Genomic DNA, 61,726 nt, shown 5'->3' on the forward strand with positions numbered 1-61,726 from the left:
TCCAACGACATTTTTTAACGTCATGGAGAAACAAATCACCAACTTCATATGTAAGGGAAAGAAGCCCCAGATAAGCAAAGCATTACTGAAAAAGAAGAACAAAGTGGGAGGTCTCACTCTGCCTGGTTTTAGAACATATTATACAGCCACAGTAGTCAGAACAGCCTGGTATTTGTACAACAGACACATAGACCAATGGAACAGAATTGAGAACCCAGATATAAATCCATCCACATAGGAGCAGCTGATATTTGACTAAGGTCCATTCTCAGTTAATTGGGGAAAAGATAGTCTTTTCAAAAAATGGTGCTGGCATAACTGGATACCCATCTGCAAAAAAATGAAACAGGACCCCTACCTCACACCATGCACAAAAACTAACTCCAAATGGATCAAAGACCTAAAGTCTAAAATGATAAAGGTCATGGGACAAAAAATAGGGACAACATTAGGAGACCTAATGCAAGGCATAAGCAGAATACAAAAAAAAAAAAAAAAAAAAAAAAAACATTACTTAAAATGACGAAGAGAAACCAGATAACTGGGAGCTTGTAAAAACCAAACACCTATACTCATCTAAAGACTTCACCAAAAGAGTAAAAAGACCACCTACAGACTGGGAAAAAATTTTCAGCTATGACATCTCCGACCAGCGCCTGATCTCTAAAATCTATATGATTCTGCTAAAACTCAACCACAAAAACACAAACTACCCAATTAAAAATTGGGCAAAGAATATGAACATGCACTTCACTAAAGAAGATTTTCAGGGGGCTAACAGATTTTAACAGATACATGAGGAAATACTCTTGATCATTAGCCATTAGAGAAATGCAAATTAAAACTACGATGAAATTCCATCTCTCTCCAACAAGGCTGGCATTAAACCAAAAAAACACAAAATAATAAATGTTGGAGAGGCTGTAGAAAGATTGGAACACTTATACACTGCTGGTGGGAATGTCAAATGGTACAACCACTCTGGAAGGTGATCTGGCGTTTCCTTAAAAAGCTCGAAATAGAACTACCATACAACCCAGAAATCCCACTCCTCAGAATATATCCTAGAGAAATAAGAGCCTTTACACAACAGATCTATGCACACCCATGTTTATTGCAGCACTGTTTACAATAGCAAAAAGCTGGAAGCATCCAAGGTGTCCCTCAATGGACAAATGGATAAACAAATTACGGTATATTCACACAATGGAATACTACGCACCGATAAAGAACAGTGATGAATCTGTGAAACATTTCATAACATGGAGGAACCTGGAAGGCGTTATGCTGAGTGAAATTAGTCAGATGCAAAAGGACAAATTTGGTATAAGACCACTCTTATAAGATCTTGAGAAATAGTTTAAACTGAGAAGAGCCCATTCTTTTGTGGTTACGAGAGGGAGGAGGGAGGGAGGGTGGGAGAGGATTATTTACTGATTAGATAGTAGATAAGAACTACTTTAGGTGAAGGGAAGGAGAACACTCAATACAGGGGAGGTCAGCACAACTGGATTGGACCAAAAGCAGTTTCCTGAATAAACTGAATGCTTCGAAGGTCAGCGTAGCATGGGGTATGCGTTTGGGGACTATGGCTTCAGGGGACGTCTAAGTCATTGCGAAAATAATTCTATTAAGGAACATGAAAGGGACTGGACAGTGGGTAGGTGAGAGATGCTGATGAAGAGTGAGCTAATTATATCAAGTGGTCACTTGAGACTGTGTTGGCATCTCCTGTCTGGAGGGGGAATAGGAGGATAGAGAGAGTTGGAAGCTGGCAAAATTGTCACGAAAGGAGAGACTGGAAGGGCTGACTCATTAGGGGGAGAGCAAGTGGGAGTACGGAGTAAGGTGTATATAAACTTATATGTGACAGTCTGACTTGATTTGTAAACGTTCACTTGAAGCTCAATAAAAGTTAATTAAAAAAATTCTATTAAGGAAATATTCTGCATCCCACTTTGAAGTGCGGCATCTGGGGTCTTAAAAGCTAGCAAGCAGCCATCTAATATGCATCAATGAGTCTCAACTCACCTGGATCAAAGGAGAATGAAGAACACCAAAGTCTCAAGGTAATTATGAGCCCAAGAGACAGAAATGCCTCCATGAACCAGAGACTACATCATCCCGAGACCAGAAGAACTACATGGTGCCTGACCACAGCCGATGACTACCCTGACAGGGAGCACAACAGAGAATCCCTGAGGGAGCAAGAGAACAGTGGGATGCAGACCCCAAATTCTCATAAAAAGACCAGACTTAATGGCCTAAGACTAGAAGAATCCCAGCGGTCATGGTCCCCAAACCTTCTGTTGGCCCAGGACAGGAACCATTCCCAAAGCGAACTCATCAGATATGGATTGGACTGGACAAAGGGTTGGAGGGAGATACCAATAAGGAGTGAGCTATTTGCATCAGGTGGACACTTGAGACTGTTGGCATCTCCTGTCTGGAGGGGAGATAGGAGGGTAGAGGGGGTTAGAAACTGGCAAAACGGTCACGAAAGGAGAGTCTGGAAGGAGGGAGCAGGCTGACTCATTAGGGAGCGAGTAAGTGGGAGTATGTAGTAAGGTGTATATAAGATTATATGTGAGAGACTGACTTCATTTGTAAACTTTCACTTAAACGAAAATAAAAACTATTTTTAAAAAATGTTTGCAAACAGAGGGGTAGCAGAGACTTCCAATATCCAACGTTCCATCACTAGTGTCAGTGGTGGTGGAGCCATTTCATCTATGATGGTGGTGATGAGATCATATACAACTTCCTTCTCTGATTTATCGTGAACTGTGCTTTTGCCAGCTCGTTTCATGTACATTTTCTACACCATGTTCTGTAGACTTTCAGTCATATCTGGATGTCACCCAGTAATCATTTCATTTTCTGCTTAGTTTAGACTTGGCTGGTTTCTCTTGTGTGCAATCAAAAGCCCTGACTGATAAGAATATATTTCAATATTTGACAGTAGTAGATCTTCATCAATGTTTTTCACCTTGAATATTAATGTTTATACTAACCATTTTACATTTCTGATTTTTGGAGTTGAAAAAAAATCTCATCAGGATATTGCTCATTTTCGTTGTTGTTAGGTGCTGTCCAGTCAGTTGCATCTCTTAGTGACAGTATGAACAACACAATGAAACACTGTCCATTCCTAGGCCATCCTCATAATTCTTGTTGTGCTTGAGCCCATTGTTGCAGCCACTGAGTCAATCCATCTTGTTGAGGGTCTTCCTCTGTTTTTTTGACCCTCTACTTTACCAAGCATAATGTCCTTCTGCAGGGACTCATCGCTCCTGAGAACATATCCAAAATATGTGAGACGAAGTTTCGACACCCTCCCTCCTAAAGATGACTCTGGCTGTACTTCTTCCAAGGCAAATTTGTTCCTTCTGGAAGTCCATGGTATCTTCAATATTCTTTGCCAACACAATAATTCAAAGGCATCAATTCTTCTTTGGTCTTCCTTAGTCATTGCCCAACTTTCACATGCATAGGAGGCGATTGAAAACATCATGGCTTGGTTCAGATGCACCTTAGTCTTTAAAGTGACATCTGTGCTTTTTAACACTTTAGAGAGGTCTTTTGCAGCCAATTTGCCCGGGGCCATGCATCCTTTGATTTCTTGAATGTTGCTTCCATGGGCATTGATTAAGGATCCAAGGACAGTAAAATCCATGACAATTTCAGTGTTTTGTCCATTTATCATGATGTTACTTACTGGCCCAGTTGTGAAGATTTTTGTTTTCTTTAGCTTGAAGTGTAATCCATACTGAAGGCGGTGGTCCTTGATCTTCATCAGTAAATGCTTCAAGGCCTCTTCATTTTCAGCAAACAAGTTTGTGTCATCTGCATCATGACATTACTAAAGAGTGTTCCTCCAATCTCAATTCCTCATTCTTCTTCATATAATCCATCTTGTCAAGTTATTTGCTCAGCATAGAGACTGAAAAAGTATGGTGAAAGGATAAAACTGTGACACACACATTTTATGACTTTAAACCATGCAGCATCTCCTTATTCTCTTTGAATGACTGCCTGTTGATCCATGTACAGGTCCTCATGCTCACATTTAGGTGTTCTGGAATTCCCATTCTTCCCAATTGTTATCCATAATATGTTACAAACCACACAGTTGAATGCCTTTGCATAGTCAATAAAACATAGGAAAATATCTTTCTGGTATTATCTGCTTTTAGCCAGGACCATCTGACATTAGCAATGATATCCCTTCTTCCATGTTGTTGTCTGAATCTGGCTTGCATTTCTGGTAGTTCCCTGCCAATACACTGCTGTATCCACTTTTGAATGAATATTGTTCAATGATTTCCACATTCAGTTGGATTACCTTTCATGGAAATAGGGTTAAATATGGGCATAGTCTTAAAATTCTTATCTTTAGAAAGAAAAACATTTCTGTCATTCTGGATCCTTCTAGTAGTTGATGGAATAAATTCTATTTTCTGCATCTTTCAGTTTATTTTTGTTTGTTTTTTTTAAACCCAACTTTTAAAATTCCCGGAATCCTTATTTTTCTCAACAAGAAATAATTGGCGAAATTCAAAGACTTGTGGATTTAGGGTCTTGTGTTTGACATAAATTTACAAAAGTCTATTTGGAGGCTCAAAAAGCAACATCTTCACAACTTATTCTCAGCCACACACCCCCTAAGAACAGCTAATACAGAATGATATTTCAACTATCTTAATTCAGGAGGACTGGTAAGGGGTAAAATGAGAAGCAAGAGGCTGGGAGAGTGGGAAAACAGTAATTTCAAAATCTCACCAAGGAGGCGGGGCCAAGATGGCGGAATAGTTAGACGCTACCTCGGATCCCTCTTGCAACAAAGACTCGGAAAAACAAGTGAATTGATCACGTATATAACAATCTACTAACCCTGAACAACAAACACAGATTTAGAGTCAGAAAACGAAAAAATACGGGGAAGCAGAGACTGTTTTCGGAGCCTGGTGCCAGCGTCCCAGTCACGTAACCTTGGCGTCGTGCTTCTGGGCCCAGGGGAGCTGAACTCAAAAATCTTGAGACGGCGCAAACAAGGGGCGCAGCCCTACCCCCCTGAACTGAACCCGGGAGGGGGCCCAGCCAGTCGGCGCAGGCGGCGTGGCGACGCGGATGGTGGGAGAAGTCACTGGGAGGCAGTGACTGGTTTTGGAGCCTGGAGAGCAGTGTCCCAGCCGGGGAACCTTGGCGCTGGGATTTTGAATGGGTGCTGTCATGTTGCAAGCACGGGGCACAACCCTACTCCCCTGAACTAACCCCGGGAGTGGACCCAGCCGGTCGGCGGGGTCGGCACGGCGATGTGGCTGGCATGATGAGAAGTCCCCGGGAGGCAGCGACTGATTTTGGAGTCGGGAGTGCAGCGTCCCAGCAGGGGAACCTTGACGCTGGGCTTTGGATTGGCAGCGGAGGATCTGACCGGGCTTCAGTGGGCCAGATCCCTGGGGGCAATCTCCACACAGCCAGCACACATAGGTGACATGCCCCTCGGGAATCTCAGATAAAATAGTAATTCCAAGCAAGACAAGCAACTTTGGCTGTATTCCGAGGTGCTACTCTCCTATCTCTCTGAACCCTCCCCCACTCTTCCCAGGCGACTTCATTAACATTGGAATTTCCTGAACCAGAGGGAGAACGGCTCCGGCTCCGCGGCGGCTTTGCTTTTCCCCTTATTTATTTATTTATTTATTTATTTATTTATTTTTGGTCTTTTCCTAACCCATTCTTCCAGCCTGAGAGAAGGAACCACAGAAAACCCAGGGACCAAAAATCCATCCCTAATTGGACTAAAAACACAGAACCACCTACAGCCAAGCATATATGATCCAAATCTCGGACTTTCATCCTTACAGGGAACAAAGTGGCGGTTATAATCCAAAGGCAGTTCTGATAGGGATCTGACTGCATTTTTTTTTTTTTTTAGCGAATTTACTGGAAAAACAAGTTTCCTAGGTCTGATATCTCTGCTTATTCAACAGAGCCCTAACTGACCGACAACAGGGAACTGAGGGCTGAAGCTCCCCCCAGACCACCTAGCCTCTTGCCTTAGGGGTCTAAGGAGGGTGACAACTACCAGTCAGTAGAGATACTTGCATTGGGGCCCTAAGGTACAGTTCAGTGCCCTCCCACCAAAGTGCTATAGGAATAGAGACACACCTACCTCACTGACACTTGGGGGAAGCCTGTCAGCATCCTGTCCCCCCTGGAGGGTGAAGCCCAGATGCTAATAGAATCTGATGCACACAACTATCACCACTACTTCTCGAGGTGGATAGGTGTTAGGGTGCAGCACACACTTGATGATCCAAAATCAGATTCTACTCAAGAATAGTGAATGGACTCAGGCATATATATCTGGCAACAGCCCAAACCAGCTGGTAATAGGTCATAAATAAGTCAAGGGCTACAACAAACAAGACAGCACAATCTAGTAGCCCATGCACATATATTGAAAGAAAACAAAACAAGATAAGACTCAGTGAGCAATTATAGAATAAACCACTACTTTTTTTTTTTTTTTTTATATATCTTAGTGATGGCTCGGAGACAGCAGTTGATATCAAACCACATAAAGAAGCAGACCATGACAGCTTCTATAACCCCCCAAACAAAAGAATCAAAATGTTTCCCAAATGAAGATACAATCCTGGAATTATCAGATAGAGAATATAAAAAACTAATTTACAGAATGCTTCAAGACATCAGGGATGACCTCAGAAATGAAATAAGGCAAACTGCAGAAAAAGCCAAGGAACACACTGATAAAACTGTTGAAGAACTCAAAAAGATTACTCAAGAACATAGTGGAAAAATTAAGAAGTTGCAAGAATCCATAGAGAGACAGCATGTAGAAATCCAAAAGATTAACAATAAAATTACAGAATTAGACAACGCAATAGGAAATCAGAGGAGCGGACTCGAGCAATTAGAGTGCAGACTGGAAAATCTGGAGGACCAGGGAATTAACACCAACATAGCTGAAAAAAAATCAGATAAAAGAATTAAAAAAAATGAAGAAACCCTAAGAATCATGTGGGACTCTATCAAGAAGGATAACTTGCGTGTGATTGGAGTCCCAGAACAGGGAGGGAGGACAGAAAACACAGAGAGAATAGTTGAAGATCTGCTGACAGAAAACTTCCCTGACATCATAAAAGACCAAAGGATATCTATCCAAGATGCTCATCGAACCCCATTTAAGATTGATCCAAAAAGAAAAACACCAAGACATATTATCATCAAACTTGCCAAAACCAAAGATAAACAGAAAATTTTAAAAGCAGCCAGGGAGAAAAGAAAGGTCTCCTTCAAGGGAGAATCAATAAGAATAAGTTCAGACTACTCAGCAGAAACCATGCAGGCAAGAAGGGAATGGGATGACATATACAGAGCAATGAAGGAGAAAAACTGCCAGCCAAGAATCATATATCCAGCAAAACTCTCTCTGAAATATGAAGGCGAAATTAAGATATTTACAGATAAACACAAGTTTAGAGAATTTGCAAAAACCAAACCAAAGCTACAAGAAATACTAAAGGATATTGTTTGGTCAGAAAACCAATAATATCAGATACCAGCACAACACGAGGTCACAAAACAGAACATCCTGATATCAACTCAAATAGGGAAATCACAAAAACAAATTAAGATTAATTAAAAAAAAATGCTCATAACAGGGAATCATTGAAGTCAATATGTAAAAGATCACAATAATCAAAAAGAGGGACTAAATACAGGAGGCATAGAACTGCCATATGGAGAGTGATACAAGGCGATATAGAACAATACAAGTTAGGTTTTTACTTAGAAAAATAGGGGTAAATATTAAGCTAACCACAAAGAGGTATAACAACTCCATAACTCAAGATAAAAGCCAAGAAAAATGTAACAACTCAACAAACATAAAGTCAAACACTATGAAAATGAGGATCTCACAATTTACTCAGAAAAACGTCTCAGCACAAAAAAGTATGTGGAAAAATGAAATTGTCAACAACACACATAAAAAGGCATCAAAATGACAACACTAAACACTTATTTATCTATAATTATGCTGAATGTAAAGGGACTAAATGCACCAATAAAGAGACAGAGAGTCTCGGACTGGATAAAGAAACACGATCCGTCTATATGCTGCCTACGAGAGACACACCTTAGACTTAGAGACACAAACAAACTAAAACTCAAAGGATGGAAAAAAATATATCAAGCAAACAATAAGCAAAAACGAAGAGGAGTAGCAATATTAATTTCTGACAAAATAGACTTTAAAGTTAAATCCACTGCAAAGGATAAAGAAGGACACTATATGATGATAAAAGGGACAATTGATCAGGAAGACATAACCATATTAAATATTTATGCACCCAATGACAGGGCTTCAAGATACATAAATCAAATTTTAACAGAACTGAAAAGTGAGATAGACACCTCCACAATTATAGTAGGAGACTTCAACACACCACTTTCGGAGAAGGACAGGACATCCAGTAAGAAGCTCAATACAGACACGGAAGACCTACTTACAACAATCAACAAACTTGACCTCGTTGACTTATACAGAACTCTCCACCCAACTGCTGCAAAGTATACTTTTTTTCTAGCGCACATGGAACATTCTCTAGAATAGACCACATATTAGGTCATAAAACAAACCTTTGCAGAATCCACAACATCGAAATATTACAAAGCATCTTCTCAGACCACAAGGCAATAAAAGTAGAAATCAATGACAGAAAAACTAGGGAAAAGAAATCAAATACTTGGAAAATGAACAACACCCTCCTGAAAAAAGACTGGGTTATAGAGGACATCAAGGAGGGAATAAGGAAATTCATAGAGTGCAACGAGAATGAAAATACTTCCTATCAAAACCTCTGGGACACAGCAAAAGCGGTGCTCAGAGGTCAATTTATATCGATAAATGCACACATACAAAAAGAAGAAAGAGCCAAAATCAGAGAACAGTCCCGACAACCTGAACAAAAAGAAAGTGAGCAACAAAAGAATCCATCAGACACCAGAAGAAAATAAATAATAAAAATTAGAGCTGAACTAAATGAATTAGAGAACAGAAAAACAGTTGAAAGAATTAACAAAGCCAAAAGCTGGTTCTCTGAAAAAATTAACAAAATTGATAAACCATTGGCTAGACTGACTAAAGAAATACAGGAAAGGAAATAAATAACCCGAATAAGAAACGAGAAGGGCCACATCACAACAGACACAACTGAAATTAAAAGAATCATATCAGATTATTATGAAAAATTGTACTCTAACAAATTTGCAAACCTAGAAGAAATGGATGAATTCCTGAAAAAACACTACCTACCTAAACTAACACATTCAGAAGTAGAACAACTAAATAGACCCATAACAAAAAAAAGAGATTGAAACGGTAATCAAAAAACTCCCAAAAAAAAAAGCCCTGGCCCGGACGGCTTCACTGCAGATTTCTACCAAATTTTCAGAGAAGAGTTAACACCACTACTACTAAAGGTATTTCAAAGCATAGAAAATGACAGAATACTACCCAACTCATTCTATGAAGCCACCATCTCCCTGATACCAAAACCAGGTAAAGACATTACAAAAAAAGAAAATTACAGACCTATATCCCTCATGAACATAGATGCAAAAATCCTCAACAAAATTCTAGCCAATAGAATTCAACAACATATCAAAAAAATAATTTGCCACGACCAAGTGGGATTTATACCAGGTATGCAAGGCTGGTTTAGTATCAGAAAAACCATTAATAGTAATCCACCACATAAATAAAACAAAAGGCAAAAACCACATGATCTTATCAATTGATGCAGAAAAGGCATTTGACAAAGTCCAACACCCATTTATGATAAAAACTCTCACCAAAATAGGAATTGAAGGAAAATTCCTCAACATAATAAAGGGCATCTATGCAAAGCCAACAGCCAACATTACTCTAAATGGAGAGAACCTGAAAGCATTTCCCTTGAGAATGGGAACCAGACAAGGATGCCCTTTATCACCGCTCTTATTCAACATCGTGCTAGAAGTCCTAGCCAGGGCAATTCAGCTAGACAAAGAAATAAAGGGCATCCAGATTGGCAAGGAGGAAGTAAAATTATCTCTATTTGCAGATGACATGATCTTATACACAGAAAACCCTAAGGAATCCTCCAGAAAACTATTGAAACTAATAGAAGAGTTTGGAAGAGTCTCAGGTTATAAGATAAACATAGAAAAATCACTTGGATTCCTCTACATCAACAAAAAGAACACCGAAGAGGAAATAACCAAATCAATACCATTCACAGTAGTCCCCAAGAAGATAAAATGCTTAGGAATAAATCTTACCAAAGATGTAAAAGACCTATACAAAGAAAACTACAAAGCTCTACTACAAGAAATTAAAAAGGACATACTTAAGTGGGAAAACATACCTTGCTCATGGATAGGAAGACTTAACATAGTAAAAATGTCTATTCTACCAAAAGCCATCTATACATACAATGCACTTCCGATCCAAATTCCAATGTCATTTTTTAATGTGATAGAGAAACAAATCACCAACTTCATATGGAAGGGAAAGAAGCCTCGGATAAGCAAAGCATTACTGAAAAAGAAGAAGAAAGTGGGAGGCCTCACTCTACCTGATTTTAGAACCTATTATACAGCCACAGTAGTCAAAACAGCCTGGTATTGGTACAACAACAGGCACATAGACCAGTGGAACAGAATTGAGAACCCAGATATAAATCCATCCACATAGGAGCAGCTGATATTTGACAAAGGCCCAGTGTCAGTTAATTGGGGAAAAGATAGTCTTTTTAACAAATGGTGCTGGCATAACTGGATATCCATTTGCCTAAAAATGAAACAGGACCCATACCTCACACCAAGCACAAAAACTAACTCCAAGTGGATCAAAGACCTAAACATAAAGACTAAAACGATAAAGATCATGGAAGACAAAATAGGAACAACCTTAGGAGCCCTAATACAAGGCATAAACAGAATACAAAACATTACCAAAAATGACGAAGAGAAACCCGATAACTGGGAGCTCCTAAAAATCAAACACCTATGCCCATCTAAAGACTTCACCAAAAGAGTAAAAAGACCACCTACAGATTGGGAAAGAATTTTCAGCTATGACATCTCCGACCAGCGCCTGATCTCTAAAATCTATATGATTCTGTCAAAGCTCAACCACAAAAAGACAAACAACCCAATCAAGAAGTGGGCAAAGGATATGAACACACACTTCACTAAAGAAGATATTCAGGCAGCCAACAGATACATGAGAAAATGCTCTCGATCATTAGCCATTAGAGACATGCAAATTCAAACTACGATGAGATTCCATCTCAAGGCTGGCATGAATCCAAAAAACACAAAATAATAAATGTTGCAGAGGCTGCGGAGAGATTGGAACTCTCATACACTGCTGGTGGGAATGTAAAATGGTACAACCACTTTGGAAATCTATCTGGTGTTTTCTTAAACAGTTAGAAATAGAACTACCATACAACCCAGAAATCCCACTCCTCGAAATATACCCTAGAGAAACAAGAGCCTTCACACAAACAGATGTATGCACACCCATGTTTAGTGCAGCTCTGTTTACAATAGCAAAAGCTGGAAGCAACCAAGGTTTCCATCAACGGACGAATGGGTAAATAAATTGTGGTATATTCACACAATGGAATACTACGCATCAAAAAAGAACAGTGACGAATCTGTGAAACATTTCATAACATGGAGGAACCTGGAAGGCATTATGCTGAGCGAAATGAGTCAGAGGCAAAAGGACAAATATTGTATAAGACCACTATTATAAGATCTTGAGAAATAGTATAAACTGAGAAGAACACATACTTTTGTGGTTACGAGGCGGGGAGGGAGGGAGGGAGTGAGAGGGTTTTTTACTGATTAATTAGTAGATAAGAACTGCTTTAGGTGAAGGGAAGGACAACACTCAATACATGGAAGGTCAGCTCAATTGGACTGGACCAAAAGCAAAGAAGTTTCCGGGATAAAATGAATGCTTCAAAGGTCAGCGGAGCAAGGGGGGGGTTTGGGAACCATGATTTAAGGGGACTTCTAAGTCAATTGGCAAAATAATTCTATTATGAAAACATTCTGTATCCCACTTTGAAATGTGGCGTCTGGGGTCTTAAATGCTAACGAGCGCCCATCTAAGATGCATCAATTGGTCTCAACCCACCTGGAGCAAAGGAGAATGAAGAACACCAAGGTCACACGACAACTAAGAGCCCAAGAGACAGAAAGGGCCACATGAACCAGAGACCTACATCATCCTGAGACCAGAAGAACTAGTTGGTGTCCGGCCACAGCCGATGACTGCCCTGACAGGGAGCACAGCAGAGGACCACTGAGGGAGCAGGAGATCAGTGGGATGCAGACCCCAAATTCTCATAAAAGGACCGTACTTGATGGTCTGACTGAGACTCGAGGAATCCTGGCGGTCATGGTCCCCAAACCTTCTGTTGGCACAGGACAGGAACCATCCCCGAAGACAACTCATCAGACATGAAAAGGACTGGACAGTGGGTAGGAGAGAGATGCTGATGAAGAGTGAGCTAATAATATCTGGTGGACACTTGAGACTGTGTTGGCATCTCCTGTCTGGAGAGGGGATGGGAGGATAGAGAGAGTTGGAAGCTGGCAAAATTGTCACGAAAGGAGAGACTGGAAGGGCTGACTCATTAGGGGGAGAGCAAGTGGGAGTACGGAGTAAGATGCATATAAACTTATATGTGACAGACTGACTTGATTTGTAAACATTCACTTGAAGCTCAATAAAAGTTAATTAAAAAAAAAAATCTCACCAAATACTATCTTGATGAAATATACAAAAAGCCTGGTAAAGCTCCACATGTATTCAACATGTCTTGCCACAATCTGTCAATTCTTTGCCTGTCATTCTAAGTTTAACTGACAAATGTACACAGGCAGGAGGATTAGGATGGGCTCTCAGTCAGCTCTCCCAGCATCAAGTGTAGTTGCTGAGAGGCACTTGGACCTCCTCCATCCTCCCTGCCGTCTCTGCCATGTCAAGACCGGTGCAGCTGACTGGCCACACACCGGCACTGTTCTGAGGTTTAGCAGAGGCACTCATGGTCCAGAGTCCTCAGATGCAACCCATTCTACTGAGGTCTCCAACATCTTCCTCTTAGCAGCCTCAGAGAATCAGCTGGGCCTGCCCCCCACACAAGCCACACCTTTGGGCAGCTGGGCCACACCAAGCAGGAGGTTTGTGTGCAGGGCTGTACCACTGTGGCAGGGATTTGTGTACTTTGCTGGCAGTAAACTACCCTGCTGATTTTAAGAGGGAATTCTCTTCCTAGCCCAGTGCCTCTGAACCAGTCTGGGACCCCAGAGAACCGGTTAGAAACCATAGACATCAGGAGCCCTGGAGGCTGGCCTGAATTCTGCTGGTACAAGTGGAAACAGGTATATCCATTACTATGTAGGAGGCTTGACTCAACTTGCCCAGCTCTCCGAGAATGACTGGAAGAGTGAGTGGAGTCTGAGTCATCACAATTAACCCGCTGGATGCTAAAATAATGAGAAAGAAGGACAAGGTTATATACCAATATTAAGAATCATTTTCAATATTCTCTTCTGTTATTCATTTTGGACTAATTTTGTGTGTGTGTGTGTGTGTGTGTAAGAAATTTTTATTCATATTCCAAAACAGAGAAAAAAAAAAATCCAGAGAATGCAGGCACAAAAGAACCTATGTCGTTGTGAAAATCCTCACCAGAGAACAGGCCCCTCTTGTTCTTGTTCTCCTGAGTTTCACAGGTCTGAACACCACATTTCTCCCATAGTGTGTGCGACATACTCATCTAACTTTAGAACAGAATGCACAGGGGAAGCAGTGGTGCCCTGAGAGCTGACCCTCCCTACCTCCTTCTCCTTTCCCATCGCCCCCTCTGTCCTCACCAGGGATCCAGAGCATTGACAGCCCCAGGAGCTGAGCAGGAAACCTCATTTTAGAATTTGAACTGATGAGTCCTGGTAAGGAAAGGCAGATTAGAGCTGACCTTTTATCTCAGCCTTTGCCAGGGAAAATCGTCCCTGGGGAACAATAAGTAACTCCCTTGGTGGGTGCAGCAGTGTGAAGGGAACCAAGGGGAGGGGGGTGGACCTCTCCTATGAGCAAATAACAAAGTGTCTTCTGTGTTTGGAGGAAAACCAACAGACAGAAAGTTGGTACTGCCTGTAGTAGTGGTCACTTTGGATTGTAAAAGGCTGTATTCATGTCAAGGACACAAGGCATATGGCCCTGACACTGTAAGAAAATATCAGAGACCCTGAAGATAGACAGATGAGTGTCTAGGGCCATCCTGCATGGTTCTCTCAGCTAATCTAAAAAATGAATCATTCTCCACACCCACCATGCTGATCCACAGAGTGTCTGCAAATACTGAGTTGGACTTGAGATCATTCAAGATTGTCTGGTACCCAATAGATAAGTGGAAACTTTGGTGAAGGGTAAGGCAGTACACAATAGTGGGGAAACCAGCACAACTTGTACAAGACAAGGTCACGGTAGCTCAATAGGCACATCCGAACACCCTAAGGGACCGAATTGCTGGGCAGAGGGCTGAGTGGACTGTGATCTCGCGGAAATATCTAGCTCAATTGCCATAACATAGTTTGTAAAGAATATTTCCTACATTCTGCTTTGGTGAGTAGTGTCTGGGGTCTTAAAAAGACTTTGAGCTGCCATCTAGGATACTCCACTTATCTCACCCTTTCGGGAGTAAGGAATAATGAAGAAAACTAAAGATACAAGGGAAAGATTAGCCCGAAAGACTAATGAACCAAATCTACCACGGTTTCCCCTCGGTCCAGTACAACGGAACAGTGTCCTACTACCACCACTAACTGCTGTGACAGAGACCACAATACAGGTATCCAGAAGGAGCTGGAGAAAAATGTAGAAAAAAATTCAGACTCAAAAAGAAAGACCAGACTTGCTGCCTTGACAGAGACTAGAGAAACCCTGAGAGTATGGGCCCCGACATGCTTTCAGCTCAGTAGTGAGTTCACTACTATGTAGCACAGTTCTACTCTTACAAACATGGGGTCATCATGAGTCTCAGCTGACAACAGGGTAACTAGTTAAGTAGAGCACAAATCCAGGGATCACGTCAAGATGAGCTACGGGGTCAGAAAACGACCCGGAAGCTCTTCCTGGGTTGCCAGGGAACGTTTCAGCTGAGGTCTGGTGGCTGATGTCCCCTAGTTGCAGGTGATCTTAAGCTTTTATTTCTGAGAACTGTCCTCTATAAAAAAAAAAAAACTGACACAAAATGGCTTGAAATATTGTCCCCACTATAAGTGTTGTGTGCCCCATAGACAAGGTGTAAGGGGGAATATACATTCTACCTCAGCATCTTTACCGTGTGCCATTTTTCTTAAAGGAAAGAAGCACCTAGTAGGCCTCTTTGCGTTCTGGACCTTTCCACCCGCAGGTATACTGGTGTGGCCCACACACCAGGTACATGGAGTCGGCCAGCGTTGAGAGGGCCTCAGAGTAGCAGAGGCTCTGTATCAGGTCCAGCATGCAGTCAGGCCAGTTAGGATGTAGGAGACTGAACAAGGCTATCAACCAGCCTGACATGATGGACACTTCAAGAACAGTCTCCAAACAACAACAGGAGACACTTTTCTTTCAAAACACTTGCTAAGATAGACCATGTTATGGCCTGTAACATCTATCTATAAAATTCAATGTGTTCAAATCGGTTGAATTATGGCTCTTCAGCTGCTGCAGACCCTCTCCCAGGGAGACAGCCAGGGGTTCTGGAGACTGTGTCATTGCCATCTGCTGGCAGAAACCTGCAATGACAGGCACATGGGATGATGCAGAGATGCTGAGCGATCAGGGATACAAGAAACAACCAAACCAAACTAATCTCTGTCTGCGATAGGTGGACAGGCCTGTGTTGCCAGTAGCATTTTTTCATATCTCATTTTAAAACTGTAGCTCTGAATGGAAGGATTACTCTGAAGAGAAAACTCCATCTCTGGGTTTACAAATATCCTCTCCCCTGGAACAGAGCAAAACAGGAGCATGAGGGTGTGGATGGTGTCACCATCCTGCAGCTTCTCTCTCCTGTGATGTTGTTCACGTTCCTTTCTCCGGAAAAGGCTCCATTTCTGAGGCTCAGGTCAGCAGAGTTGAGCCCAGGGTGGGGTGGTGGTGAGGGGACATTTACGGCAAGAGCCTGGGAGTTTGATGGTGAAAGTCTCAGAGCACAGGGTTGTGGGAAAAAATCTGGTAGGACCTCTTTTCTGACTTACTCTTTGAATATGGCAGTGATGGGCACCTATGTTCTTCGATTATCTTCCCCAAATGAAGATGTAACTAGTGAGGTGGAGCTAATGTTTGTGCCAGACTACTACTGAAAGGTAGCAGTTCGAATCCACCTGTGAGGCCTTGGAAGAAAGGCCTAGCGATGCCCTTCTGTAAATTGAAAAGCCATTTGCTGTTGACTTGATTCTGACTCATGGTGACCCCATGTGTGTCAATGGTATTATTTTTAATGATTCATTCTCAGAAGTAGATCGCCATGTTTTTTGTTTATTTTATTTTACTTGGTTTTGAGGCTACTGTTTTTGGACTAGGAGCTGAGTGCATTAAGTCTTAAATATAATTTTTTATTCCTTAATTATTTTCTGATTTTTTCAGGCATGACGGTGAATCTTGTCCTTGTTATTCCATCTAGCCTACAAGTGGAAGTCTGTCTTCCAGTGAGCTTTAAAATTTTGGTAACTCTATTTCTAATTTGTAGAAATTTAATTTGTTCTTCTTCATTAGTGAAGTGCCCCTATTTTTGTTTTCTGTACCTTGCATACAGTGTTAAGTTTGTCATTTGTTTCTTTGAATAAACTCATATAATGCCCAAATGTGAAATATGAACAGAGCTCCTTTTGTTTGCTGTTATTTCTGTTGCATCACATTCGTATTCATATCATGTTGTTGTTCTGCATCATCACATTGGGTCCGACTGATAGTGACCCTCTGTGTACAACAAACCGAAACACCCCCTGGTCCTGAGCCGTCCTCACAGCCTTTGCTATGTTTGAGCCCAATGTTGCAGCCACTGTGTCAACCCATTTCTATGAGGCTTTTTCTCTTTTTTGCTGACCCTCTACCTTATGACGCATGATCCCCTGCAGGGACTGGTCCCTCCTGATAACATAGCCAAAGTAAGAGAGATGAAGTCTCACCTTCAAGGCTGAAGAGTTCCAGGCCCACAGAGGCCATCCACACCTGGAATGAACTTTTTGAAGAGTTGCCATTCAATCATAACTTTACAAGGAAATCCTGCTTGTTTTTTCCTCTCCGTTTCCGCAAATGATTCTAGAGCCCTCTTATCAGGTCCTACCCACTGTGGGCATGGTAGGTTCCACTTTCTCTTTGGTTCACACTTCCTTTGTGATCTGAACCCTCCTGGACTCTAGCTCAATAGAGGCTCGCTGAGGACTTTCAATGCGAGTAAATTCTGGGCCTGTCTTCCATTTCTATGGCCCTTCCATAGCCCTGGAATCCAATCTCAAGTGCTTGCGGTATCTTTTAGGTATCCTCCAGTGTATGAGTATCTTCAGAGCTCAGACATTTTCTAGCTATAAATTTTTATGGAACATTGAGGCAAAAATTTCCCATATTCTTCCCTTTCCTTGTTTTTTTTTCCTAGCATTTTTTATTGTTTCACTGAACTGTTGATTTGAGGAACCTAGTCCAACATTTAGGGAACCTGAATCCATTTAAAATTGTTTTAAAGTTAAAATTGAAGCTATTTTTATTATTATTATTATTCATTAGATTATAGGTGTTTCAAGCAGTTGTGATGGGCTGCTAACCTACATGTTGCCACTATGAACACACCCAGTGGTACCGTGGAAGAAAAGTCTGTCAGTCTGTTTCTATAAAGAATACAGGCAAGAAGACCCTATGGAGCAGCTCTACTGTGTAACACCTGTGGTTGTTGTGAGCTGGAATCCGCTGGACTGCAAGTTTTTGTTTTGTTTTGTTTTGAGAGGTATTAGAGCTTCTACTATCCTGCTTTGTCTTTTCTACTCATAAAATTATACTTTATGTGCTATATTTGGCTCTTGAAGTACATTGGCTAGTTTCACAACCTATCACCCATGTAATTTGCTTTCCATTCACTGACTGCTTTGCATAGGCCCCTCCAACACCAGGCTGGCTGCTCAGATACTATAAACAGGGCCTTTGCTATTGGAGCTGATCTGCATCAGGCAGGCAGGGGCAGCAAGATGGTGTCACACACTCTGGTCCTCATGTCCCTGTTGCTCTGGGCCTCTGGTGAGAAATAAAAACTGTTTCAATCTCTCCAGAGTAGCATCTTTCTAGAGTTGAAAAATGATTTTAACATGTAGTGGAAAATGACAGTTATTTGTAAAATGGAACCAAGTATTTGTTGACATTTAATATCACTAGATGTTCTGGTATAAATGGTATATTTTAATATATGTGTGAAAAAGTGTGTGTATCAATGTATACATGGTAATTGTCTACTCTGATTGCAGGTGCCAGTGGGGACATTGTGGTGACCCAGTCTCCAGCCTCTCTGGCTAAGTCTCAAGGAGAAACGGTCACCATCAACTGCAAGGCCAGCCAGAGTGTGAGCAGCTACTTATCCTGGTACCAGCAGAAACCAGGACAGGCTCCTAAGCTGCTCATCTACTGGGCATCCAGCCGGGCATCTGGGGTCCCTGACCGGTTCAGTGGCAGTGGGTCAGGGACAGACTTCACTTTCACCATCAGCAACTTCCAGCCTGAAGACGCCGCAGTTTATTATTGTCAGCTGTATTATTATAGTGCTAACACCCACAGTGCTTCAGCCTCGAAAAAAAACCTCCTGCCGAGGGCTACAGCCTAGTGACTCTTCACTGAACCAGCTGCTTCCTTTCTGCTCAGCCCTCAACATGCACTCTTCCTCTGTCTGCCCCAAGGAACACATCTCCTGAGGAATTCCTTGGAGTATTTGCAGGTTCCAAGGGAAAATTAAGGGATGTGGATTCTTCTGGACCCCATTTTGTGGTAAATTATAGAAAAAAGAAAACTCTAAAAATCTCTTGTAAGTTTTGTCAGGAGTTTTCATATCACAAGAATCTGCTTGTTTCACAAGGATAGATCACATGGCTAATTTGGGGAGGCGTCTGGTGAGTTTTTCCTCCTGATGGATCAGTTAGTTCTCTCTTCCCTGTGCTTTCTTGCCTCTGAAATGTTCTCTTTTTAATTCTTAGATTTCCTGGACTTATTACTTTCCATGCAATCACTACTCACAACTCTGGACCTAACCAAGTATTAATCTTGGGCCCTTCATACTTAACATCTCCCTCAGAGGACAAAATAATGCTCTTTTATTTTTTCCTTCCATGGATTCTGTTTTCCCACAAAGCTTTCCTGGTCAATGTCAATGAAGGTGTTTTCTTGGTCTAAGCTCCCATTTTACTGCCTTTTTCTCCTCTCTCCATTTCCTTCAGTGACACTCATTCGTTCAAAGGCCAGACTCTAGCTCATTAACCCTATTACTCTAGAAACATGTGACAGCTTTCCCATGTTTTTTTCATTAGTTGTCAATTCCTCTTTACATTAATCCCTTGGGTGCCCAAGTTTAATTTAGTAACTGAAGGAAATCATGGTCCTTTCCTGTTGTTAGTTGCCATCTTGTGACTCCATGACTCATGACAATTCAATGAACAATATTATTGTTGTGATCCACAGGGTTTTCACCGGCTGATTTCTCAGAGGTAGATCACCACACTTTCTTTCTAGTCTGCATTAATCTGCAAGTGCTACAGAAACCTGTTCAGCATCACAACAAGATGTGTGGAGGAAGTGTGGTAAACGAGGCCCGTCGGTCCCTGCTCTGGTTTATGCTGACAACCCAAGTAGTGTTTCCAGTCAGTGTAGATGGGACCCTGACTGACCCTGCAGCTAGGGAGACTGTATCTCCTCAGAGACAGCAGAGATTCTGGCACCTACTCAGCAGGATCTGCCCTCTGGAACCTAAAATATCAGACACACGAGGATAATCCAGAGACGCTGTGTAATCAGGGAGAGAAGGAAGATCAAACCAATGGTCTCTAACTGGGACAAGTGGACAGGCCTGGTTGGCTTGTACCATTTATTTCATGTCTCGTTTCAAAATGTAGGCCTATCTGAATAGGTGGATCACTCAGGAGAGAAAACTCCAAGTCTAGGAGATGAGGCTTCTGGGGCAGATAAAGGAAGTGTGCACATTCAGGACTACGGAGGAAGGAAGCAGCTGGTGCAGTGAAGACTCACAGACCTCCAGCCCTGGGAGGAGGCCTGTGTTCCAGGCTGAAGCACTGTGAGAAGGCAGCCATAATGTTGCTAACAGCAATACCCTGCCTCATCCTCAGCCTGGAGGCTCCTGATGGTGAGAGTGAAGTCTGCCCCAGACCCACTGCCACAACGCCGGTCAAGGATCTCAGATGCCTAGTGGGATGCAACGGAGATAAGCAGCTTAGGAGCCTGTGCTGCTTCCTGCCGGCACCAGGCTAAAACGCTGCTAACACTCTGGCTGGGCTTGTACTGATGGTGACCTTTCCTTCTGGAGACACAGTCAAGGAGACAGGAGACTGTGTTACCATGATGTCCCCACTGGCACCTGCGATCAAAGACAACAATTAGTATACATGCATACACACACTTTTTCCTAGGCATATTAAAATACACCATTTTGAATGTATATTTCAGTGGAATACATATCACACATAATTAACCCATTATTTACGACGACGTCCTAAAATCATTTTTCAGCTCTACAAAGAAACTTCTCTAAAGGGAATTGAAGCACTTTTCAACTCTCACCAGAGACCCAGAGCAACAGGAATATAAGGACAGAAGCCTGTAACACCATCTTGCTGCCTTCACCTGCCTGGTAAAGATCAGTTCACCTTGCAAAACCTCTCTTTATAAAATATGAGCAGCCAGACTGGGCTTGGAGGGACTATGCAAAGCCATCATTGAACATGGAAGCAAAGTACATGGACAGTGGGTTGTGAAACTAACCAATGTAAATCAAGAGCCAATGACTAGAAAAGACAAAGTAGTCAATTTAGAAACTCTAATATCAACTAAGAAGCTCTAAAACTACAAGCATTAGCTTCTCTGAAGAAGAGTTTCTATTTAAAAAAAGCAAAAAAAAAAAAAAAATTGAAGTGGGTTTAAGGTCCATAAATGATGGGCTGGTTTCCTGAGATCTACAATCGTGGTGAAATAATACAAAATGCTAGAAATATATAAAAGAAAGAATAGATGACAATGAAGAACTTTTGGCTCACTTTTTGATAAAAATTTATGGCCAGAAAATGTCTGAGCTCTATAGCCACTTTTTATCCTGAAGGACAGTTTAAGGTCACTGTATACACTAAAGATTTAATTCTAGGGTATGTAAGATCCAGGGAAATGGAAGAAAGGCCCAGAAATTACCCATCTTGGGAGTGCTGAGGGACCCTATGTTGCACTAGTGCCAAGGGGAAGGGCTGTAATCCCAAAGTCAGTGTGAAGCAAAGAAAGTGAACCTTTCCTTCCCACAGCTCCTAGGAAATGATCGAAGGGCTCTAAGGCCATTGTGGAAATGGACAGTAAAAAATAAGCAAGATTTCCTTGGGAAGTTGTGTTTGAAAGTCAACCTTCCAAGGAATTGCACTCCAGGTGTGTATGCCCTAGGTGATTCTGGAACTCTCCAACCTGGAAATTAGTTTAAGAAAGCCCAGTAGATCGGTCCAAAAAGTGGAAGCTGCTCTGGAAGAGGGCACACCCATCATAAATCCTCAGGACACCTCACAAATAATTTTTCAAAGGCTGATAACCACCAAGAAGTCAGAGATCCTTAACACCCAAGAACATGAGATAACTGGGATATGAATATGAAGGTGATGCAACTGAAAGAACAGAGAGCAAGAGGCACTCTCTTCACTCTTTAGATTTTGGAGCTATGTTTAGACAGATAAATGATAAACTTTATATTGCATGCAAGGCACAAAAACTAAAACAGGGTACTTCATTTCTGAAAAAACAGTTTCCAGAAATTAGATACAGAATTCACGTCTGTCAGTTTGTCATACTGTGGGGGCTTGCGTATTGCTGTGATGCTGGTAGCTATGCTGCTGATATACAAATACCAGGAGGGTCACCACAGTGGACAGATTTCAACTGAGCTTCCAGACTAAGACAAACTAGGAAGAAGGACCTGGTGGTCTGCTTCTGAAAGAATCAGCCAGGGAAAGCCTTATTAATAGCAGCAGAACAATGTCTGTTACAGTGCCAGAAGATGAGCCCCTCAGGCTGGAAGGCACTCAAAAGACGACTGGGGAAGAGCTGCTCCTTAGAGATGACCTTAATTACATGCATGGAATCAAGCTTTCGGGACACTGGTGTGGTGATGTGGCATGACTCAAAATGAGAAGAAACAGCTGAAAACTTCCAATAATAATTGAAATGTGGAATGTATGAAGTAAAAGTCTTAGAAAATGAGAAATTGTCAGACATGAAATAGATCAATATCCTAGATATTAGTCAGCTGAAATGGACTGGTATTGGTCGTTTTGAGTCCGAAAATCATATGGCCTACTATGCAGGGAATGACAACTTGAAGGGAATGGCATTGCACTTATCATCAAGAAGAACATTTCAAAATCTATCTTGAAGAACAAGGCTGACAGTGATAGAGTAACATCTACAGGCCCACAAGTAAGACCAGTTAATACGAGTAGTATTCAAATTTACCCACCAACCACTAAGGCCAAAGATGAAGAAATAGAAGACTTTTACCAAGTTTTGTGGCCTGAAATTGATTGAATATGCAATCAGGATGGTGATTGGAATGAGAAAGTTGGCAATAAAGAACGATCAGCACATGCAAAATATGGCCTTGGTGGTAGAAAGAATTGTGGAGATTCCGTAATTTGGGGAGTATGAAAAGAGACAGTCTCAGTTTGGTGACTACATAGAAGTTTTTCAATGAGTGAAACAGGACATAACTGGAGGGGGATGTGAAATCAGCAGAGTTTTTATAAATGACGTTTCATGCTGACAGAAATGTTGCTAGAGTGAGGGGAACATGGATAACTCAGAAAAGAGAGGTGAGGAATGCCAGGATGCCCTTGGAGGGACAAGGGTATAGGAGCAGAGGGCCTGGCCAAAGGTAGGAGGACTGTCTGCTCATCTACAGTAATAGGAAGGAAGGAAGGAAAGCAGCGCATGAGGGTGTAGACACCTGTGGGTCAGAAGATGCATGAGAGGAGCTAGTGGAAGCTCCTCTGAGAAACAGGAAATGAGGTCATTTGCTGAAAGGTAGGATGAGAAGTAGGTGTTAAAACTTGAAGAGAAAAGAAAAGACAAAGGGTGGAGACTGAATGAACCAGGTAAATGAGGTAAGATTGTGAGGCAGGATTAAGGGCTGTCCTGAGGTAGTGTGCATAAATATGTGGTGAGATTAAACAGAATAATTATGTGTTTTTCTCCAGCCACATTACGAATATGGATGCAGGAGTGTGGAGGGCGGAGTTTTTTCCAGGGTTTAGGTTTTGCAAGATGAATGTGATGGAATAAGGGAGGGGCCATGGCATTCTTCGTTTGGGTGAGGGCATTATTATAAAGGAGAAGATTGGAATTCACAGTGGTTTTATGGATTGACTATGAACTCAATGGCAGCTATACACAAGAAGTAGGGAAATGGGAATATGACAGTGCAGAGAAAGCCAAAATCGATTTGTTCAAACCTTCTTTTAAGAACAAGGTAAAATTCTGTCTTAGAAAATACAAAATAAAAGAAGGCACTCTATTTTTTAGTTTTTCTTATGATTGAAGGACCTTATTTTCTGTTCCTCAGTTTTATACTAGGAATTTTTTTTTTTTTAATGTATTTGGGATAATATAACTTGCATTGCTTTTATACAAAAGGCAAGCAGGGATCTGGTATTTTTCATTCCGGAGATGTTTTCTCTGATATAAACTTGAGTGGGGAAACAGAGACAGGAATGTTCAGGGGATAGTGGCTCTAGCGTTTGGCCTAGAGAGGAGGTGCTGTTCTGGAGCACCAATAAAGGCATTTGGGAGTCAGAGTTGACACAGGATAGAGAGGGTCAGATGGGAGTGCAAATGGCCACCTAGTGATGCCCAGGGTGAGGGCTGAGAGCAGACTTGAAGGAAGAGAGCAGGAAGGGCAGGAGGCCTGCTCTCTTTTGGAGCCAGAGAAGGCTCAGCTGCCAATTTTCTGACTACTTCATGCCAACTTTTTTGCATGATCAAAACAAATAAGCCACAGCAATCTCTGTGACAGTGTCTAGTAAGTGGGACCCTCCCCCCACCTGTGCCCTGGTAAGAGGTTTATATCTGGGGTCACATTATTATGAGAGGATATCTTGATTTTGGAACACAGCAGTTTGTTGTACTATCTTTGATCCGATGGTGCTGATAGCAAGAGTAAAGTTGGCCTCAGGTCCACGGCCAGTGAGGCGGGTGGACACACTATCAACGTTGGTGGAAGTGTGGTAAATGAGTACCCTAGGAGTCTTCCCAGTTAAGTGGTGTCTTAGGTCATTGTAGAGAAGACTCTGGCCCTTCAGCTGATGGAGACTCTCTCCCTGGGAGACAACCAGGAGTTCTGGTGCCTGTGTCTTCGCCATCTGCTGGCAGAAATCTGTAATGACTGGCACAGGGGTATGATGCAGAGATGCTGGGCAATCAGGGATAGAAGAAACAACCAAACCAAAAGAATCTATATCTGCGATAGGTGGAAGGGCCTGTGTTGCTGTAGCACTTATTTCATATCTCTTTTTAAAATCCTAGATGGGAATGGAGGAATTACTCTGGAGAGAAAACTCCGTCTCTAGGATTCCACATATCCTCTCCCCTGGAACAGAGCAGAGGAGGAGCCTGAAGGTCTGGATGGTGTCACCATCCTGCAGCTTTTCTCTTGTGTGATGTTGCTCAGGTTCCACCCTCCAGAAAAGGCTCCACTATGAGGCTCAGGTCAGCAGGGCTGAGCCCAGGTGGGGTGCTGGCAAGGAGATCTTTACGTCAAGACCCAGGGAGTATGATGGTGACGTCTTAGAGCACAGGGTTGTGGTAAAAAATCTTGCAGGGCGCTCTCTTTTAACTTCCGTTTTAAGTACGGCAGTCATGGACACCTTTTACCTTGGATTCTCTACCCAAAACTAAGATTTATCTAGAGATGTGGAGCAACTGTTTCAAGCTGGAACTCTTAGAGAGAAAGTTAGCAGTTCGAATCCACCCATGAGGCTTTGGTAGAAGGGCCTGACAGTCTTCTTTTATAACATTAAAAATTGTTTGCGGTTGAGTAGGTTCTGACTTATGGTGACCCCACCTGTGTCTGAGTCGTACTGTGACCACAGTGTTTTCAAAGGCTGATACTTCAGAAGTAGATTGCCAGGCATTTTGTTTGCTTGTTTTTTTCTGTTTTTGAGGTCACTTTTGATAGCCTAGGAGCTGAGAATGTTAACCTTTATATGTAAGTTTTAGTAATTAATTGTTTTTTTGGTTGTTTCATGTGTGAGGGTGAACTTTGTCCTTGTTTATGCATCTAGCCTACAAGTGGAAGTCTTTCTTCCACTGACTTTAAACTTTTAAAACTTTGGTATTTCCTTTTCTAATTTCTCGAAATTCAATTGGTTGTTTTTCAGATCTGAAGTGTCCCTGTTTTAGTTTCCTGTCGTTCCTCATTTATTTCTTTAAAAAAAACTCGTATAATGCCTAAATCTGAAGTGTGAATAGAACTCCTTTTTTTTTTGTTTGTTACTTCTGTTGCATCACATTTATATTCATATCCTGTTGTTGTTGTTAGGTGCCATAAGTACAACAGAACAAAACACTCACTGGTCCTACGCCGTTCCCAGAATCTGTGCTATCTTCAAGCCCATTTTTCTAGCCATTGTGTCAAACCATCTCATTTAGGGTCTTCCTATTTTTGCTGACCCTCTGCTTTACCAAGAATGACGTCCTTCTCCAAGAACTGGTCCTTCCTGATAAAATGTCCAAAGTAAGAGAGATGAAGTCTTGCCATCCTGAAGGATACTTAAAAGTCACTGGAAACCCTTGAGATAGGATTCAAGGACTGTGCCTGGAATGCCAGGACTATGCCAGAGAAATGGAAAACAGGCCCAGAATTTATGCTTGAGGAAAGTCCTCAGGGACCCTATTGAGCTAGGGCCCAGGAGAGCTGGAATCATTGGCCAGGGCCATTCTGGCTCCAAAACAGATTGGTTCATTCTTCTGTCTGTTCATGGTATACTCAACACCATAATTTAAAAGCATCAATTCTTCTTTGGTCTTTCTTATTCATTGGTGTTCAACCATTTCAATAGGTAGTATATGATCAGGAACCAGTGGTGCTAAAGGAAGAAGTCCAAGCTGCACTGAAGGCATTGGCGAAAAGCAAGGCTCCAGGAATATGACAGAATATCAATTGAGATGTTTCAGCAAATGGATGCAGTACTGGAAGTGCTCACTCCTCTATGCCAAGAAATTTGCAAGACAGCTACCTGACCTACCGCCTGGAAGAGAGCCACATTTATGCCTATTCCCAAGAAAGTTGATCCAACAGAATGAGGAAATTATCAAAAAAATGTCATTAATATCACACACAAGCAAAATGTTGCTTAAGATCATTCAAAACAGCTGCAGCAGTAGTATATTGACAGGCAACTGCCAGAAACTCAGGCTGGATTCAGAAGAGGATGTGGAACCAGGGATGTCATTGCTGAGGTCAGGTGGGTCCTGGCTGAAAGCAGAGAATACCAGAAAGATGTCTACCTGTGTTTTATTGACTGCGCAAAAGAATTTGACTGTCTGGATAATGACAAATTATGGATAACACTGGGAAGAATGAGACTCCCATAACACTTAACTGTGGTCATCAGGAACCTGTACATAGATCAAGAGGCAGTTGTTAGGACAGAGCAAGGGGATACTGAGGGGTTTAAAGTCAGGAAAGTTGTGCGTCAGGTTTGTATTCTTTCACCATACCTATTCAATCTGTATGCTGAGCAAACAATCTGAGAAGCTGGACCATATGAAGAAAACCATGGCCTCAGGGTTGGAGGAAGACTCATGAACAACCTGTGTTATCCAGATGACACAACCTTGCTTGCTGAAAGTGAAGAGGACTTCAAGCACTGACTGATGAAGATCAAAGACCACAGCCTTCAGTATGGATTACACCTCAGCATGAAGAAAACAAAAATCCTCACAACTACACCAATAAGCCACACCATGATGAACAGAGAGAAGACTGAAGTTGTCAAGGATTTCATTTTCCTTGAATCCACAATCAACACCCATGAAAGCAGCTGTCAAGAAATCAAAAGATGCATTGCATTGTGCAACTCTGATGCAAAGGACCTCTTTAAAGTGTTGAAAACAAAGATGTCTCCTTGAAGACGAAGGTACGCCTGATCCAAGCCGTGGTATTTTCAATCGAATCACATGCATGTGAAAGGTGGACATGAAAAAACAAGACCAAAGAGGAATTGATGCCTTTGGTTTGTGGCATTGCTGAAGAATATTGAATTGTTCATGGACTGCCAAAAGAATGAACAAACCTGTCTTGGAAGAAGTACAACTACAATGCTCCTTAGAGGAAAGGATGAGTGTCTTACACAATTTGGGCATGTCGTCAGGAGGGATCAGTCCCTGGACAAGGACATCATGGTTGGTAAACTACAGGGTCTGTGAAAAAGAGGAAGGCCCTCACCAAGATGGATTGACACAGCGGCTTCAACAATGGGCTCAAGGATAACAATGATTATAAAGATGGAGCAGGACCAGGCGCTGTTTTCCTTCCATGCTACATAGGGTCGCTATGAGTTGGAAGCAGCTTAATGGCACCTAACAACAACAACTACATTCATTGGCCAGCTTTTGCATGCGTATGAGGCGATTGAAAATACCATGGCTTGGTCAGGCTGACATTAGTCCTCCTAGTGACCAAAAAAAAAAAAAAAAAATTACTGTCCAGTTCATTTCGACTCATACCAACCCTATAGAACAGAGCAGAACTGCCCCATAGGGTTTCCACAGAACGCGTGGTAGATTCAAACTACCAACCTTTTGGTTAACTGCCATAGCTCCTAGTGATATGTCTGCTTTTCAACACTTTAAAGAGGTCTTTTGCAGCTAATTTGTCCAAATCAATACGTTCTTTGATTTCTTGACTGCTGCTTCCACGAGCTTTGATTGCGGATTCAATTAAAATGAAATCCTTGACAATTCAATATTTGCTCCATTTAATATAATGTTCCTTACTGGTGCAGTTGTGAAGATTTTTGTTTTCTTTATGTGAGTTGTAATCCATTTTGAAGGCTGTAGTTTTTGATCTTCATCAGTTAAGTGCTTCAAATCCTCTGTGCCTTTAGCAAGCAAGGCTATACTAGTTATGTTTTGTCCTTGGATGTCAAAAGTCTCTGACTTTTTGGTGATATTGGCCCTTGAAAAATTATCTGTGAGGTTTCCTGAAGATTTATGATGGGCATGCCCTCTTCCAGAGGGGCTTCCATTTGTTGGCCCTGCCAGTTGGACTACCTTAAAACAACTTCAAGATTCAAGAGTTCCAGGCACACCAAGGCCATGCATACCTGGAATGAAACTCCTTCAAGTGTTCATGTTTAATCACAACTTCAAAATTAAACCCTATATATATATATATATATATATATATATATATTTTTTTTCTGTCTGTTTCTACAATGAATCTAGAGCCTTATTATCAGTTCCTAGCCATGGTGGGCATGATAGATTCCACTTTCTCTTTGGTTCACACTTACTTTGAGATTCGAGCTCTCCTGGACCCTACTTAATAGGGTCCCTGAGGACTTTCCACAAGGGTAAATTCTGGACCTGTGTTCCATTTCTCTGGCATAGTCCTGGCATTCCAGGCATAGTCCTGGAAACCTATCTCAAGTGTTTGCAGTGTCTTTCAAGCATCCTTCAGGATAAAAGTATCTTCAGAGCTCATTTTTTAAGTATAATTTTTTAAGAAAAATTGAGGCAGAAATTTTCCGTATTCTTCCATTTCTCTTGTTATTTTTTTCCAGCATTTTTTATTATTCCTCAAAACTGTTGACTTGAGGAAACTAGTCCATCATTTATGGAATCTTAACCCATTTAAAGCTGTTTGTGAGTTAGAACAGAAGCCATTCTTTAGGTCACAGTGCTTAAAGCAGTTTGTGATGGGCTGCCAACCTGAAGGTTAGCAGTTGGAACCCAACTAGTGCTACCATAGAAGGAAAGTCTCACGGTCTGCTTCTGTAAAGAACACAGGCAAGAAAACCCTATGGAGCAGTTCTATGCTCTACCACATGGGGTCTCCGTAAGTTGGAATACACTGAGTTGCAACGGGATTTTTTGTTTGTGTCAGTTGGTGTTAGAGCTTCTAAGTCACTACTGTGTCTTTTCTAGTCATAGAATTACACTTCCTGTGATAACATTTTTGGCTCTTAATGTCTATTGGTTGGTTTTACAAATCACTGCCATGAAATTTGCATTCACTTCACTGAATGCTTTGCATAGGCCCCTCCACACCCAGACTGGCTGCTTAGATATTATAAACGGGGCCTTTGCAATGTGACCTTATCTGCATCAGACAGGCAGGGGCAGCAAGATGGTGCCACAGGCTCTAGTCCTCATGTCCCTGTTGCTCTGGGCCTCTGCTGAGAAATTAAAAGTGCTTCAATCCCTCTAAAATAGTTTCTCTGTAGAGCTGAAAAATGGTTTTAAGACATAGTGGAAAATGATTGCTATTTGCAAAATGAAACCAATTATGTGCTGATATGTAATATCACTAAATGTTGTGGTATAAATAGTATCTTTTAATGTGTGTACGAAAAAGTGTGCTTATATATGTCTGAATAGTAATTGTCCACTGTGATTACAGGTGCCAATGGAACATTGTGATGACCCAGTCTCCAGCCTTTCTAGCTAAGTCTCAAGGAGAAATGGTCACCATCAACTGCAAGGCCAGCCAGAGTGTGAGCAACTACTTAGCCTGGTACCAGCAGAAACCAGGACAGGCTCCTAAGCGACTCATCTATAGCACATCTAACCGGGCATCTGGGGTCCCTGACCGGTTCAGTGGCAGTGGGTCAGGGACAGACTTCACTTTCACCATCAGCAACTTCCAGCCTGAAGACGCCGCAGTTTATTACTGTCAGCAAGGTTATAATTGTCAACCTCCCACTGTGCTTCAGCCTTGAACACAAACCTCCTCCCGAGGGCTACAGGCCAGTGAGTCTTCACTGCACCAACTGCTTCCTTTCTGCTCAGCCCTGAACATGCACGCTTCCTCTGTCTGCCCCAAAGGCCACATCTCCTGACGAATTCCTTATAGTGCTTGCAGGTTCCAGGGGAAATTTAAGGGATGTGGCTTCTTCTGGATCCTCTTTTGTGGTAAAATACACAAGAAGAATGCTGTAAAAATCCCTTGTAGGCTTTTTCAGGTGTTTTCATATCACAGAAACCTCCTTGTTTCACATGGATAGGTCACATGACTGATTCGGGAAAGGGTCTAGTGAGTCTTCCACCCTGAAGGATCAGTTCTGTCTTCCTTGTGCCTTCTTGACTCTAGAAAGTTCTCATTTTAATCCTTATTTTCCTGGACTTTTTACTTTTTCTGCAATCAACCCTCACAACTCTGCACCTAACCCGATATTTTACCTGGATCCTTCATATTTAAAATCTCCCTCACAGAAGGTAATCTTCCTCTCTTACTTTTTTCCTTCCATGGATCCTGTTTTCAGGGAAGCCATCCTGGACAATGTCAATGAAGGTGTTTTCCTACTCTAAGCTCCCATTTTACCGCCCTTTTCTCCTCTCTCCATGTCTTTCAGTGGCACTCATTCTTTCAAAGGCTAGTCTTGAACTCATTAACCCTATCACCCTAGAAACATGTGACAGCTTTCCCATGTTCTATTTTCATTAGTTGTCAATTCCTCTTTAAATTAATCCCTTAGGCACCCAAGATTAATTTAGTGACTGAAGGAAATCATGGTTCTTTCTTGTTGTTAGTTGCCATCTTATCAGCCCCTGAGTCATGACAGCCCAAGGAAAAAGAAGATCTGACTATTGTCATCCAAAGGGTTTTCATTGGCTGATTTTTCAGAAGCAGATCCCCAGGCCTTTCTCTCTAGTCTCTATTAGTCTGAAAGTGCTGCTGAAACCTGTTCAGCATCACAACAACATGCATAGAGGAAGTGAGGTAAATGAGGCCTGAAGGTCCCTCCTCAGGTTTATGCAGATGCCAGCCTAAGTAGTGTTTCCAGTCAGTGTAGAGGAGACTCTGACTAGCCTTGCGCTAATGGAGACTTTCTCTCCTGGGAGACACCGGAAGTTCTGGCACCTAGTGAGCAGGATCTGCCTGCTGGAACCTAAAAAAACAGGCACACGAGGATGATACGGAAATACTGTGCAATCAGGAATAGAAGGAAAATCAAACCAAAATGGTCTCTAACTGAGACAAGTGCACAGGACTGTGTGGCTTGTAACACTTATTTCATATCTTTTTTCAAATTGTAGACCTATCTGAATAGGCAGATCACTCTGGAGAGAAAAATCCCTGTCTAGGTTTTGCCTCACCTGGAATATAGTAGAGCAGGAGCCTAGCATCTGGGTGGTGCCCATCCTGCAGCTTCTCTTTGTATGATGTTGCTCAGATTCCATCCCCCAAGAAATTCTCTTTCATGGCTTTATTTTTTTTTTTTTCAATTTTTTATTTGGTTGTAGGAGCCCTGGTTGCACAGTGGCTAAGAGCTATGTTTGCTAACCAAAAGGTCAGCAGTTCGAATCTACTGGCTGCACCTTGGAAACTCCATGGGGCAGTTCTACTCTGTCCTATATGTCACTATGAGATAGAACTGACTCGATGGAAAAGGGTTTCGTTTCTTTGTTGTTGTTCTTATTGCTGTTGAGAATACACACAAGAAAGCACACACTGGTTCAACAGTTTCTATCCTTCATAGCTTTTTTTGAGGTTCAGGTCAGCAGGCATGAGCCCAGGTTGGGGTGTGGGAAGGGCACATTTATGCAAAGAACCTTGGAGTGTAATGGTGAACTTCTTAGATCAGAGGATTGTGGCTAATAAACTTGTAAACTGCATGTTTCTTATATTTGAATAGGGCAGTACTATTTGAATATGGCATATGCTGTTTTTGAGGGTTCTCTGATGAAAATAGTTATATTTTAGTTTTCCTCTTACACATGCTGTAGGTCCCTGAATGGTGCAAATAGTTTGTGCTCAGCTACTAACTGAAAGGTTGACAGTTGGAACCCACCCAGTGGAGCCCCAGAAGAAAGGCTTAGTGGTCTGCTTCCATAAAGATTACAGCACAGAAAAGTCTACGGAGCTCAGGGCTGCTCTGTAACACAAGTGGTTGCTATGAATTGGAATCAAGTCAATGGTAATGCGTTTGATTTTGGTTGATTACACTTTCTAAATGGAAATGTATTCTTGAAGAGCACTTATTGAAACTGTTCCTGAGGAAATGGTACTCATGCTCAATTCACAGAGTCAACAATGTTTGCAAACAGAATGGTAGCAGAGGCTTCCAATATCCAATATTCCATCGCTGGTGTCCAGTGGTGGTGGAGCCAATCCATCGGTGCTGGTGGTGGGATCATATACAACCTCTTTCTCTACTTTTATCGTGGACTGTGCTTTTGCCAGCTGGTTTCATGCACATTTTCTACACCACGGTCTGTAGAGTTTCAGTCAAATCTGCATGTCACCCAGTAATCATTTCGTTTTCTGCTTAGTTTAGACTTGGTTGGTTTCTCCTGATTGCAATCAAAATCCCTGACTGATAAGAACATATTTGAATATTTGACAGTTAGATTTTCACCAAAATTTTTCCGCCTTGAATATTAATTTTTATACTAACCATTTTACATTTCTAATTTTTGGAGTTGCAAAAAAAGAAATTTCATTAGTATCTTGCTCATTTCTGTTGTTGTTACTGTTAGGTGCTGTCCAGTTGCTTCTGACCCTTAGCGACCCTATGAACAACATGATGAAACACTGCCCAGGCCCGGGCCATCCTCACAATTTTTGTAATTTCAGCCCATCATTGCAAGCACTGAGTCAATCCATCTCATTGAGGGTCTTTCTCTTTTTTCATTGACCCTCTACTTTACTAAGCATAATGTTCTTCTGCAGGGACTGATCCCTCCTGATAACTTATCCAACGTATGTGAGATGAAGTTTCACCATTCTCCCTCCTAAGGATCACTCTGGCTGTACTTCTTCCAAGGCGAATTTGTTCCTTCTCCTGGATGTCCATGGTATGTTCAATACTCTTCGCCAACATAAGAATTCAAAGACGTCAATTCTTCTTTGGTCTTCCTTATTCCTTGCCCAATTTTCACATGCAAAAGAAGTGATTGAAAACATCATAGCTTGGTTCAGGTGCATCTCAGTCTTTAAAGTGACATCTTTGCTTTTTAACACTTTAAAGAGGTTTTTTTGCAGCCAAATTCCCCAGTGCAATGCATCCTTTGATTTCTTGAATGCTGTTTCTGTGGGCATTGATTGTGGATCCAAGGAAAAAGAAATCCATGACAATTTCAGTATTTTCTCCATTTATCATGATGTTACTTATTGGCCCAGTAGTGAGGGTTTTTCTTTTCTTTATGTTGAAGTGTAATCCGTACTGAAGGCTGTGGTCCTTCATCTTCATCAGTAAATGCCTCAAGTCCCCTTCATTTTCAGCAAACAAGTTTGTGTCATCTGCATCATGCAGGTTGCTAATGGGTCTTCCTCCAATCCTGATTCCTCATTCTTCTTCATATAATCCAGCTTCTCAAATTATTTGCTCAGCATATAGACTGCATAAGCATGGTGAAAGGATACAACCATGACACAGGCATTTTGTATCTGTAAATCATGCCAAAAAAAACCAGTACCATCCAGTCAGTTCTGACTCATAGAGACCCTGTACGGCAGAGTAGAACTGCCCCATGGAGTTTCCAAGGAGCGCCTGGTGGATTCGAACTGCCAATCCTTTCCTTCTCAGCCGTAGCACTTAACCACTACACCACCACATTTTCTGTAAACCATGCAGTATCTCCTTATTCTGTTTCAATGACTGCCTCTCGATTTATGTACACCCTTCTCATGAGTACATTTAGGTGTTCTGGAATTCCCATTCTTCCCAATTGTTATCCATAATTTGTTACAAACCACACAGTTGAATGCCTTTGCATAGTCGATAAAACACAGGTAACATCTTTCTGGTTTTATCTGCTTTCAGCCAAGATCCATCAGACATTAGCAATGATATCCCTTGTTTCACATTGTTTTCTGACTCTGGCTTGCATTTCTGGCAGTTCCTTGTCACTTTTGTCCTGTAGCCACTTTTGAATGAATATTGTTCAATATTTTCTACACCTAGTTGGATTACCTTTCATGGGAATAGGCATAAATATGTAAATTTTCTGGCCGGTTGGCCACATACCTGTCTTCCAAGTTTCTTGGCATAGATGACTGAGAACTTCCAGTACTGCATCTGTTTGTTGAAACACCTCAATTCCTATGGTGTCAATTCCGAGAGCCTTGTTTTTCCTAATGCTTTCAGTGCAGCTTGAACTTCTTCCTTCAGTTCCTGATCATAAGTTACCTCCTGAAATGTTTGAACATTGACCTGTTCTTTTTGGTATAGTTACTCTGTGTATTCCTTCCATCTTCTTTTGATGCTTCATGTGTTGTCTAGTATTGTCCTCATACAATCCCTCAATATTGCAACTTGAGACTTGAATTTTTTCTTCAGTTCTTTCAGCCTGAGAAATGCTGAGTATGTGCTTCCCTTTTGATTTTCTATCTCCAGATCTTTGTACATGTCATCATAATACTTTACTTTGTCTTCTCGAGTTGCCCTTCAAAAACCTCTGTTTAGCTCTTTTTCTGCATCATTTTTTCCTTTTGCTTTAGCTACTTGACATTCAAGAGCAATTCTCAGAGTCTCTTCTGACATCCATTTAGGTCTTTCCTTTCCCTCTTGTCTTCTTCGTGACCTCTTGCTTCCTTCATGTATGGTGTCCTTGATGTCATTCAACAACTCGGCTGGTTTTTGGTCATTAGGGTTCAACGTGTCAACTCTGTTCCTGAGATGGTCTCTAAATTCAGGTGGGATATACTCAAGGTTGTACTTTGGCTCTCAAGTACTTCTTCTAATTTTCTTCAGTTTCGACTTGAACTTGCATAGGAGTAATTGATAGTCTGATTTGCACTCAGCCCCTGACCTTGTTCTGACTTATGGTATTGAGCTTTTGATTTGATTTCTGTGTATTCCATCTTGTGGGGTCCATGTGTATAGTCACCATTTATATTGGTGGAAAAAGGTATTTGCAGTGAAGAAGTCTTTGATCTTGCAACATTCAATCATGCAATCTCTGGCATCATTTCTATCACCAAGGCCATATTTTCCAAATACTGATCCTTCTTTTTTTTTCCCTAACTTTTCCATTCCCGTCACCAGTAATTATCAGTGCATTCTGATTGCATATACGATCAATTTCAGACTGCAGAATTTGGTAAAAATCTTGTATTTCTTCATCTTTGACCTTAGTAGTTTGTTGGTGAATTTGAGTAATAGTCGTATTAACTGGTCTTCCTTTAGATGTCTGGATGCTAGTCTATCACTGACAGCATTGTACTTTGTATTTTTTTTTTTTTTTGACAATGAATGCAATGCCATTCCTCTTCAAGTTATCGTTCCCTGCATAGCAGACGATATGATTTTCTGATTCAAAATTACCAGTGCCAGTGCATTTCAGTAGACTAATGACTAAAATATTGATGTTTATGCATTCTATTTCACTTTTGACAATGTTCATTTTCCTAGACCCATACTTTGTACATTCCACTTTTAGATTTTAACGGATGTATTGAGCTGTTTCTTCTCATTTTGAGTCATGCCACATCAGCACATGAATGTCCTGAAAACTTGACTCCTTGTATTTCACTAAGATCAACTGTACTGTAAGGAAGTAGCTCTTCTCCAGCCCTCCTTTTAGTGTATCTCAACCTAAAGGACTCATCTCCTGGCACTATTTAACAGATATTGTCCTGTTGCTATTAATAAGATTTCACTGGCTAATTCTTTCAGAAGTAGACCACCAGGTCCTTTTTTTACTCTGCCTTAGTCTGGAAGCTCAGCTGAAACCTGTCCACTGTGGTGATCCTGCTGGTATTATTACATGGGCAGCATAGCTTTCAGCATCAAAGCAACACCCAAGTCCCCACAGGATGACAAACTCACAGAAGTGTATTCTATATCTAATTTCTAGAAAATTTTTTTTTCAGATCTCTAGTACCCCTGCTTATAGTGTTCCTTGCCTTGCATGGAACGTAAAGGTTATCATTTATTTCTTTATAAAAACTCACTTAACTCCCAAATCTAAAGAGTAAGGAGAACTCCTTTTGTTCCCTGTTATTTCACATTCATCACGTTCATATTCATATCCTAGTTATCTTATGTTCTTGGATATCAAGAAAGTCTGACTTCTTGGTGGTATCAGTCTTTAAAAAAATATTTGTGAAGCGTTCCGTGTATTGATAATGGGCGTGCCCTCTTACACAGCAGTTTCCATTTGTGGGTTCTATCAGTTGTGCTATGTTAAGCTAATTTCAAGGTTGGAGACATCCAGACACACAGAGACCATACACACTTGGAGTTAAACTCCCTTGAGTATTGACTTTCAGATGCAACTTTCTAAGGAAATCCTGCTTATTTTTTCTGTCCATGTAGTTCGCTTCCACGTTCAATGATGGCTTTGTATAGACCCTCCAGGCCCAGTCTGGCTGCTCAGATTATGTAAATGGGGGCTTTGCAATGTGCGCTGATTTTTATCAGGCAGGTGGAGGCAGCAAGATGTTGTTACACGCTCCTGTCCTCATGTCCCTGTTGCTCTGGTCTCTGGTGAGAAATGAAAAGTGCCTCAATTCCTTGAGAGAAGTATCTTTGTAGAGTTGAAGAATGATATTAAGATGTAGTGGGAAAGGACGGCTATTTCCAAAATTGACTCAATTATGTGTGAAGTGTATTCCACTAAAATGCACATTTAAAAAGGTATATTTTAATGTGCCTATGAAAAAGTGCGTGTATACATGTATACATGTATGTATGGTAATTGTCCTCTCTGATTGCAGGTGTCAGTGGAAACATCATGATAACCCAGCCGCCTGTCTCCCTGACTGTGTCTCCAGGAGAAACGGTCACCATCAGAGCAAGTCCAGCCAGAGTGTTAGCAACGCCTTAACCTCTTACAAGCAGAAACCAGGATAATCTCCTAAGCTTCTTATCTCCTTTGCATCTACCTGGACTTCTGAGATCACTGACAGGTTTAGTGGCATTAGGTCTGGGACAGACTTCACTCTCAGCATCAGCAGCCTCCAGGCTGAGGATGAGGCAGATTATTGCTGTTAGCAACATTATAGCTACCCTCTCACAGTGCTTCAGCCTGGAACACAAGCCTCCTCCCAGGGCTGCAGGCCTGTGACTCTTCAATGCACCTGCTGCTTCTTTCCCACACAGTCCTGAACATGCACACTTCCTCTAACTGCCCCACATGCCTCATCTCCTGACTAGTTTCTTGGGCTCTTGAGGAAAGTAAAAGCCACGGACTTTTCTAAATTCCTTTTTTCTGGGACATTACTGTAGAAATATGCTGTAAATATTTCTTATAGCCTTTGTCATGCCAGGGATTTTCGTAGTACAGAAACCTGCATGTTTCACATGGCTAGATCACAAGGCTCATATGGAGAAGCACTCAGTGAGTTTTACAGTGAGGGATGAGTTGTCTCTTCCCTGTGCCATCTTGACTGTGGGATATTCTCAATTTAATTCCTTCTTTTCCTGGCTTTTTCCTTTCTCTGTAATTACCCCTTAACTCTTGACTTTCCCAAGATTAAATCTTTAAACCTTTGTATATATATATTTTTTTATTCTGAACCTCCCCCGAAAAAGGTAGTATTGCTCTCTTTCTTTTTCCTTCAACAGGTCCCCTTTTTGGCCAGACCTTCCTGGTCAATGCCACTGATGTTGTTTTTTTGTTCTACCTCCTTTTATATTGACCTTCCTCTTCTCTCCATTTCTTTCAGTGGTATTCATTCTTTCAAAAGCTAGTGTCTAATTCATCAACCTCTACCACTCTATAAATATCTGATATTATTCCCACATCTTTTTTCATTAACTGACAACTTTAAGTTCACCCCCTGGGCAACCCAATCTAATTTGTTGACTGAAGGAAATCATGGTCCTTTTTTGTTGTTAGCTGCTGTGGTTCCTACAACAATGGTGAATTCATGCAGAATGGGATCGGGTCATGGTGATTCATAGGCTTGTCCCTGGCTAATTTTTCTATGTTGATCTCCAGGCCTCTCTTCCTAGTTGGTCTTAGTCTGGAAGTTTCCCTAAAATCTGTTCAACACCATAGCAATATGCAAGCTTCCACTGACAGAGGAGTAGGGCCTGTGTTTGAGGAGCATTGGCTGGGCATCAAACCCAGGTCTCCTGCATGGAGTCAAGAATTCCACCACTGAACCATCGCTGCCACCCAAGGTTCTTTGTTCAGCTATAGCTGAATCCTTCTGACAACATTTAATTAACATTCTCATCTCACTGTAATAATACAAAAACTCCAGGTGTTCTAGTGTTACTTCTGTATCTCCTTCTGAAATACAGGTATTGATAAAATTTGGCATCAGAGTGATCTCAAAAAAACTTGATCAGTATACTGTGAACATTCTTATGTATATAAAAGCACCTTCTCTCTAAAGATGAGAAATATTTTCAAAGACTGGATATTAAAGTTTCCATGTCATTTATTCACTCAAGATATATAAATTGATAGCTTACTATGTGTCATACTCAGATACATTGCTTTCATCCTAGTTGGGGAAGAGGGAAAAGTAACACATGGATAGGAATAAATTTATTAAGTAATTTTGTAACTGGCATGAAGAAAAATAAAGAGGGGGAAGGAATAAGAGCTTGCTGGTGTAAGATGTTGTCTTTGTTATCTTGTGCTGTTATAACTGAAATATCACCAGGGGATGGGTTTAATGAAGTGAAGTTTATTCTCTCACAGTCTAGGAGGATAGAAGACCCAATTAAGAATGCCAGCTCTAGTAGGAGGCTTTCTCTGTCTGTCGGCTCTGGAGAAAGGTCTTTGTCATCAACCTTCCCCTGGTCTAGGAGCTTCTAAGTGCAGGGTCACCCAGTCCAAAGAATGAGCTCCCCTTCGGGTTCTTCACTCTTGGTGGTAGAAGTCTCCACTCTCTGCTTGAGTCTCTCTTTTATATTTCAAAAGAGATCAAGTCAAGGTAAACCTAATCCTGTAGTTTGAGCCCTGAATCAGTAGTGTAAATGCCTCTAATTCTGCCTCATTAACATCATAGATGTAGGATTTATAACACATAGAAGAATCCCTTCAGATCAAAAAACCTTAGTCAACTAGACAGAACTGGAAATTATGGCCTAGCCAATTTGACATACATTTTTGTGGGACACAATTCAATCCACAACAGAGGAGTAGCAATTTGAATAAGGGTGATGTATCAGTTAGCTCTTGCCCTCCACATAAATCATCCACAAAACCCAGTGGCTAAAAGCAATAAGCATTTTTATTGCTTTCATGTTTATTGGTGAGTTGGACCAATAAAGAGTTCGGTTGATATGGATCAGTCTTGAGTCATCTTTTCTGGAAAGTTGATGCATTTACAGTTCTCTGGTGTGTCACCTGGGTGCTAGCTCATCTAGAAAGACTCAGGTAACTTTCACATGTCTGTAGTTGCCTGGCCATCAGATGCGGCTATTGAGGTGACTTGGCCGCATTTCTTTAAACACTTGCCAGACTGAAACTAGTTTGTTGTGATAGCAATTGGCAGAATTCCAAGAGAGTAAGTAAAAGCACATAAGTACTGTTGAAGTCTTGGTTCAATATTGGCACAGTGTCTCTTTTGCTGCATGTTATCTATCAACACAATTCACACTGCCAATTCATATTGAAGGAGAGGGCAAATAACATTTATCCCCTAATAGGAGCAGCTACAATTTCATGTCACCAGTAGTATGGATACAGAGAGGGATAAAGAATTGGGGTGTTTGTGCAATTGCTCTACAATAGATGGTGATGGAAGGCTGCACTAAGAAGGAATGAACTGATCAAAGCCTCAATGTTGATGAGAAAATGAGTCATAGGATTATCTCCAGGCAAAAGTGTTGTAGTTAGACGAAATTACACACTTCTGAGGTAGAAATGCAACCAGCTTGTTGGGAAAGAGGCAAGGAAGCCAGTGTTGGTGAAGCAGCATTGTGAAGGGTAGTGTGGGTAATAAGGACAAAAAAATAATGAAGGGGCACATTTTGTAGGATTTGTAAGCTACATTAAGGATTTTCTTTTCATTTTAAAGGATGTGATAATGACTGGAATAGTTCTCAAAAGAGGACATGATTTGATTTGTAGCTTATCAGGAACTCTTTGGAGGACAAGGGCAGGAGAAGTACCAGTTAGCTGGCTGTTACCATCATCTAGGTAGAGAGGACAATTGTTTGGTGATGGTAGTAGCAGTGGAGGGGATGAGGAGTGGCATATTTTGAAAATAAATATACAATATTGTAATCTGACGAGGGTGAGTCCTGCTCCCTGTGACTCTTCAATTCAGTTGAGAGACACCAGGCCTTTGAGAAAGATAAACTAGACTTTACTGCAAGCCAGCCAAGCAAGGAGTTCAGAGACCAAACCTCAAATCAAGCTCCCTCAACTTGGGGATTCTGGGACAGTTGTAAGGTTATGCAGAGCTCATGAAATTGCTGAGAATATGCTGTCAATTTCAGGAACTAGACACCATATATCAGAGTGCATTTGGGGAGCAATATGGCAGCAGGAAGGACAACTTTGTGGCTAATTGTCCATGTCTGAATGGAGGGTTTGAGGCAGTGGGTGGTGAAGTGGCCTTCAGAAGAGGACCAGTAAGAAGGACGTTGGGCTGTTATACAGAATGCTTCCTCAGGAGCTCACAGACCCGGGTATGATGGGAGCAGGGAGAAAAGTTTAACCCTGTCAGTTACAGTACCCTGAAGATTTTCTCAAAGAGCATGAGAAGTCTCGAGGTGACTTCAAGGTTTTGCTCTGAGTAAGTAGAAGGGCAGAGCTGACAATTATTCAGATAGGAAAGACCTTGGGAGGAGCGGATTTGGCTAGGAAAATAAGGAATTTTAGGTTTGAATTGTGTACGAGACCTCCACATGTGAGTGTCAAGTAGAAAACTGGACTTGAATTTGGAGTTCAGCAGAGAGATATGGACTGAAGAATTAAATCTGATAAGTAATGAAATGAGTGTTGCATAGATGAAGGGCAAAAGATGCCCAGGGTCTGAGCTTTCAGGCAAGGGAGACAAAGAGGAAGCAGCAAAGGAGTCTGAGGAGGAGCAATGTGGACGGAAAACAAAAAGTGTGATGCCTGGGAGCTCAGTGAGGAGGCTGTATAAAGGAGGAAGGCGTCATCAATGGGTTAAATGTCACTGAGGTATTTGGTAAGAGGACTCAAAAGTGGCCACTGGATTGGTCAGTGTGGAAGTCTTCGGTGGCTTTGAGTAGAGCAGTTTCTATGAGAAGGTGGGGTTAACAACTTCAGGGGAGGGAGCCCAAGGAAGTATGAAAAAAGACAGTCTGGGTTTGGTGACTACATACAAGTGTTTCAATGAGCTTTAAGGTAAAGGAGAAGAGTGAAAGAGGACATAACTGGAGTGAGATGTGAAATCAAAAAATTTTTTGAAAAAATACTGTTTCATACTGATAGGAATGATGCTAAAGAGATGGGAACATGTATAGTTCAGAAAAGAGAGGTGAGGAATGCCAAGAGATACCCTTGGAAGGGACAGGGGTTTAGGAGCACAGTGCCTGGCCTCAGGAAGGAGGGCTGTCTGCCCATCTACAGTAATAGGAAGGAAGGAAGGAAGGAAGGAAGGAAGGAAGGAAGGAAGGAAGGAAGGAAGGAAGGAAGGAAGGAAGGAAGGAAGGAAGGAAGGAAGGAAGGAAGGAAGGAAGGAAGGAAGGAAGGAAGGAAGGAAGGAAGGAAGGAAGGAAGGAAGGAAGGAAGGAAGGAAGGAAGGAAGGAAGGAAGGAAGGAAGGGAGGGAGGGAGGGAGGGAGGGAGGGAGGGAGGGAGGGAGGAAGGGTGGGAGGAAGGGTGGGAGGGAGGCAGGCAGGCAGGCAGGCAGGCAGACAGGCAGGCAGCACATGGGGATGTACATGCCTGTGGATCAGAAGAAGCATGAGAGGAGCTAGTGGAAGCTCTTCCAAGGTCATTTGCTGAAAGGTAGGATGAGAAGTAGGTGCTACAACTTGAAGAGAAAAGAAAAGAGAAAGGCTGGAGACTGAACCAACCAGGTAAATGAAGTACCAGTGTGAAGCAGGATTAAGGGCTGTCCTGAGGTAGTGTGCATAAATTTACAATGAGAGAATCAGAATAATTATGTGTTTTTCTCTAGCCACATTGTGAACATGGATGGAGGTGTGTAGAGGGTGGAGTTTTTTCCAGGGTTTAGGTTTTGCAAAATGAATGTGATGAAATAAGGGAGGGCCGTGGCATCCTTGGTTTGGGTGAGGGTATTATTATAAAGGAGAAGCTTGGAATTTACACTGGGTATGAATTTAATAACAACATTTAGTGGCAACTAAAGACAAGAAGCAGGGAAATGGGAATATGAGGGGTACAGAGAAATCCAAAAGTGATTTGCTAAAAACTTCTTTTAAGAAGAAGGTAAAATTCTGTCTTATAAAATACAAAAAAAAAAAAAAAAGGAGACACTCCATTTTTTAATTTTTCTTATAATTGAAGGACCTTATTTTCTGTTACTCAGTTTTGTACTAGGAATTCTTTTTTTTTTTTTTAACGTATTTGGAATAATATAACTTGCATTGCTTTTATACAAAAGGCAAGCAGGGATCTAGTATTTTCTCATTCCTGAGATGTTTTCTCTGACATAAACTTGAATGGGGAAACAGGGACAAGAATGCCCAGGGGATAGTGGCTCTAGCTTTGGCCTAGAGAGGAGGTGCTGTTCCTGGGCAGCAGTAAAGGTATTTGGGAGTCAGGGTTGACACAGGTTAGAGACGGTCAGATGGGACTGCAAATGGCCACCTAGTGACGCCCAGAGTGAGGGCTGAGAGCAGATTTGAAGGATGTGAGCAGGAACGGCAGGAGGCCTGCTCTCTTTTGGAGCCAGAGAAGGCCCAGTTGCTAATTTTCTGACTACTTCATGCCAACTTTTTTGCGTGATCAAAACAAATAAACAACGGCAATCTCTGTGAGAGTTCCTAGTGAGAACTTCCCCCACCTGTGCCCCGGTAAGAGGTTTATATCTGGGGTCACATTATTTTGAGATGACATCTTGATTTTGGAACACAGCAGTTTGTTGTACTATCTTTGATCTTATGGTGAGGATGGTGAGAGTGAAGTTGGCCTCAGATCACCACCACTGAAGCGGGCGGGCACCCCATCAACACGGATGGAAGTGAAGCGAATGAGGGCCTTAGGAGCCTGTCCAGGTTAAGTGGCCTCTCAGGTGAGTGTAGAGAAGACTCTGACTGGCCCTTCAGCTGATGGAAGTTCTTCCAGGGAGACATGTGAGTCCTGTGTCACCGCCATCTGCTGGCAGGAACCTGCAATGACAGTCACACGGGAGGATGCAGAGATTCTGTGCAATCAGGGATACAAGAAACGATGAAGTCAAAATAGTCTAACTGTGATAGGTGGACATGTCTCTGTAGCTGTAGCATTTATTTCACATCAATCCATTTCTTTGAGGCTTTCTCTTTTTTGCTGACCCTCTGCTTTATGACTCATGATCTCCTGCAGGAACTGGTCCCTCTTGATAATATATCCAAAGTTAGAGAGATGAAGTCTCACCTTCAAGGCTGAAGACTTCCAGGCCTACCGAGGTCATCCATAACTAGAAAGAAACTCTTTGAAGAGTTGTCATTCAATCACACTTTTACAAGAAAATCCTGCTTGTTTTTTTCTCTCTCCATTTCCACAAATGATTCTAGAGCCCTCTTATCAGGCCCTACCCACTATGGGCATGATAGGTCCCACTTTCTCTTTGGTTCACACTTTCTTTGTGATCTAGCCGTCCTGGGCCCTAGCTCGATATAGGCTCCCTGAGGACTTTCAATACGAGTAATTCGGGGCCTGTCTTCCATTTCTCTGGCCCTTCCATACCCTGGAATCCAATCTCAAGTGCTTGCAATGTCTTTTAGGTATCCTTCAGGACACAAGTATCATCTGAGCTCAGACATTTTCTAGCTATAAATTTTATCAAACACTGAGGCAAAAATTTCCCATATTCTTCCCTTTCCTTGTTGTTTTTTTTTTTTTCCAGCATTTTTTATTGTTTCACAAAACTGATGATTTGAGGAAACTAGTGCAACATTTATGGAACCTGAACCCATTTAAAATTGTTTTTAAGCTAAAATTGAAGCTCTTCATTAGATCTTGGGTGCTTCAAGCAGTTGTGACAGGCTGCTAACCTGAAGGTTGGGAGTTTGAACACACCAGGTGGTACCCTGGAAGAAAAGCCTGTCAGTCTGCTTCTATAAAGAACACAGGCAAGAAAACCTTACGGAGCAGCTCTACTGTGTAACACATGGGGTTGTCATGAGTTGGAATTCACTGGACTACAAGTTTTGTTTTTTAGATATTAGAGCTTCTATGACCCTGCTTTGTCTTTTCTAGTCATGAAGTTATACTTTATGTGATATATTTGACTCTTGAAGTACATTGGCTAGTTTTACAACCTGTCGCCCATGTAATTTGCTTTCAAATCACTGACTGCTTTGCATAGGCCCCTCCAACACCAGGCTGGCTGCTCAGATACTATAAACAGGGCCTTTGCTATGGGAGCTGATCTGCATCAGGCAGGCAGGGCCAGCAAGATGGTGCCACACACTTTGATCCTCATGTCCCTGTTGCTCTGGGCCTCTGGTGAGAAATGAAAAGTGTTTCAATCTCTGTAGAGTAGTATCTTTCTAGAGTTGAAAAATGACTTTAACATATAGTGGGAAATGACAGTTATTTGCAAAATGGAACCAGTTATTTGCTGATATGTAATATCACTAGCTGTTGTGGTATAAATGGTATATTTTAATGTATGTGTGAAAAAGAGTGTGTATCAATATACATGGTAATTGCCTACTCTGATTTCAGGTGCCAGTGGGGACATTGTGCTGACCCAGTCTCCAGCCTCTCTGGCTAAGTCTCAAGGAGAAACAGTCACCATCAACTGCAAGGCCAGCCAGAGTGTGAGCAGCTACTTATCCTGGTACCAGCAGAAGCCAGGACAGGCTCCTAAGCTGCTCGTCTACAAGGCATCCAGCCGGGCATCTGGGGTCCCTGACCGGTTCAGTGGCAGTGGGTCAGGGACAGACTTCACTTTCACCATCAGCAACTTCCAGCCTGAAGACGCCGCAGTTTATTATTGTCAGCAGAGTTATAATAATCCACCTCCCACAGTGCTTCAGCCTCGAACACAAACCTTGTCCCCAGGGTTGCAGGCCAGTGAGTCTTCACTGCACCAGCTGCTTCCTTTCTGATCAGCCCTGAACGTGCACGATTCCTCTGTCTGCCACAAAGGCTACGTCTCCTGACGAATTCCTTACAGTATTTCCAGATTCCAGGGGAAAATTAAGGGATGTGGCTTCTGCTGGATCCCCTTTTGTGGTAAAATATAGAAAAAAAGAATGCTGTAAAAATCCCTCGTGGGCTTTTTCAGGACCTTTCATATCACAGGAACCTCCTAGTTTTGTATGTATCGATCACCTGACTGATTCGGGAAAGGGTCCAGTGAGTTTTCTACCCTGAAAGATCAGTTCTCTCTTCCTTGTGCCTTCTTGACTCTAGAAAGTTCTCATTTTAATTCATTATTTTATGGGACTTTTTCCTTTTTATACCATCAACCCTCACAAGTCTCCACCTAACCCGATATTAAACCTGGATCCTTCATATTTATAATCTCCCTCACAGAAGATAGTATTTCTGCCTTACTTTTACCTTCAATGAATCCTGTTTTCCAGCCAAGCCACCCTGGTCAATGTCAATGAAGGTGTTTTCCTGCTCTAAGCTTCTATTTTACTGACCTTTTCCTCTCTCTATATGTCTTTCAGTGGGACTCATTCTTTCAAAGTCCACCCTCTAACTCATTAACCCTATCACCCTAGAAACATGTGACACCTTTCTCATGTTCTATTTTCATTAGTTTTCAATTTCTCCTTCAATTAATCACTCGGGTGCCCAAGATTAATTTAGTGACTGAAGGAAATCATGGTTCTTTCTTCTTGTTAGATGCCATCTTGTCAGCCCCTGACTCATGATGACCCCATGCACAATAAGATGCGAATGTTGTCATCCAAAGGGTTTTCATTGGCTGCTTTTTCTGAACTAGATCACCAGGCCTTTCTCTCTAGTCTCTACTATTCTGAAAGTGCTGCTGAAACCTCTTCAGCATCACAACATGCATAGAGGAAGTGAGGTGAATGAAGCCTGTAGGTCCCTCCTCAGGTTTATGCAGTTGCCAGCCTAAGTAGTGTTTCCAGTCAGTGTAGAGGAGACTCCGACTGGCCCTGCAGCTAATGGAGACTTTCTCTCCTGGGAGACAGCAGAGATTCTGGCACCTAGTGAGCAGGATCTGCCCGCTGGGACCTAAAATGACAAGCACCCGAGGATGATCCAGAGATACTGTGCCATCAGGGATAGAGGGGAAATCAAACCAAAATGGTCTCTAACTGGGTAATGCGGACAGGCCTGTGTGGCTTGTAACATTTATTTCACATCTCTTTTCAAATCGTAGACCTATCTGAATAGGGGGATCACTCTGGAGAGAAAACTCCATGTTTAGGTTTTGTCTCACCTGGATCATAGTAGAGCAGGAGCCTAGCATCTGGGTGGTGCCCATCCTGCAGCTTCTCTTTGTGTGATGTTGCTCAGATTCCATCCCCCAAGAAACTCTATTTCATAGCTTTGTTTTTTCTTTTTTTTCAACTTGGTTGTGTTAACCCTGGTTGCACAGTGGCTAAGAGCTATGGTTACTAATGAAAAGGTTAGTAGTCCAACTCTACTGGCCGCACCTTGGGATCATTATGGGGCAGTTTTGCTCTGTCCTATATGTCACTCTGTGTTGGAATCGATTCGATGGGAAAGGGTGTTGCTTTCTTGTTGTTGCTGTTGAGAACATGCCCAAGACAGCACACACTGATTCAACAGTTTCTGTACTTCACAGATCAGCAGGTGTGAGCTCAGGTTGGGGTGTGCCAAACAAACATTTATGCAAAGAACCACAGAGTGTAATGGTGAAATTCTTAGATCAAAGGATTCTGGTTCAAAAACTTCTACACTGCATGCTTCTTACTTTTTGAAGAGAGCAGTACTATTTGAATATGGTAAAAATGTTTTTTTTTTTGGATTCTCTGATAACAATAGTTATATTTTAGTTTTCCTCCCGTAATTGCTGCAGGTGACTGAGTGGTGCAAATAGTTCGTGCTCAGGTACTAAACTAAAAGCTTGGCAGTTGGGACCCACTCAGTGGAGCTGCAGAAGAAAGGCTTAGTGGTCTGCTTGCATGAAGATTACAGCACAGAAAAGTCTATGGAGCTCGGGTCTGCTCTGTAACTCATGTGGTTGCTAGGAATTGGAATCAAGTCAATGGTAATGGGTTTGATTTTGGTCAATTACAGTTTGGAATGGAAATACATTCTCAAAGAGCACTTGTTGAAACTGCTCATGAGGAAATGGTACTAATGCTCAATTCACAGAGTCAACAATGTTTGCAAACAGAATGGTTGCAGAGACTTCCAATATCCAATGTTCCATCACTGGTGTCCAGTGGTGGTGGAGCCAGTCCATCTGTGGTGGTGGTGGGATCATATACAAACAACCTCTTTCTCTGATTTATCATGAACTGTGCTTTTGCCAGCTCATTTCATGTACATTTTCTACACTATGATCTGTACAATTTCACTCAAATCTGCATGTCACCCAGTAATCATTTCATTTTCTGCTTAGTTTAGACTTGGTTGGTTTCTCTTCTTTGCAATCAAAATCCCTGACTGATAAGAATATATTTCAATATTTGACAGTACCAGATTTTTATCAATGTTTTTTCACCTTGAATGTTACTATTCATACCAACCATTTTACAGTTCTGATTTTTGGAGTTGCAGGAAAAAAAAATCTCATCAGTATATTACTCATTTTTGTTGTTGTTGTCAGGTGCTATCCAGTCAGTTCCAACTCTTAGCAAAAATATGAACAACACAATGAAACACTGTCCAGTCCTAGGCCATCCTCATAGTTCTTGATATGCTTGAGCCCATTGTTGTAGCCACTGAGTCAACCCATCACTTTGAGGACCTTCCTCTGTTTTGTTGACCCTCTACTTTACCAAGGATAATGTCCTTCTGCAGGGACTGATCCCTTCTGAGAACATATCCAAAGTATGTGAGCCGAAGTTTCACCACCCTCCCTCCTTTAGGAGTAAAGATCACTCTGGTTGTACTTCTTCCAAGACAAATTTGTTCCTTCTAGAAGTCCATGGTATCTTCAATATTCTTCGCCAACACAATAATTCAAAGGCATCAATTCTTCTTTGGTTTTCCTTATTCATTGCCCAACTTTCACACGAACGGGAGGCGATTGAAAACATCATGGCTTGGTTCACATGCATCTAAGTCTTTAAAGTGAAGCGTTTGCTTTTTAACACTTTAGACAGGTCTTTTGCAGCCAATGTGCCCAGTGCAATGCATCCTTTGATTTCTTGAATGTTGCTTCCATGGTCATTGATTATGGATCCAAGGACAATGAAATCCAGGACAATTTCAGTGTTTTGTCCTTTCTTTATGATGTTACTTCTTGGCCCAGTTGTGAGGACTTTTGCTTTCTTTACGTTGAGGTGTAATCCATACTGGAGGCTATGGTCCTTGATCTTAATCAGTAAATGCTTCAAGTCCTTTTCATTTTTAGCAAACAAGTTTGTGTCATCTGCATCATGCAGGTTGCTAACGAGTCTTCCTCCAATCCTGATTCCTCATTCTTCTTCATATAATCCATCTTCTCAAATTATATGCTCAGCATAGAGACTGAATAAGTATGGTGAAATGATACAACTGTGACACACACATTTTATGACTTTAAACCATGCAACACCTCTTTATTCTCTTTGAATGACTGCCTGTTGACCTATGCACAGGTCCTCAAGCACACATTTAGGTGTTCTGGAATTCCCATTCTTTGCAATGTTATCCAGAATATGTTACAAATCACACAGTGGAATGCCTTTGCATAGTCAATAAAACACAGGTAAATATCTTTCTGGTATTATCTGCTTTTAGCCAGGATCCATCTGACATTAGCAATGATAGCCCTTGTCCCAGGTTGCTCTCTGAATCTGGCATGCTTTTCTAGCAGTTCCCTGCCAATATAATGCCGTAGCCACTTTTGAATGAATATTGTTTGATGATTTCCACATTCAGTTGGATTACCTTTCGTGGGAATAGGCATAAATATGGACAGAGTCTTAAAATTCTTACCTTTAGAAAGAAAAAACATTGCTTTCATTCTGTATCCTCCTAGTAGTTTATGGAGTAAATGTCATTCTACATCTTTCACTTTGCTTTTTATTTTTAAAACCCAACTTATAAAATTTCTCGAAATCATTTTTCTCAACACAAAGTAATTGGGGAAATTCAACGGTTGCGGAATTAGCATCTTGTGTCTCCTATACATTTACAAAAGGATTTCTGGAAGCTCAAAAACCGGCATCTTCACCAATTCTTCTCAGCCACACTCCCCCTGAGGACATCTAGTATAGAATGATATTTCAAATATATTAATTCAAGGGGAACCGCAAGTGGTAAAATAAGAAGCGCGGTGTTGGGAAAGTGGGAAAATACTAATGGCTAAATATCATCAAATAGTATCCTGATGAAATATACAAAAAGCCTACTTAACCTCCACATGTATTCAACTTGTGTTGCTACTGTCTCTGTCAAATGTATGCCTGTCATGCTGAACAAATTTAACTGACAAATGTACACAGGCAGGAGGATTAGGATGAGCTCTCAGTCAGCTCTCCTGACATCTTGTCTAGTTGCTCAGAGGCACTTGGACGTCCTCCATTCTCCCTGCTGGCTCTGCCATGTCAAGACTGGTGGAGCTGACCAGCCATGAACAGGCAGCATCTGAGGTGTAGCAGAGGCACACATGGTCTAGAGTCCTCAGCTTCAACCTATTCCCTTGAGGTCTCCGACGTCTTCCTCTTAGCAGCCTCAGAGAATCTGCTGGGACTGCTCCCCACACAGGCCACGCATTTGGGCAGCTAGGCCACCCCAAGCAGAGAGGTTTGCGTGCAGGGCTGGACCACTGTGGGAGGAAGTCGTATACTTCGCTGTCAGTAATAAACTGGAACATCCTCAGCCTCCACCCTGCTGATTTTCAGAGTGAAATCTGCTCCTGACCCACTGGGACCCGAGAGAACAGGCTTGATGCCCTATAGATTAGGAGCTGTGGAGGCTGGCCTGGCTTCTGCTCGTCCTAGTTCAGATAAGTGTAACCATCACTATGTAGGAGGCTCTGACTCTACTTGTAGGAGATGGTGGCTGGCTCTCTAAGCATGACTGGCAGAGAGACTGGAGTGTGAGTCACCACAGTATCCCCATTGCAAGTTAAAATTATGAGAGAGAAGTGAAAGGTTACATGCCAATATTAAGGAGGATTTTCAAGATTCCCTTTCGCTATTTATTTCAGGCTAATTAATTGTTTTCTGTGAGTGTGTTTGTGTGTGTGTGAAATTATTATACATACCCTAAACCAGACAATTAAAAAAAAGAAAAAGAAAAGAGCCCCTTTGTTTTCTAAAATCTTCACCAGAGATCAGGTCCCTCTTGTTCTTGTTCTCCTGAGTTTCACAGGTCTGAACACCATATTTCTCCCACAGTGTGTGTGACATCCTCACCTAACTTGAGAACAGAATGCACAGGGGAAGTGGTGCCCTGAGAGCTGACCCTCCCCACCTCCTTCTCCTTTCCCATCCACCCTCTATCCTCACCAAGGATCCAGAGCATTAACAGCCCCAGGAGCTGAGCAGGAAACCTCATTTTACAAGTTGATCTCATGAGTCCTGGTAAGGAAAGGCAGATTAGAGTTGAACTTATATCTCAGACTTTGCCAGGGAAGGTCCTCCCTGGGGAACAATATGCAAATCCCTTGGTGGGTGCAGCAGTGCGGAGAGGACCAAGGGGAGGGTGGGCCTCTCCTATGAGCAATTGACCAAGTGTCTTCTGTGTTTAGAGGAAAACCAACAGACAGAAAGTTGGTACTGCCTAGAGTAGTGGTCACTTTGGATTGTAAAATGCAGTATTCATGTCAAGGACACATTGCACATGGTCCTGACACTGTAAGAAAACATCAGAGACCCTGAAGATGGACAGATGAGTGTCTAGGGCCATCCTGCATGGTTCTCGCTCAGCTATTCTAAAAAAGGAATCATTCCCCACACCCACCATGCTGATCCACAGAGTGTCTGCAAATAATGAGCTGGACCTGAGATCATTCGAGATTGTCTGGTATCCAGTAGTTAAGTAGAAACTTTAGTGAAGGGTAAGGCAGTACACAATAGCGCAGAAGCCAGCACAACTTGTACAAGACAAGGTCATGGTAGCTCTATAGATGCATCCAAACTCCCTAAGGGACCGAATTGCTGGGCTGAGGGCTGAGAGGACTGTGATCTCGGGATATATCTAACTCAACTGCCATAACATAGTTTGTAAAGAATATGTTCTACATTCTACTTTGGTGAGTAGTGTCTGGGGTCTTAAAAGCCTGTGAGCTGCCATCTAGGATACTCCACTTGTCTCACTGCCTTGGGAGTAAGGAATAATGAAGAAAACTAAAGATACAAAGGAAAGATTAGTCCAAAGGACTAATGGACCAAATCTACCACAGCTTCCACCAGACTGAGTCCAGTACAACGAGAGGGTGTCTTGCTACCATCACTGACTGCTGTAACAGAGACTAAAATAGAGGTTCCCAGAAAGACCTGGAGATAAATGTAGAAAAAATTCAAACTCAGAAAAAAGACCAGACCTGCTGGCCTGACAGAGACTAGAGAAACCCTGATTGTATGGCCCCCGACATGCTTTCAGCTCAGTAATGAGTTCACTCCTGAAGTTTACCCTTCCACCAAAAGTTGAACAGACCCAAGGAACAAAACAAAGCTAAAGGAGTGCACCAGCCCTGGGACAGGAATTGAAAGGCAGGAGAGAATAAGAAAGATAACAATAGAGAACAAAAGATTGAGAAGGAAAAGTGTTGACATGTCATGGGGTGGTCAACTAATGTCATAGAACACTGTGTGTGCTAAATGTTTGATGAAAAAGAAGTTTGTTCTGTAAACCTTCATCTAAAGTACAATTAAAAAAACAAAAACAGATTCCTGCTAAAAAATATTGTCTGGTATATGGTGATACCAGGTTAATTGATTAAGAATATTGGAATCTAGTGCTACAAACTCTCTTTCCCTGGGACTCAGTGAATGAAACTCCTAAAGAGCCTCAAGTCAAAAGAGCTTGATCGGAAAGAAAAAATTGTCTCTCATACATACACAGCCAATAGCCCAGTTTAAGGCAAGGGGAAAAGAGGAAAGAATTTTTATGCCTCAGGTAGTGAATATGATATTCCTGGTAACCACTTGTTGACCTTGATGAATATTCTGTCTTATTTCTCTTTCTTTACATGCATATATAAAGTTGTTCTGTTAGGTTCAGTAATGAATCAAATATAATCGAATCAATTTGAATCAAATCTAATTGAATTAAAAGGGATAGAATGAAATAACAAGATATGATAAAATGAAACCTCATCAAAGAAATTTGAGCTCCCTAGAATAGTCAGGGAAAACCATAAGGTTGAACAAAAATTTAGAGGCTATAAGACCTAGACAGAAACTTACTTAGGCAGATCTCACGCCTCTTTCATATTCTTTTCCTTGGAAATTAGGAACCTCCTTATTTGGTTCTCTCATAGTCGAATATCTTGGCAGTCCTGGGTGAAATTTGAAACTAATTATGAGAATTAATCTTAATTGTCCATCCCAGAATGCACCAGCATTATTTATTTAAGGCAAAGTAAATATTCAAGGAGTCTCTGGGTGGCACAAACAGATTGCACTCACCTGCTAAACCAAAGATTGATGAGTCAAACCCCCCATCGGTGCCACCACAGAAAGGCCAGGAAATCAGCTTCCATAAGGATTACAGGGAAGGGAACCCTGTGGAGCTCACTTCTGCTGTGACACACATAGAGTAACCATTATTTGGAAGGACCATGAAGATAATGGGCTTGTTTTTTTATTATTATTATTAATTATTTTCATTTTTAAAAGGGCAAAACTTGTTGATTATATTAAAAAAAATAACCAATGTTTACTTGTCAATAATATTTCTGAGTGGCAAAAGAGCAATATCTCTTATTTCTGGCTTGATACTAAAGTTACAAGATTCATTAAAACTGGTGTACCCTGGATTCAAACTGTACAATTAATATTGCTCGTAACAAAGCTCTTTTACCCTCAGAACTTGTACAAAAAAAAAAAGAGAGTGGAAAAACTCCTACAAAAGTTGCCCGAGATTGATATCTGCAGGCAAACAGAGGGACAGGGACAGGAAAAGGGAGACAGAGAGACAGGAAGAATTTGACTCAATGGCAGCGAGTTTGGTTTTTTTGGTTTTATAACAGTAACACTTTAATGTGTCAGGCAAATACAGACATTTTGGACTCCAAGCTGAAACAGGAGAAATTGTCACGAATTTGACCTGAGTGCCCCCTAGTGTCCTTTTGACTTAGGACCAAAAACCAAAAACCAAACTTGTGGTGGAGTGGAAAGGGACTCATAGTGATCCCAAAGGACAGAGTAGAATCACTCCATAAGGTTTCCAAGGAGCGCCTGGTGGATTCACACTGCCAACCTTTTGATTAGCAGCCGGACCCTTAAACAGTATGCCTCCAGGGTTTCCTAAATACAAAGGAAGTACAGAATCTCCACTCTCCAATGTTTGGCCCTCCTAACAAGGAGCACTGGTTTTGCAGTGGTTAAAGTGCTTGGATGGTAACCAAAAGGTCTGTGGTTTGAACCCACCATCCGCTCTGCAGGAGAAAGATGGGGCATTCCACTTCCGTTAAAGATTTACACCCTTGGAAACTCTATGGAGCACTTCAACTCTGTCCTAGAGGGCCGCTATGAGTCAGAATGAACCCAAGGGCAGTGGGTTAACTAGAGCACCTGCTTCCATAAAGAAACCCTATGGGGCAGTTCTACTCTGTCCAAAAAGGTTTCTATGACTCGGAATTAACTCAGCAGCAGCAGGTTATTGAACTGGAGCTCAGGAGGCCCTGGGTGGTGCAAGCAGTTCAAACACTTGGCTGCTGAGCAAAAGGCTGGAAGTTTGAGTCTCCAAGAGGCTTATCAGGAGAAAGGCAAGTTGGCCTGCTTCAGACCAGTCAGCCACTGAAAACCCTACGGAGCCCAGTTCTACTCTTACACACACGGGGTCACCAGGGGTCTCAGCTGACAACATGGTAACTGGCTAAGTAGAGCACAAATCCAGGGATCAAGTCGAGATGAGCTCGGGGGTCTGAAAACGACCCGGAGGCTCTTCCTGGGATGCCAGGCAGCATGTTGGCTGAGGTCTGGTGGCTGATGTCCCCTAGTTGAAGGTGATCTTAAGCTTTTATTTCTGAGAAGTACCCTTTACGGCTGGCACAAAATGGTGTGAAATATTGTCCCCCCTTAAGATAAATGTTGTGTACCCCATAGACAAGGTGTAGGGAAGAATATACATTCTATCTCTGCATCTTTACTGTGTGCCTTTTTTCTTAAAGGAACGAAGCAACTGGTAGGCCTCTTTGAGTTCTGGACTTTCATTCCACCCCCAGGTATACTGGTGTGGCCCATACACCAGGTACATGGACTCGGCCAGCATTGGGAGGGCCTCAGCGTAGTAGAGGCTCTGTAGCGCGTCCAGCATGCCGTGCGGTCAGTTAGGATGTAGGAGACTGAACAAGGCTATCAACCATCCTGACATAACTGACACTTAGAGGACACTCTCCAAACAACAGCAGGAAACACTTTTCTTTTAAAACACTTGCTAAGATAGGCCTATAACAACTCTCAATTAAAATCAATGAGTTCAAATCATGTGAATTATGGCCCTTCAGCTGCTGGGGACTCTCTCCCAAGGAGACAGCCAAGGTCCTGGAAACTGTGTCATCGCCATCTGCTGGCAGGAACCTGCAATGACAGGCACATGGGATGATCCAGAGATGTTGTGCAATCAGGGATCCAAGAAACAACCAAACCAAAATAATCTCTATCTGTCATAGGTGGACAGGCCTTGTCACTTGTAGCATTTTTTTCATATCTCATTTTAAAATCGTAGCTCTGAATGGAAGGATTACTCTGAATAGAAAACTCCATCTCCGTGTTTACAAATACCCTCTCCCCTAGAACAGAGCAGAGCAGGAGCCTGAGGTTCTGGACGGTGTCACCATCCTGCAGCTTCTCTCTCCTGTGAAGTTGTTCAGGTTCCACCCTCCAGAAAAGGGTCCATTTATGAGTCTCAGATCAGCAGGGCTGAGCCCAGGGTGGGGTGGTGGTGAGGGGACATTTACGGCAAGAGCCAGGCACTTTGATAGTGAAAAGTCTCAGAGCACAGGGTTGTGGGAGAAAATCTTGTAGGTGCTCTTTTCTGACTCACTCTTTGAATATGGCAGTGATGGGCACCTATGATCTTGAATTATCTTCCCCAAATGAAGGTTTAACTAGTGATGCGGAGCTAATGTCTGTGCTAGACTACTACTGAAAGGTTAGCAGTTCAAATCCACCTCTGGGTCCTTGAAGAAAGGCCTAGCGATGCACTTCTGTAAGATGAAAAGCCACTTCATTCTGACTCACGGTGACCCCATGTGTGTCAATGATTAATCTTGGAAGTAGATCGCTAGGTTTTTGTTTATTTTATTTTATTTGTTTTGAGGCTAGGACTAGGAGCTGAGTGTATTAACTGTTAAATATAATTTTTAATTAGTTAATGATTTTTTGATTGTTTCATACATGGTGGTAAATCTTGCCCTTGTTATTCCATCTAGCCTACAAATGGAAGTCTGCCTGCTGCTGAGTTTTAAAATTTTGGTAACTCCATTACTAATTTGTAGAAATTCAACTTGTTCTTCTTCAGATCTGAAGTGTCCCCATTTTTGTTTTCTGTACCTTGCATACAATGTTAAGTATGTCATTTGTTTCTTTGAATAAACTCGTATAATGCCCAAATGTGAAGTATGAACAGAACTCCTTTTGTTCTCTGTTATTTCTGTTGCATCACATTTGTATTCATATCATGTTGTTGTTCTGCATCATCACATTGGGTCAGACTGATAGTGACCCTCTGTGTACAACAAACTGAAACACCCTCTGGTCCTGAGCCATCCTCACAGCCTTTGCTATGTTTGAGCCCAATGTTGTAGCCACTGTGTCAACCCATTTCTTTGAGGCTCTTTCCCTTTTTCTCTGACCCTCTACCTTATGACGCATGATCTCCTGCAAGGACTGCTCCCTCCTGATAATATATCCAAAGTAAGAGAAATGAAGTCTCACCTTCAAGGCTGAAGAGTTCCAGGCCCACTGAGGCCATCCATACCTGGAATGAAACTCTTTAAAAAGTTGGCATTCAGTCACAACTTTACAAGGAAATCCTGCTTGATTTTTCCTCTCCATTTCCACAAATGATTCTAGAGCCCTTTTATCAGCTCCTACCCACTGTGGGCATGATAGGTTCCACTTTCTCTTTGGTTCATATTTCCTTTCTGATCTGAGCCCTCTGGAACCCTAGCTCAGTATGGGCTTCCTGAGGACTTTCAATACGAGTAAATTCGGGGCCTGTCTTGCATTTCCCTGGCCCTTCCATAGCCCCGGATTCCAATCTCAAGTGCTTGCGGTGTCTTTTAGGTATCCTTCAGGATACAGTATCTTCAGAGCTCAGACATTTTCTAGCTATAAATTTTTATCAAACACGGAGACAAAAATTTCCCGTATTCTTTCCTTTTCTTCTATTTTTTTCTAGCATTTTTTACTGTTTCACAAAACCGTTGATTTGAGGAAACTAGTCCAACATTTATGGAACCTGAACCCATTTCAAATGGTTTTTTGTTAAAATTGAAGCTATTCGTTAGATTCTAGGTGTTTCAAGCAGCTGGATGGGCTGCTAACCTGAAGATTGGCAGTTTGAACACACCCAGGGCTACCCTGGAAGAAAAGCCTGTCAGTCTGCTTCTATAAAGAATGCAGGCAAGAAAACCCTATGGGGCAGCTCTACTGTGTAACAGATCTGGTTTTCATGAGTTGGAATGTGCTGGACTACAAGTTTTTTTTGTTTTTTTGAGAGGTATTAGAGCTTCTACTATCTTGCTTTGTTTTTTCTCTTCATAAAATTAGACTTTATGTGATATATTTGGCTCTTGAAGTACATTGGCTAGTTTCACAACCTATCTCCCATGTAATTTGCTTTCCATTCACTGACTGCTTTGCATAGGCCCCTCCAACACCAGGCTGGCTGCTCAGATACTATAAACAGGGCCTTTGCTATGGGAGCTGATCTGCATCAGGCAGGCAGGGGCAGCAAGATGGTGCCACACACTCTGGTCCTCATGTCCCTGTTGCTCTGGGCCTCTGGTGAGAAATGAAAAGTGTTTCAACCTCTCCAGAGTAGTATCTTTCTACAGTTGATAAAGGATTTTAACATATAATGTTAATGACAGTTATTTGTAAAATGGAACCAATTATTTGTTGATATTTAATATCACTAGAAGTTGTGGTATAAATGGTATATTTTGTTGTATGCGTGAAAAAGTGTGTGTATGAATGTATACATGGTAATTGTCTACTCTGATTGCAGGTGCCAGTGGGGACATTGTGCTGACCCAGTCTCCAGCCTCTCTGGCTAAGTCTCAAGGAGAAACGGTCACCATCAACTGCAAGGCCAGCCAGAGTGTGAGCAACTACTTATCCTGGTACCAGCAGAAGCCAGGACAGGCTCCTAAGCTGCTCATCCAGAGGGCATCCAGCCGGGCATCTGGGGTCCCTGACCGGTTCAGTGGCAGTGGGTCAGGGACAGACTTCACTTTCACCATCAGCAACTTCCAGCCTGAAGACGCCGCGGTTTATTACTGTTTCGCAGCTTATTCTTATGAAGCTACCACAGTGTTTTAGCCTCGAACAAAAACCTCCTCCCCAGGGCTAAAGGCCAGTGAGTCTTCAGTGCACCAGCTGCTTCCTTTCTGCTCAGCCCTGAAAGTGCACGCCTCCTCTCTCTGCCTCAAAGACCACATTTCCCGACTAATTCCTTGGAGTATGTGCAGGTTTCAGGAGAAACTTAAGGGATGTGGCTTCTTCTGGATCTCCTTTTGTGGGAAATTATAGAAAAAAGAAAGCTCTAAAAATCTCTCATAGGCTTTGTCAGGAGTTTTCATATCACAGGAACTGGCTTGTTTCACAAGGATAGATCACATGACAGATTTGGGGAAACACCCAGTGTGTTTTACCCCCTGAAAGATCAGTTAGTTCTCTCTTCCCTGTGCTTCCTTGCCTCTGAAATGTTCTCATTTTAATTCTTAGGTTTCCTGGACTTTTTTCTTTCTTATCAGTCACCCCTCACAACTCTGGACCTAACCCAGTATTAAACTGGGGCCCTTCATACTTAAAATCTCCCTTACCAGACGAAATATTCCTCTCTTACTTTTTCCTTCCATGGATCCTGTTTTCCAACAAAGCTTTCCTGGTCAATGGCAATGAAGTTGTTTTCTTGCTCTAAGCTGCCATTTGACTGCCCTTTTCTCCTCTCCATTTCCGTCAGTGACACTTATTCTTTCAAAGGTGAGACTCTAACTCATTAACCCTTTTACTCTAGAAACATGTGACCGCTTTCCCATGTTCTTTTTTCATTAGTTCTCAATTCCTCTTTACATTAATCCCTTGGGTGGGCAAGTTTAATTTAGTGACTGAAGGAAATCATGGTTCTTTCCTGTTGTTAGCTGCCACCTTGTGACTCCATGACTCATGACAATTCAATGAACAATATTATTGTTGTGATCCACAGGGTTTTCACTGGCTGATTTCTCAGAAGTAGATGACCAGGCTTTCTTTCCAGTCTGTATTAATCTGCAAGTGCTACAGAAACCTGTCCAGCTTCACAACAAGATGTGTAGATGAAGTGTGGTAAATGAGGTCTGTAGGTCCCTGCTCCAGTTTACGCTGACAACCCAAATAATGTTCCCACTCAGTGTAGATGAGAACCTGACTGACCCTGCAGCTAGGGAGACTGTCTCTTCTCTGAGGCAGCAGAGATTCTGGCACCTACTCAGCAGGATCTGCCCCCTGGAACCTAAAACGTCGGACACACGAGGATAATCCAGAGATGCTGTGTAATCAGGGAGAGAAGGAAGATCAAACCAATGGTCTCTAACTGGGACAAGGGGGCAGGCCTGGTTGGCTTGTAGCTTTTATTTCATATCTCATTTCAAAATGTAGGCCTACCTGAATAGGAGGATCACTCTGGAGAGAAAACTCCATGTCTGGGAGATGAGGCTTCTGGGGCAGATAGAGGAAGTGTGTGTATTCAGGACTGTGGAGGAAGGAAGCAGCTGGTGCAGTGAAGACTCACAGACCTCCAGCCCTGGGAGGAGGCTCCTGTTCCAGGCTGAAGCAGTGTGAGACTGTAGCCATCATGTTGCTAACAGCAATAACCTGCCTCATCCTCAGCCTGGAGGCTGCTGATGGTAAGAGTGAAGTCTGCCCCAGACCCACTGCCAGGATGCCCGTCAGGGATCTCGGATGCCTAGTGGGATGCAAAGGAGATAAGCAGCTTAAGAGCCTGTGCTGCTTCCTGCCCATACCAGGCTAAAATGCTGCTAACACTTTGGCTGGACTTGTACTGAATGTGACCTTTCCTCCTGGAGACACAGTCAAGGAGACTGGAGTCTGTGTTACCATGATGTCCCCACTGACACTGCGATCAGAGAGGACAATTAGTATACATACATGCACACACTTTTTCCTAGGCACATTAAAATACACCATTTTAAATGTGCATTTCAGTGGAATACGTGTGACACATCATTAGCCCATTATTTACCACTACGTCCTGAAATCATTTTTCAGCTCTACAAAGAAACTTCTCTAAAGGGATTGAAGCACTTTTCATTTCTCACCAGAGACCCAGAGCAAAGGAACATGAGGACAGGAGCCTGGAACACCATCTTGCTGCCTTCACCTGCCTGATAAAATCAGCTCACATTGCAAAGTCCCCATTTATAAAATATGAGCAGCCAGACTTGGCCTGGAGGATCTATGCAAAGCCATCATTGAATATGGAAGCAAAGTACATGGGTAAGTGGTTGTGAAACTAAGCAATGTAACTCAAGGTCCAATAACTAGAAAAGACAAAGTAGTCAACTTAGAAGCTCTAATATCAACTAAGAAGCTCTAAAACTACAAATATGAGCTTCTCCTAAGAAGAGTTTGTATTTGAAATAACAGAAAAAAGAAAATAAAATGGGTTCAATGATGGGCTAGTTTCCTGAGATCTACAATCATGGTGAAATAATACAAAATGCTAGAAATATAAAAGAAAGAACAGATGACAATGGAGAACTTTTGGATCACTTTTTGATAAAAATTTATGACCAGAAAATGTCTGAATTCTAAAGCCACGTTGTATCCTGACAGACAGTTTAAGGTCACTACATACACTAAAGATTTAATTCTAGCATATGTAAGATCCAAGGAAATGGAAGACAGGCCCAGAAATTACCTGTGTGGGGAGTCCTGAGGGACCTTATGTTGTGCTAGAGCCAAGGGAGGAGGACGATAATCCCAAAGTCAGTGTGAAGCAAAGAAAGAGAACCTATCCTTCCCACAACTCCTAGAAAATGATCAAAGGGCACTAGGACCATTGAGGAAATGGACAGGAAAAAAAAAGCAAGATTTCCTTGGGAAGTTGTGTCTGAAATTGAAATTTCCAAGGAGTTTCACTCCAGGTGTGTATGGCCTAGGTGATTTTGGAACTCTCCAACCTTGAAATTTGTTTCAGAAAGCCCAATAGATAGGTCCAACAAGTGGAAGCTGCTCCGGAAGAGGGCACACCCATCGTAAATCCTCAGGACACCTCACAAATAATTTTTCAAAGCCTGATACCCCCAAGAAGTCAGAGATCCTTAACATCCAAGAAAATGAGATAACTGGGATATGAATCTGAAGGTGATACAACTGAAATAACAGAGAACAAAAGGCATTCTCTTCACACTTTAGATTTGGGAGCTATATGAGTTTATTTAGACAAATAAATGATAAACTTTATATAGCATGCAAGGCACAAAAACTGAAAGCAGGGTACTACAGATCTGAAAAAAAATTTCCAGAAATTAGATACAGAATTCATGTCTGTCAGTTTGTCATACTGTAGGGACTTGCGTATGACAAGTCCGGTAGCTATGCTGCTGATATACAAATACCAGGAGGGTCAC

The 61,726-nt window shown here is 42.0% G+C and overlaps 2 gene segments (V, D, J or C); both read left to right on the top strand.

Annotated features, from left to right (window-relative positions):
- The first annotated feature begins 18,275 nt into the window (after positions 1-18,275).
- Positions 18,276-18,947, top strand: LOC126060257 (immunoglobulin kappa variable 4-1-like). The segment is given in 2 exon segments: positions 18,276-18,370; positions 18,595-18,947. Coding segments are annotated over 2 exon segments (402 nt in total).
- A 26,084-nt stretch (positions 18,948-45,031) lies between these two features.
- Positions 45,032-58,452, top strand: LOC126060459 (immunoglobulin kappa variable 4-1-like). The segment is given in 2 exon segments: positions 45,032-45,093; positions 58,102-58,452. Coding segments are annotated over 2 exon segments (363 nt in total).
- The last annotated feature ends 3,274 nt before the right edge of the window (positions 58,453-61,726 follow it).

This window comes from Elephas maximus, chromosome 17 (assembly GCF_024166365.1).
Source record: "Elephas maximus indicus isolate mEleMax1 chromosome 17, mEleMax1 primary haplotype, whole genome shotgun sequence".
Classification (NCBI taxonomy): Eukaryota; Metazoa; Chordata; class Mammalia; order Proboscidea; family Elephantidae; genus Elephas; species Elephas maximus.